General features: G+C 33.3%; 4 protein-coding genes across 5 annotated transcripts; 1 reads left to right on the top strand and 3 right to left on the bottom strand.

Moving 5' to 3' along the window:
* Positions 1–4,643: 4,643 nt before the first annotated feature.
* LOC108212492 (uncharacterized) lies at positions 4,644–5,033 on the bottom strand. The gene has a single exon (XM_017384215.1). It carries the CDS (start codon positions 5,031–5,033, stop codon positions 4,644–4,646), a length of 390 nt encoding a protein of 129 aa, XP_017239704.1.
* Positions 5,034–9,520: 4,487 nt separating this feature from the next.
* LOC108211880 (protein PLASTID MOVEMENT IMPAIRED 2) lies at positions 9,521–12,306 on the bottom strand. 2 transcript variants are annotated; one of them, XM_017383591.2, is made up of 3 exons: positions 11,943–12,306; positions 11,649–11,812; positions 9,521–11,544 (listed from the first exon to the last, which is right to left on the bottom strand). In XM_017383591.2, the coding sequence occupies exons 2-3, from the start codon at positions 11,769–11,771 to the stop codon at positions 9,790–9,792; spliced, it is 1,878 nt and encodes a 625-aa protein (XP_017239080.1). In that variant the 5' UTR covers positions 11,772–11,812; positions 11,943–12,306; the 3' UTR covers positions 9,521–9,789. The 2 variants fall into 2 exon arrangements, with proteins under 2 accessions (XP_017239080.1, XP_017239078.1); XM_017383589.2 differs by having other exon boundaries at positions 11,911–12,305.
* Positions 12,307–52,180: 39,874 nt separating this feature from the next.
* LOC108211911 (pathogen-related protein) lies at positions 52,181–54,088 on the top strand. Its single transcript, XM_017383630.2, has 4 exons — positions 52,181–52,456; positions 52,528–52,660; positions 52,873–53,171; positions 53,802–54,088. Exons 1-4 carry the CDS (start codon positions 52,289–52,291, stop codon positions 53,967–53,969), a joined length of 768 nt encoding a protein of 255 aa, XP_017239119.1. The 5' UTR covers positions 52,181–52,288; the 3' UTR covers positions 53,970–54,088.
* Positions 54,089–56,019: 1,931 nt separating this feature from the next.
* Positions 56,020–57,971, bottom strand: LOC108211952 (protein GRAVITROPIC IN THE LIGHT 1). Its single transcript, XM_017383677.2, has one exon. It carries the CDS (start codon positions 57,660–57,662, stop codon positions 56,292–56,294), a length of 1,371 nt encoding a protein of 456 aa, XP_017239166.1. The 5' UTR covers positions 57,663–57,971; the 3' UTR covers positions 56,020–56,291.
* Between the last annotated feature and the right edge of the window lie 205 nt (positions 57,972–58,176).

Genomic DNA, 58,176 nt, shown 5'->3' with positions numbered 1-58,176 from the left:
GGCTAGAAGATTAAATATTACCGCACGTTGCAGCAGTCTATGTGCAAGTATACATAGACTTGTGCAGTGAAAATTAGGTTACCGTAAAGATTAACGATAATTAGCCTTTATTTTTTATTAATGTTTAAACAAAGATAAAAATCAATTAATTCGATGAGAGCGAGAATAAAACTATTGGGTGAAGAGTTCTCAGTGTAAATTTATATTAGAAATTATAAATGAAATGGATGAAGGAAATTCGGTGATTATTGGATAAATAAATAGTACTGCTGGTCAATAGACTTGAATCATAAATTTGGAGGCTCCAACAAGAAAAAATAGCTGGACAAGAAGCTTCTATAATATTCGTTGATATACAGCTTGCAAGACGTCAGCATATGCCTCATTGCCTAGTCGCCTGTTAAAATTGTTTCGCTGACTTCTCAACTCAAGGTTACTCTGTGTTAACAATATGACTAGGGCTGAGCATTCGGTCGGTTCGGTCCAGAACCGAACCGAAAGAACCGAAAACCGAATTTCTAATTTTTCACGGATCGAACCGGACCGAAATTAATGTATGGACCGAACCGGAACCGAACCGAAATAATTCGATTCGGTTCGGTTCTTTCCTTCAGAACCGAATATAAACAGAACATATTTATACTGTTTTCCTTCCATTTCCACACACACAAAGCAAAAGTGTAAACAGGTCTCCCTGTAGAAAGCTAGATAATATATGTTCATCAATTCCAATTAAGAGTCGAGACAACGATTTCAAAGCAAATCAGAAGAATACTAAGGATCTAAACCAGAGGTAATAAAATAGTATACCAGGCAATAAGCACTGCACAGGCACAAATAGTAAACGAAAACTTGATTCTCCGATTCTTGAAGTGAAGTAGAGATTAGAGACTTGTGAATCTGGAATCTGGACTAAGGTTTATGTGCGAGTGCGGCTGAATGCATATGTGGGCTTTGAACTTAAGGGTATGCAAATATAGATCGGGTCAGTATCTATTAAACAATTTAACATATATTATATTAATATATTAATAAAAAAAGTTCGGTCTATTCGGTCCAGAACCGAATTTTTTTTGAAAGGACCGGACCGAACCGAAATTTAATTCGGTCCGGACCGAAGAACCGAACAGACCGAAATTTTGAAAAAATTGGAACCGAACCGGACCGAATTTACACAGTTCGGTTCGGTTTTTCGGTTCCGGTTCGGTTCGGTTTTTCGGTTCCGGTTCGGTTTTGCTCACCCCTAAATATGACTAGCACTAGTCTAACCACAAATGCATGTTTATGCAAAATTCTAGTGAAAAAAGAAGTGCACACTCACGTTTGTTCAGGAGCTTCTTTTTCTCGTTTTCAGGAAGTGTTTACAGAGTATGGGTCGGTCCCTGGTATATGTATGTTAAGAATTGGTTAAACAGTCTACATTTTTCTGACGGTTGGATAAATATCCAGCGGTCAGGATTATAAACTACGTCTAGCATTTTTTAAGCGTTCAACGAGAGCGTTGGACGAAGTCATATATGTTCGCTGTTCAGCAAATAAAAAGCGCCGAACATATTAAAATTTTGTTATATTAATTTTGATCACTGGATATTCATCCAATAATGACTAAAAAATTGTAGGCTGTTTAATCGGTTCCTGACATACGTATTCCAGACATGCACCTGAACTCATTGAGAATACGCACATTCTTGTCATTTCGGTTCACACAAATGAGGTTATTGCTAATGGTGTTACGATTGCAAATTAGTAACAGGTAGGATTAAATTTTAATATTGTCTTCATCCTGAATTAAATTAATTACTGTTTTACCTCTGCAAACATTAATTTTAACAGTCTATTTGATGGAATATTATCAGAGGTGGAAGGCTACATATCGAAGCGTTTTTTAAACATTAGGATGCGTATTGACAACAAATTTTGTTTGAGATCATATCAAAAAATCGCTTAAATTTATGGGGTGCAAAGTGTAAATCACTGTTATTGTAATACAATCTTTAGTCATTCTAAAAGTATGAGGTACATTCTGTTATAAATAAACTAAAATAAAATTGAGTTTATTGCATTTTGTAACCCCAGACTTTGGCTCATTAGCAAATCAAACCCCATACTTTGAAACGTGGTAGTTTGTATTTATTTTAAAATAAGTTACATCATTTATGTAAAAAATCAGATTCTAAATTTAAATACATATTTTAAAATTTATTTTAAATTTTTTTACATCATTTTGTGTGTTCAGAAATAATTTTAAAATATAATACATAAAGTTTGAGTGGTCACATGGGGTAAAATAGCTGTTAGAAACTAATATACACATTGTTACCTCTCAAACAGTTAAAGTTAACGACAGTTTTTAACCGATGTGTGAGCCAGGGTTACAAACTGAAAGCAATTGAAATTTAGGATTATAAACTATCACGTTTTGAAGTCTGAGGTCTGATTTGCTAATGAGACAAAATCTAGGGTTACAAAGTGCAATGACATCATTAAAATTTTCCAAATTCTATACAAGCATAATCAAACAGATAACTATAAAGACAGATTTCGGTTAAAAGAGTGGAATTGTGGAAATAGAGACGAATCCTGGATTTAAGAGTGTTGTGTCAAGGAATATAATTGGTAACCAATTCGAAAAGAGTTCCAAAAATGTGAAGCGCATTGCGCATAATATTATGCTATTACTCTTTCTATAGTTCTCATTCATAAGTTTTCTTTGAATAAATATGCAATAAAAGGTTTAAAGGACATTGGTTTAATTAATAGGCCATCAAAATTAAGTGTGGTATAAAAAACTGAAAACAGCACGAACACTTATCTCGAAAATTTGCACCGTAAGATTCCAACATCAACCTAAAACTGCGTCCCGAAAATGCGGATCTTATAATGTTTCTAGTTTTATGTGTTAGGAAAATCATTTACTTGAGAAAAACTACTCCCTCCGTTCCTTTTTAAATGTCGTATTTTGACCAAGTTTAAATTCCAAATTAAGTGTCACATTTATATTTTCAAGACAATTGCTTATGTTCTCAATACAAGTGGAGTATTCTTTTTACTTCAATACCTCTACATTTGAAAAATCTCATTCAAATTTTTCATGGTTGATGGACAAAATTGGAAAATAAAACTTACACTAATGATAATATAACCTAATAATTGCATATCTTAATAGTTGTGCCAAGTCAAAAAATGACATTTAAAATGGAATGGAATGAGTGCCAAGTCAAAAAATGACACTTAAAATGGAATGGAAGGAGTAGTACAGATGTGAAATCGTGACAATCTTTTTTTTTTTCTTTTTTTGTCAGGAAATCATGACGATCTTTAAATTAATAATTCTACGTTAATTCTAGTGGAGTAAACAAATTACAAAAAATTGCTAGTGGAGTTTACTGTCCTGACTGACACGATTAGAAAAGTCAATGCTCAAAGCTCGTGGATGATGCGTAAACCGTTTAGAAGTCAACACATGCTATCTTATTTGTGTACAAATTGTTTACGATAAAAAAAAAAATTGGTCATAATTTGGTATTTTTATTGTTATGTAGTATATACAAGTAAAAGCAAAAAACAAATTGTTAATAAACAATTTTGTTGTTTATATTTTAATATTTTAATTTTCATATATAAGTGAAAGTAAACTAAAACACCATATTATGAATATTTGTTATTATATTTTTAGGTTGCAAGTGCATGTTGAATTTATGCCTGCCAGCTAATGTTAAACTTTAATTTAAGCAAAACATTTATAAATTAGCTAAAATAATGCAAAATAAATTTATTCTTTAATTAACAGATTTCACTAAATAAACTAATTTTTCGAATATCTTATCTTTTTAAATTTAAGAAATAAAATAATTTGCGAACTCAAATATTTAAAGAGATCACAAATGACAATCTTATGTCATACAGTAAAATTTCATTACATTATGTTGTTAATTTAGATATAAATTATCTCCGTTGTACTATGCTCGGATATTTTATAAATTTATCGAGATCCTATATGAAAATTGTATGCAGTTCCAGAGAAATTAGAAGGTAGCAAGCCATCATCATCATTGACTACGAGTAGATGGATTAAGACGACTGGCGTTATATTTCTTAGAAATTGTACATTTGTTATTCTACGTAACATGAATACGAAATTTCAGTAGCCCAGCACGAGGTAATATTTAACTAGTTGCCTTCCCTTTAATTTTCACGGAAATTAAATGCCAACTTTCCTTCTTTGGATAAAGATGAATGCTAACTTTTTATCTTTAATATGAAACCCCTTTTTTTTTCCTCCGCTACTTTATGAAAACAATCTTACCTATATTCGTAACAGCAATTCGTTCGAACAGTGCAAATTCAAACAAAGCTGCAAGAAAATCAAAGGTTTGGCAAGGTACTGCCGCCGCAAAGAAATATTTCTATCTAAACCAAGATTATGAGCTTCTTCATCGCATATACCAAATATTTACATGTCGAAAAATATATATGCCAAAATATAAATTATTGTCATAAAACACATCGTATGATTTTCGAACATCATCGAATTAATCTTATTAATAACACTTTACATATTGCGAATCCGGCATGTATATTAGCAAGTAAATACAGTTTTTGTATAGCTTCGGACCATGAAAAAAAATTAAAAGTTGAGTCGATTATCTTGTATTCAATTCGCGAGAAGCCACCAAGGACTTATAAATCTCCAAAACAAGCCTGTTCTCGAACTCACTCGGTGCATACGTAATCTGCAGTTGCCGAGCCTGCGGGATTCTCTTCTGACCAAAAGAGCTGGCTCCGCCGTTTCCTAGGTTAAGCATCATGTTAACATACCCTGTCTTGATCTTTTTCCACAGCTTTAGTGGAGACAACTTTATCTTCAGCTTGAGCTTTTTGGCGACTCTGACCTTCCATCCTCGTTTATTTGAGTTCGCTCCGAACTTGACCACTTTCATGTTCTTCCTTTCGGTGTTCTCATCGTCGCTCACTTTTGTGTAGCCTCTTCGCTTCACTGACCTTCTGATGCTTTTGCTCAGAGAGAGCTCCATTTTTTATTATCAACGAAGAACAGATGGAGAAGAAAATAAATAGAAACTGTGACTTGTTTTTAAGTGGTGGCTTTCGCAAGTTGGAAACTATGTGTACATGCGAGTGTGTTTTTATACGTCAGGGCTGATGGGGAGTCTTTGTGTAGGTGTAATATATTTGTGCAAATATCTCAATTTACATATTCTTTTACTTTTCGAAAATTTAAATTGACTATATTTTGATTGAAATTTATATATATATTATATAATTGAAAAAATTAACAAAATATCATCAAAAAGTAAATTTAATCTATTTTAATATGTAATTTTTTATTTTTCTAAACAAATAAATATTTATAATAATTGATCAAAAATTAGTCAATTTGATTTCTCAAAAGCAAAATGAACATGTAAATTAAGACGGGGCGAGTATATTTTTGCACTATGAAAAAATTAATGTGAAAAATTGATTTGATGGTGGACTTATGGGGTCTAGTCAAGAACGACGGCTGACCATGCTTTGTTATCAAATTAATGATAGTTATGTGAATGAAGACAAGCGAGCACAAAATGAGGGATTAATTTAAAGACAATGGAAACGATAGCTTAAAGTAGTCGGAAACAGGTACTATACTCACGGGAAAAGAATAGTATAAAAAGGTATGGAAGAAATAGTCAAGAATCAGAAGCATATCTGGAGACTTAGCAATGGCATTTCTTTAATCAAACTGGTTGGTAGCGTGCACTAATGGTCGACACATAGGGACGATAACATGGGGCAGCAGATATATTTATTTGGGGCCTAATTATATTCTGAAATACGCGAAGTACAGTAGAATTAAGTACATATTTTTTTTATTCATTTTCCTTCTGACCAGGAATTTAGTGCTTAGAAAATTTATACAGTAAGTCAGGAATTGTAATGGTTATATATTTTAGTTTATTTATACTAGATTATTTTCTCATTTTAATATAATAAACTGAATGTTGGTTATATTGATTTATATAGAAGATAATATTATATATAAAGTGTGAAAATATCAATATATCCACAGTTATTCAGTGGCGGAACCATGAGTAAAAGTTAGGGGGGCTGAAATATTTTTTCATCTATACTTGCATAAATAGCTTACTCGATATATATCATCATACTATCATTCAGTCATGCATTCCCCATCCTATCACGCTAATAAGTCTTGATCGTTTTATAGCAGAAAAAACTCTCTCAACAATAGCAATGACAAGGGGTAAAACTAGAGCTAACTTAACCAGAAAATAAACTAAGTGATAAGCAGTGGGTCTGTGTGTCTTAACCGTCATGACATAAAGATTTCCTATACTTTAAAGTCCAGATTAATCTTTATCCGCTCTCACATCATAGATAAAGTTGTCTAACTCATTTCCTATACTTTGAAATCCATATTAATCTTTATCAGCTCTCACATCATAGATAAACTTGTCTAATTCCTAGGATTCAAATAGCAAATATAAAGTAGTAGCTCTATGTTTCCTTCTGTAAAACGCTTATCCATCTCTTGGGAAATAAGATCAATAAACTGTTAAATAAAAAGGTAATTAGTAAACAAGTTTTATAACACTGAACATCTTATAAAAATTTCTCCCATCCTTTCTCTCTTAATAGCTGCAATTTAATTTTCATACTTTGAACTATTGTCATAGTATTTATAATATTTCAAGTTCTTTGTTGTAAAGCTTATGACAAATCATTGGTAATTGCGAAGAAAACTTTCATAAAAAGAACTCCACTGAGTTATTAGGGTAGTGTCATTAGGGTAGTGTCAATGTGTGCGTATGACTTATAAGAGCATGTCCAAAAGATTCTTCATATAGGCTATTTAGCCAAAATTTGAAGAATATGGAGATGAAATGAACTCCAACAAATTCCTAGCAGATATAGATAGAGAGCGCGTGTAGGGAATATTGTTGGAGATATTGTGTAATTTACTTCTTAGTTAAGAGTTGATTGTTTATATTATTTTTAGAGAAAGTTAAGGAGTTTGTATAAAATACTTCTCTATGACATTTATAATTCAGCGGGGGTTAAAAAAAATATACTGACATCACACTAATTCAGCAGGGACTGAAAAAAAAATATACATTATTTTTTCGAGGTGAGGGGGGGCTTCAGCATCCTCTAGACCCCCTCTGGTTCCGCCACTGCAGTTATTGTTAGACTATTTCTTTTACTTGTATGCGAATCCACAGTCAATTAAGTACAAAATTATAATATGTAGTCAGCACTACGTTTTAAATAAGTACTTTGGCCCTGTGAAAAATAAAATAAAGTTCGTTGGCTTTGATTCAAAAGCAGGTTGTAATCTAATGTTTGAAAATTAATCTCGGTTTCAAAGCGTGCAGCACGACTTAAAATTGAGCAATCTAGACACCTACGGAGTCCCGCTATTTATGTAAACTTTGGGAAAAATTCTTTTTGTTTGCTTGTTTAATATCTTGGTAGGGCCGAAAACGAAACCGAGTAATTCGGGTTCGAATTCGGATTCGATTCGTCAAAAGCGAATATAATTCGTATTCGTCTAAAAAATGAGCGAATTCGAATGCGATTTTATATTTTGAACGAATACGGAGTCAGACCCTACCATTCTGGTATTCGGACATATTTATTTAGAGTTGTTCGATTAAATTGAGAATACTCGAATATACATATTCAATAAAGATACTCGAATCAAATTCGTAAATCATATATATTATATGTACATTATACATCATATAAATAATATTTATATTAATATAATACTCTACAAATGATTTCATTTTAGTTATAGTAGATAATTATTTGAATATTCATAATTTTTTAATCATCTTTTACGAATTCGAATATGAATATATAAAAATGAGAAATTTGGTATTAGTTCGAGCCGATCCGGATCATATGTGAATATTGATATTATAACTCGAATTGAATATGAACAAACTTATATAATTTTAGTTCAAATCCGGACCGAATTCAAATGAGTAATTATAAATTTAAGCCGAATTCAATTATACTCGTACCTATTTGACTCGTTTTCGCCCCTATTTCTTCAATAGGAAGAGGAGAGGGAAAAAACATGGAAAAGGGAAAAAGTATTCAGCTTGATTTCCCCCAAAATTTGGACCTTGTGTTTTTCATGATATAATTGTTTTTTTTTTTTAAATATACATATCATATTTCCCTCACATTCTCATTGATAAAATTCGAGTTTCCGACGTCCAATGGATAGCAAAAGTTCAGCTTTAGTAAAGCTGTTTTGGATCAAATTTCATCTCTTTTAGAAAGTTCCGGGCTTACTCTTTTAACCTCTATAATTTTCTGTTACGAGACAAATTAAAGCCCAGCCCAATACAAGTGTAGCACTGTGTATTCGGCCGACTTCTCCGTCTCTGGTAAGCACAATTGCACAAACATCTCACAATTCAATCATGAAAATTAATAACAAATAAAAGTAGATAAACAGATAAGATCACTTGGAGTAGGGTATATATAGACAGATACAAACTTCTCTTGTCACAGCATAAATCTCAGACAGACACTCACTCTGCAAAGACCTAACCAATAGGAATATGTCTTTAACACCCACCCATATGAATGGGTTTTACAAAACAGACGAGTCGAAACCCATTTGGAAATGGCGAGGAATCGAGAACAAGAAGAAGATGAACAAGATGCTGAGAAACAAAGGCAAGGAGTCAACGCACATTGACTTTTTTCAAGAAAACATACGAGCTGCTATGGAGGGTCCAGGCGCCGGTGCGGGGATCGGCTGCGGCGTGGGACTTGGGCTAGGGTTGGTGGGGGGTGTTGGGTCAGCTAGTGGGTGGCCTTGGAGTCATGTTAAGTTGGTGTTTGGAGTTGGAATGGGCTGTGGTGTGGGCGTTGGGTTTGGGTTCGGACAGGGCTATGGTGTGGGCTCTCCCTGGGAGTCTTTGAAATGTAGTGTGTTTAAGCCCAAGAATTCTCATTCTAAGAAGAGGCTCAATCTTCCGATTTGACTCATTTCAGGTTGTCTTTTTCGATTCATTTTTACACTTGACCACTTTCAAAATGTTGTATTTGAGTTGTAGTCTGTAATTTAATTTATACTCACATTAATAAATTTTCGTAATAACTTAATATGTGATTATTGTATTGTGCCATTTATTGGTAATATCTAAATAGTGTTTAATGCTGTCACTCCGGGTTTATAACTTATAAGCAGTTAGAGATTGCTTATAAAATTGAAATAGCAAAGAAGCAAAAGTGGAGTTGCAATAAGAGCATGAGAATGCTAGGTACTCTGAAAAGTGTTCGCAATTTATTTTTCCAAATCTAGTGAGCAACTTGTAATTGGTTTAACTCACACTTATAATAACAAGGACTCATGTATGCATAAATTAATCATCTGCTTGCCATGTCCTTTACTAAAAAAGTTTGCGAACAAAATTTGGAATATAATTTGAACATTACTATGGTGTGTGAATACATCACTGTACATAAAAACCTCTCAAAACAAACAAAACTGACATATGATCTCTTAACTTTATCAATCAAGCTCTTGACATTGCATTTCAAGTTTACAACATCTTGCACATAGACACTGGAGCTTAATCGGTAAAATGTAGATGCTTTTATCAGTTCCTGGAAACGAAAAAGGAACTAGGCATTCAAAATTAGTTAAATATTACCATGTCCGGCACACAGAACTGCAAACCCCTCCTTATTCGAAAGATTCATGTTTATCACCATACAGCGACTGTACGTGTTCTTGTATTTGACTGTTTACTGATTTCTTTCATTGTTGTTGCTGCTTAAGAACTTGGCTAAAGTTGGGACTCCCTTTCTCTTTCTGTCAAGTGAACTAGAATTTGATTTCGACATATTCCTATTTGCTGGAGAAGCAGAGGTCCGAACCCTTGATCTTCTTGACGGTGTCAAGGTACCATATTTGTTTACACTTTTCCTTGGTGGTACCTCGAGCTGCATTTTAGTAGGCTCTATAAACTTGTCGACTTTTCTTCCTGGAATTTGTACCTCATTGTCTGATACTTTTGTCAAAACAGGCTCTTCTGTTTCATGTGCATTACGTTCCTCCCTCAGCTCTCTATGAGCTATCTCAGTTTTCATCAGTATCTCTTTCTCGCTGGCCTTCAGTGCCTCTATCCAAGCGTGAGCTGCCGCTACCTTTTTATCTGCAAGTTCCTCAGCTCCTGCTGCACGTCCTTTTAAGTACTCGAACTCAAATGTTGAGATTGTTATTGTGGCGCTATGTCGAGAAGCTGAGGCTCTTGATCGCATTGAATTCTCAACTATAGCTTTTAAATTTTCAAGAGCTGTAGCCTCTGATGATTTTACTGAGCCTAGCTCTTGAATTGCAGCTTCCAGTTTTGCCTGCAAGATGTCTATTTCCGACTCAATTTTAGGAACTTCGGCTTTCATTTTTGCAGTGTCTTCACTTATAAGCTCCTTTTCTCTCTTCGCCGCCTCAGCTTCAGTTTTTAATTGTTCAAGAGCAACTTCGAGACTTGTTGACATAGAATTAGCCTCCTTTACAGCTGCACATACAGCCTCCAGTTTCAAATTTGCCCTCAAAAGCTTTGAATTAAGACTTTGAACAGTTAAGTCTGCCTTCTCTTCCGTTTTCTTTAGTCGAGCAATTTCTTCAGAAAGATGTTTTACTTCATCTCTTATGATATCCATGGAAGCTGTGAACTGAAAACCTTCTTCATTAATTAGAGCTAGTTCTTTCTTTGCAGCTTCCAATTCTTCCAACACTAACTGTAAGAAAGATGGAGATTCCGATTCTTCTCCCTTTTCCGCATATTCTAAACCCTCTGATTTCTTAGTGTCCTTTGACATAACCAATGCTAGTTCATTTTTTAGTGTATCGACATCATAAGTAGTATTGGCCAATTTATTTTGAAGCTCTTCAGTACTGTTGATTTCTTCAAAGAGATCATTCAGATCACTCACTTTTTTTCTAGTTCCTTCTAGTACTGATGAATGCTGCTTGGCATCCTCTTTTCGCTTAGCTTCAATTTCTTTGTACTCCTTATTGGCCTCCATCCTTGCCAGTTCAACTAGGACGTGCTCTTCATTAAGTTCATCAATTTCTTTCCTGAGTACTTCCACTGAACCTGAATAAGACTTTATTTTTGAACTTGATGCTTCAGTTTCCTTCTCTGCATCCCTCTTTTGGTCTAGCACAAATGCCATGTCAGCCTTGAGCTTTCTGATTTCCTGTTTTATGTAATCCAGTTCTTTGATTATTTCTACATACCGATCGTCCTCTCTTCTATTGCATCTCTGGTCTTGTCCAAGCTCTCTTGACTTGGTTTGTTTCTCGAGTTCTTCAATCTTTTTAACCCTGGAATTTGATTCCTCAATTCTGGAAGCCAGATCTTTAACAGTCTTTTTAGCCTCAAAAAGCTCTGATTCTGTCTTGGCTCTAGCTGCTTCCGCGTCCCTTGTGCTATTCCTGAATTGACTTGTCTCCCTCCTGGTCGAATGTACATCCCTCTTTGTTGGAGATGGCTTCTGAATTTTTAAACATTGAAAACATAATTAGGCTCATAGAAAGTTGGTGTACTGTTCTGTCTTCAACAAGCACACACAATTAAAACAGAAGTTCTAAGCAATACCTCTGAGACATCCTTCAGGTTTTTTCTCTTCGGAGAATAGCTATCAGACATTCTCTCCACATAAAAATTCAGCGTTGATTTCACTGACCCAATTTTCTCCCCATCATCATACTTTTCCTCCATTGTTTAGTTTCAGCACTAAAGAATCTCCAACTGAAATGAACCTGCAAGAAATCGACAAACATTGTTCATATCTGCAGAATAACTAATACCAGCCCCTGCTTGCAAGACAGGATTAAAACAGCAAAAGATTATAGAATACCTGTTTAGATGCTAATAGGAAACCAGACTCACTCTTGGTTGTGCCGATTACTGAAAACTTGTTCAGGCTCGCGGGCTGAACAATAACTTGCACAGAGAATAGGAGAGCTTCAACTGCAGATGTTACCAGAAGCACAAACCACTGTGACACATCCAATTTTCTACTCAGTTTCTCAACCTAACGGTCCTTAAAATTAGTAGGCACCCACCATTCTTCTGCTGGTCTGTATTAGAGTCTGCATTTATATACACACATGCAGACACATAGATTGGATTGGAGCAATTTTGAACCCTTTTGTTAGTTTGTTTTGGCCAGAAGAACTGGTCTATAAAATGCTTATGTGATGACAAATGCACGTAGCTTTCAAGAGTTTATTATGATGCATCCTAGTGCTATTAAACTAGAGGTGGTAAAATAGATGGCAAACTTAGGAAGATGACTGATAAATCAATGTTACTCGACGCATAAAATATGTGTGTATGCATACTTCCATATTTTATTTACTGCCGAATTCTGCATTCGGTTTCCTTGGAATTTTTGTGGAGGAGAAAATATTTAAAGACGTTAGCTATAGAAGATTCAGCCCGTGACAAGAAATAGAATAATGTCCGTGTGGCCAGGAATACCACGTAAATGATTTTTGGTACTAGTATATTATTTTCAATGATGATGATGCCCACATAAATTAATCAAAATAATATTCTCCTATATCCTCCAGCTCTTAGATACTATTATTCTAAGAAAATTCATTTAACTGGGGAATTCTGCTAAATAATAATGCTTTTTTTAAAATTTGCTAAATAATAATGTTATTATATAGAAATTAGCGTTTTACCCATGTTAGAACGGTTATTTTTATGAAATAAAAATAATTTCACTGGTATATAAATTCAAGTATATATTATTTTGATATCAATTTTATAAATTTATTACATATTATATATGTAGTTTTTTTCATAATATAATATTTTTTTCTAAAATACTCTAGATTTGATCAATTGTAAATGTCGTGCATATTATATTAAATAAAATATATGATAAATCATATTTCCTTTGCAATTAAATATTAGAAATATTATATAACGATCGACTATCGGTTATATAATCCCCGCTCCTGGTCGGACCCAAAATCTTAACTATCTCGGTTCAGTTTTATATTGATCCCTGATTTATACCGATGTTGATATTGTATTAATTTGCTTTTGTAATATGAAATATTGAAAATTAATAAGAGAATAATATATATATATATATATATATATATATATATATATATATATATATATATATATATATATATAGAGTCCTACTCCAATATAAATCAAATTAGCCTAAAAACTAAAAACCTGGACAGTTTTTTATCACTATCTTTAACTATAGAAATCACTAATTTGTACATAACATATTGCTAATTTATATATAGCATATCTCGCGAATATAAATATATATATATACACATATAGGGGAGGGTTCTGGTACAAACTTACAAACTTACAAACTTTTTTTGTTCAACGCATATATAACTTGAGTTCAACATTTTTTCAACATTTTTTGTTGAACATTGACTAAAATAGTCGTGGAGAAGTACATAAACCAATTTTTAAATGTAAGAACTAAGGTAAACATGTTATATAACTAATATTTATGTTTCTAGACCCTACCCAAACTCTAGAGGTATAGTTTAAACATATTTTTAGATATATTCAACACAATGATAATTAGTGTTCAACACCCGATGTTGAACCCCAATTATAAATGTGTTGAAAACGCGATTTATTTATGCGTTATTTTTAAAAATTGTGATGTTTTTTGAAAAAATTTCAACATGGATACTTTATATAACTAAGGATTAACACGATAGGAGAATAAAAAAAAGTTTGTAAGTTTGTAACTTAAAAAAGTTTTTATTTGATCCTATCCCTACACATATATGCAACGTATATGACCATCATCTTCACCCAAATCGTAATAATGGACCTCTTATCACCATTACCAGACGTTTCCATGACTTGCTACCATTGTCTATCATCATCCATAGTCACATACACTTTCCATCATAACTTACAAAACTAACGACTACTTACCATCATCATACAACTTCTCTTGTGGCTTCCTACCGCCAAGAACTCTCCTTCGGATGAAATTGATCATCTATAATCGATTATCAATAGTTTAGATAAGTGGATTTTCTCAATTTCGATAATAAAAATCGTTGTTTAAATATTGTATAAAAACAGTGATTAGTGCAGTATAAATTAGTGATACCCGTAGTCATAAATAGTGGTAGGAAACTGGTTTCTAGTTTTTATTTAAAGAGTGGTTTCTATTTGATCATGAGCCTATATATATATATAGACTTACTCCAATACAAATCAAATTAGCCTCCTAATTAAAACCAATTTCTGGTCAATTTTTATCACTATTTTTAATTACAAAAATCATTAATTCATACATCACAAATCACTAATTTATATAAAGCACATATGGCGAATATAAGTATATAGAATTATAGATACACATATATACGACCTATATAATCATCATCTGTACTACAATAAGGGACCTTTTTACAATCATTACTCACCTCTTTTTTTTATGATCGGACACCATCGGCTACCGTCATAAATAGCCACCACTATTTACCACTATAACTTTAACTTGTCACAATTAGCGCCTACTTACCACCATTACATGCCTTCTCTAATCACTTACTACCATCATGTACCTCCCATTATCATAGGTCATTAGTAATCGACAACTAACAATTAATATAAGTAGATTTTTTTAATTATGAAAAATAAAAATTGCAGATTATATTATTGAAAACAGTGATTAATGCTTCTATAATTGTAAATAGTGATTTTAAAACAGATTTTTAGTTTGTATTTAAGATTTGATTTTTATTTGATCACTAGCCTGTATATATATTTAAAGTTATATTATTTTCAATAATTATGTGATATCTATCCATAAATTTTTTATAATATATATAAGGACCGGAGAACCTGTTAAAGAATGAGAACGGAATAGGGGAGTAATTCCGAAGTAATCAATTTTTTCGGTTCCCGTCCTCAATAAAGAAGTCAAATAAAAAAGTGACGGATTAAGGTGGATCGGATCGGGTGGATGCGTCCCACTATTATTACATTATAATTATATAATTTAATTGATTTATGTGCATAAATTCATTTATATCTGCATTATTAGTCTTTGTAGTCATATTTTTGAAATTTTGTAAGCGTTAAACTTATTTATGAAATAATGTAAATTATTAAATTTTATAGAGCATACCGTAAATATATATATATATATATATATATATATATATATATATATATATATATATATTTATAAAATTCATTTATATAAATAAAATTTTATGAATTCAAAAAGTTAGATATATTCGATTTTTACATCTATTTTAAACCACTAATATATTGAAAATTTTGTCCTAGTAGATTATAATAAAAAATATTATAATATGCTTCATAAAATATATTTTGCCAACAAAAACTTGGTCACGAAAAAATATGTGTTTGGAAAAAGACAATGACAATACTAAACTAACAGAGCGGAGTGTCAGTTTTTAGTTATCGAGTCATTTTGCTAGTCAACCGATTTCTTGTTATTCAAACTTCAATATGTCAATATTTGAACGACTTGAATAATTCGAGCCAAATTTGAATAAATCATGAAAATTTAGTGTATATATTTATTGTTTCCCTTAAAACCGAATTAAAAATTTATGATAAAATAAATTTATTATCTCATGAGTAACAATATTAACAAATTTAGGAAATATGTCTTGCGATAAATCTCTCATGAATTTTGTTTTGTTCTTTCACAACATTCTTCGACGATTCAAAAATTAATATTTTATTTAAAATTTCAATATATTTTTCAACATTCCAACCATGTGAATATTGGCATATATTTTATTATAATCATGTTTCAAAAATTATAAAAAATTATATCAAATTTTTTATCAAATACTATTTTCATAAATTGAATTCGAATTTAACGAGTCCAATAATACCAATGAAAAGTTTTAATTGTTCGAATTTGAGTTTGACAGTAGATCCAGTCGATTTTGTTCACTGACAGGTGCGCTTACGGCTCACTTATCATCAGGCCGTTTCATACCTTTTGAGGGTTTAAGGGCGAAATGAAAAAATGGACCTTAATATTTAAAATTGGAAATATATTAAGAATATATATTATATTGGTGTGGATATATATTTAATTAATGTGTGTTTTATGCGTATGTGATTAGTGAGTTAATGTGTGTATTGAATGAAAAAAAAAAATTAGACAGATACTTGATGATATATACCTATTAATGTAGTATTACTCCCTCCGTCCCTGTGAGTTGTATATGCAGAGAGAGTGATACGCACTTTAATGCTTTTCTAAAGTATAGTTTTATAATTAATTTTTTGAAAAATTCTGAATAAAATTTAACTATTAAATTTTTATTTAGAAAAAAATTTCTTAAAAATAAGTTATAAAACCATATTTTATTGAAGCATTAAAATGCGTGTCATCAAATAATGAATGTATGGAATCCAGAGGAACGGAGGGAGAATTAATTTAGTTAGGGACATAATCATGTAACGCGGCCTAGGCACAACGCATACAACGAGGTTAAGATGGGTGTATTGGATTGGGATTTTAAAGCATTTTTTTGCATTCATGAAATCCGAGGGTATTCGATTGGGATTGTTTGAAATCCATTAAAATCTTGAGGTATTCAATTGGGATTTTAAACTATGCTACAAAATCTAGTGGTATTCAATTGGGATTTTAAATTATGCTTTAAAATCCGATTGTATTCAATTGAGATTGTTTAAAATCCATTAAAATCTGATGGTATTCAAATGCTGATGGATTTTTTTTCATTTCATAAAATGATGGATTTTGTGGCATTCTTTAGTGTATTTTAAGTTTTTTGAAATCCCACCAAATTCAATGGGATTTTGAAGCATTGTACTTAAATCCTATCAACTCTGCGACATTTCATCAAGAATCCGCAAAAAATCAAAATCCCATGCAATCCATTAAAATCCATAGACTAAAAACAATGCATTAAAATCCCAATCGAATACACCCCCGTAAAATAATAGAAATGTTTAATAAAAAGTTTAAGTTATTAATGTATATTAGCAATAAATGCATGAATTATATAATTTTTGAGCCTTTAATTTTTTTGGGTCCTAAACCAGTCGACCTGGACGCTCTCATTCTGAACGGGGCATGCTTATCATGCACCAAACATGTTATTTCTTCTTTTGTAAAATTTACATATTTTTAATTATAAGTACACATGTTATCCGAAGCTTGTTTGTTTGGGTTGAAAACACAGGTTTGAAAATATTTTCGACTTTAGTCTGAAATATGTATATTTATAATAAGTCAGAAATTAATTTAAAATTAGAAATAAGCTGGAAACTGAATTAAAGTCATAAATTAGTTTGAGATATTTTTTTCAGGGACTTAATTTTTCAAAACATATTTTCTTTGATAAAATTATCCATAAGTCATAAATTACCATAAGTCACTTATATTTTTTTTAATAATCCATAAGTCATTAATAAATCAAACTTATCCAAATAGACATTTTAAACATCATTATTACCATCATTATTACCTTCCAAGATTAAGGTGGCTCCAGGAAGATCTAAAACAATAGAGACAAAAAGAATGACATTTCTCAAACTAGACCAAATGATCCAACTATATTGAAAAGGTTTGGCACATCCGGTAGATGCACATGGTGTAAAGAGTGGGGACACAACACTAGGACTTGCAAAACTAAGGTATTATGAACCATTTTGCTACTCTGCACATATATATTCTTATGACAAAGTTCGAACTATGTTTACTTTTTTGGTAGAAACTTGATGAAGACCGGAAAATGCATTGGGAGGGTGGATCTGCTGAAAATGTGTCAAAAGAAACTACCACTATTACTGGTTCTAAGGTCTAAATTTAAATAGTCTTGGTATATATAATTTCGCAAAGACAAGACTCTTATAACTATGTAATTTCTTGCAGAAAAAAACGGTTCAATTTGAAGACACAACACCAACACCCAAAGGAGGTAGCCAATACATACAAGCATCAAAATTACAACAAAAAACAAAGCAGTTGGCCCATAAAAATGTAAGGACATCACCAATGAGGAGTGGAGGTAAGATCATATATATACCATCAACCACCACTGAAATGTTGCTTCTCATGGAGATATTATCGAACCCTTCAAAGCTCCAACTAGATTGCCTCCAAAAACTCCATTGGATGTGCAACCAATAGAGGGGCAAAAGTTTACTTCCTTGAAAAATTGGCAAACTGCATTACAAGAGAGGAAAAATACCAAAGGAAAGAACAAAGCATGAATCATGAAGGACCTTTCTTTTGTCATAATTACCACCCATTTATTCATCCAACTATTTTTGTGTAGACATTAATGTTGGTATTATCCTCTCAGGTTTGCAGATATGTTTTTGTTGGGTTGGTGGTAGTTTTTAACTTAATGTTGCAAGTATTATTTTGTCTATCTTATGTAAGATTTTATGATACTTTGGAACAACTTTTATGTTGCAGATCTGCGGTCTTCTTTTTGTTGTATTAATAATAGCTTTTATGTTAAAGTTATTTAAATTAGTTGTTATTCATTACCTATGCAATTGTTCTGCCACTACAAATACATTGCAAGGCGCATTAACAAGCAGTAAATCTGAGCATGATTGGATAGTTTAGTGGTTAAGAACTGAGCACGGTTGGATAGCTCAGTGGTTAAGAGATTATCCTCTATCGTCCCAGGTCCTGGATTCGATCTTGGCTCATCTCGAGAATATATTTGAACAATATCTTATAACAGATACTCATTTGTTATGCTATAAGCCATATTTGTCAAAAAAAAAAAAACAAGCAGTAAAACTACTGTTTAAAAATCTTCATGAAAAATATAATTAGAGCAAAAAGGCGTGCAAAATTACTGTTTTACAGCTACATTTGTTAACTTTAACGGTCAATTTAACGAAATATGATCAAAAGGGTGCATATTGAAACGCTTTTTAAACTTTAGGGTGCATATTGTCAAGAAATTTTGTTTGAGACCAAATAAAAAAAATCTTAACTTAAGAGGTGCAAAATATAAATTACTCTGTTAAAACTTAAAATCCAATTTTAAGAATTCAAGATATGTATAGAAGTGGACCCGTGCCCTTCGTTGTTACTAGACAAAAAGATTTATATTTCTTGGCAGGACTAAAGAGATGATAAAGACATATTTGTCCCGAGTTTGCAGCAGCTAGATAGGAATGACGATGCATACAAATATTACACACACATCACAGGTACGTTTAAAGCCAAGTAGTTGTATCCTAAGCCATACAACCCGGCCAAACAGCAAGGGCCAAAGTTTTATATTCTTCCTTTCTTTTTCGTTTAAAGTTATGCCTCATTTCATTGACGTTCAACATTCAATTTTTACGCGAATTTGCGTTTCCAGATTAAGCCATTTTTGGGATTTTTTTTGGAACGAAATGCACCACAGTTACTGGTATAAACCTGAAAACAGTATTGTAATTTGGATTAAACCGAACACGAAAGTGAAATTTTTGTTAGGATGTGTTTGAGTGTTAAGAGTGCTTTTGTAGAAATCGCATTACTAGATTTTTGATATTTTATGACAGATTTTCGGAAAAACTGAAAAGAAAGCTGTTGTTGTTGGAACATGTTTAATTTTCATTTTTAATTTTCCTAAAAGAAATTGTTCAGTCTTGTGGTTAGTTTTGTGATTATAACACTACAAGCAAATTCGAAATTACCAACAAAATTTGTCACCGCATACAAATTTCGTTACAAATTCTTAACGGAATACTGAGTATTTTAGGTATAGAATGCAGTTAAACGATTAGCAATAAATGACCAACTATCATTTACCAACGGAATATTTCGTTGGAGAAGTAGACGCCAAAACCTCCCGATAAGCTATGGTGACAGAATTAACAATGGATTACCAAAACTCAGCAACCGAATATGAATTTTGTTGAAAAAACTTTATCAACGAGGTTATGACTTAAGAGTAAAAAGTTATTTCGTTGGAAATTTCATCCCGATGTTGAATTAGTAATGCAATATCACTTTTACCAACAAAAATTTTTGTTGATAATCCCGAATTTTCTTGTTGTAATTAGGAGTTTGTTTGTGGGGTTTAAAACGGTTTCTCATTTTAAGATAAAAAATGTCGATTTGTATAATAAATTAGAAACTAATTAAAAAAAATAAAAATTGACTTAAAGTGAGAAATTAGATTGAGTTACTTTTTTCAGAGACTTAATTTTTTAAATCTTTTTTACCTGAAAATTCCCCATAAATTGTAAGTTACAAAATTATCGAAATAAACATTTTAAAATTTAGATTGCTTTCTTTCAAGAAATTTTTTGAGAAACTTTTCGTAAGAATATTTGAGAAATCCATATCCTAATCCATTTAATATGTTTCTAATTTTTCTAATCCATTTAATATTATCGGATTCATTTAATAGTAATATATTTTTGTAAAATCCATATCCTAATCCATTTAATTTTATCGGATTCGGATCGGATCGGATCAGGGGTCGGATATTTTACAAGTCAATCCATATCCGGTCCATTCGGATCATGGATAATCGGATCGGAGGCCCGATCCGATAAAAATTGTGAAATATATTTATTCACCGTGAATAATGTTTTAACTTCCATACAGAAAAAAGTGATATTTTCTAGTTATATTAATTCATGAATTTTAACGTAACAGGTAAAAAAAACTAATAAAGCTGTATTTAATAAAAACTTTGTTGGTTGTTCAGATAAAAACTTCAACACAGGATTTATCAAGTAAATAGAAAAATAATAAATAAGTTGCTTAATACTTTTAGAGGAAGCAAATTATGATGTGCTCTCCTCTATTAATAAGGATTAAAGTCGATAAATATGTCTTAAATACAAAACTAGACTAGGTGATTGATGAGGTTTTAAGTAGAAGAGTTAGCTAATGTGTTAATACTCACTCTACACAAAAAAAAGAGTGATTATTAGATTAATCGGATGACAAGAGTGAGAGCCATGTCAAGAATCAAGAGCGGCTGATCGGTTATAAGAAAATATGATTCAGGATTTTGTCTTGTATTTTTAGAAATTTTTATTTTCTATGTAATATATTAATAATAATATATAATATTATAATATAATATAAAATATACTACTCCCTCCGTCCCATTTTAATTGCTTTTGACTTTTTTACACGTATTTTAAGATGTTAAAAAAGTCACATCTAAATATAATAATTTTTTATAAAATTTATATCAAATAAAAGTTTAGAATCTAAATTTTTATTTGATATAAGAATTGAATTATTTTATTAAGTATAAATATTGTTTTTTTACATCTCAATATACGTGCTAGAAAGTCAAACATCAGTTAAAATGGGACAGAGGGAGTATATAGTTAAGCATGAATCGGATCGGATCATTAACAGATCGGATTTGGCTATATTCATATCCATTCTTTATCGGACCGGATTATTATCGGATCGGATTATTAGCAGATCGGATTTTTTTAATAAGATCCATATCCATTTATTTAACCACGGATCGGATCGGATCGGATATCCGATCCATTTACAGGCCTACCCTGAACTGGTACATGAATAATTAAGGTAACTGACGAGAAACAATGAGTAAGTTTAGTCATTACCAGGACAGTTTATTTAATTTGAAATTCAAAGCCCTAGCGTTGTGTTCTAAAACTCTTTTAGTAGAACAGAATGTGGAGAAATATTTAAATTTTTAAACTTATTTTTGTATTGATATACTTTGAAGAATAGAAAATTTTCAATAAAATATTCGATAACAAAACTTCACACTTCTCTTAAAATTAGAAGAAGGAAAAAAAAAATATTCTGAAGTCAAGAAAAGAATATAAAATTCTATGGGCTTGAATACCACAAGTACATACGGTACAGCAGCCAACAGGTTTTGTTCAAAGAACTCATTGTTTGGCTATGATTAATACAGTACGAGTTTTGCAGTTCAGTCACGCACGAGTTAAGAAGGTACTCCCTCCGTCCCTTTTATATTTGGATTTGTAAATTGATCAAAGTTTGACTATTGAAAATAATTTTTACTCTATTTTAATACGTAATTTTCAGTTTTTTAAAATAATAAAAGAATGAATTAAAATCTTTGATCAAAAATTAGTCAATTTAATTAATAAAAATAGAAATGTGATAACTAAAAGGGACGGAGGGAGTATATTTCCGAAATTTTTGCAGCTAACGATTTTAAAAATGAGATCAGCCGACCGATTTCTATTTTGAGTAGTAAAGTGAATTCTCGAAGGTTCATATTTGTCCGGTAATTAATCATAGGAAAAATAGATTTTTTTGTCATCGAATTTATTATGTTTTTAGAAATTTGCCACTCAACTAAACTTTTTTTCCTTTTAGTCACTGATGTTAGGTTTGGAATTTTTTTTGCCACTAAAGTTAGGTTCGGATTTGATTATTAAAATATAGTGATAACCTGTAATATTTTGATGATTTGATATATGTCTATCTTATATATATAGTACTTTTATGTAGCCATGATCGTTTATCATCGGTGATAAGAGTTAAACACGGATTTTACGGTTTCTAAAAGTGTACTCTCATAAATTATTTTATTTTTTCTTCCGAATAAAAATTTAGTGTTTGAATTTTTATACGCAAAAAAAAAAATCTCATAAATCATCGAAGATTAAGTTTTCCTCTCTATTTATTTATCTTTATCTTAAAAATTATAATAAGATAAAGTTATAAAAATTTATGAGGATAAATTTAAGAGAGATCTTAGGCTGAACTAGGTGATTGAAACTTTAATAGTGAAAGATGATGCATCGTATCACTCAATTAGACTTTATTTTATCGTGGAGAGCATAAATTATTTGAAGTCATTGATTCCATACTGATGATTTAATGAATTTCTAGAATTCTAATTACGATATTTCCAGATTTTAATATTATATCACCTCATTTTATTATATTATTGCTATATACAAAGATATAAACATACATCATATTATCAAAAAATTATATACTATCACTATGTATTAATGATGCTACAAAAAATTATCACAATGCTAATAATCATATCCGAACCTAAGTTAGTGACTAAAAACAAATCCAAACCTAACATCAATGACTAAAAAGAAGAAAAAAAAATTAGTTGAGTGGCAAGTTTCTAAAAACATAATAAGTTCGTTGACAAAAAAATCCATTTTCCCTTAATCATACCTTACATGTATTTACTCCCCGATCCATTATATAAGTCGTTTGACCTTTTACACGTAATTTTCGGTGCATTGACCATATAGCAAATATTAATATTTTGTAATTTTTTTTTTGAATAAAAGTTTAACAAAAATATTTTTATTCAGAATTTTTTTTATAGAAACATCAATTTTAAATGTGTAGTCAAAACTCCTAAAGATGCGTGTAAAATATTAAAAGTCTTATATAATGGACCAGAGAGAATACGAAATATGTCATAAATATCACGACTCGAAACTTTTCTCATTCCTAATATTTAGATAATATGTCTCTAAGATTTAGGTAACATATCGATTTGAATTATATATTTCCCAGTATATTGAGGTCCATAATGTTTCAGTTTATGCTCCTACCAAGATATTAAAGTTGGATTATGATTGAAACTATAATTGAACTAGGGTAATGAGTCTACAATATGGATCAGACTTGTATTCAGATAATTTGTAGGTCTAGAATTAGGGTTTTGAGACTTTTTATATATTGATTGGTTCTCTCATCATTTTATAATCTTGTGCGAGCCACCCAATTTTTTTTTCATTTTATTACAAAAATTCGTAGAGTTTTATCCATACAAATCTGTTGTGTAAAATTCGTTGTAGATTCAATTCTTATTGGATTTCGATGTAACTAGATATTTCATAAAGATCGTTTTCAATTGTCTACAACTTTCATTCACAATGTTTTTCCAGATTTTGTTTCGAACTGTTCTTAAAATTACAAAACATATTCAGATCCCGTTCTTCTCTTTGCATTCCGAATTAGCAGACGTTTTATTTAATTTCCGATTCTTTATGAGTCTGTTTTTGATGATCCATACCTTTTCGAAAAGGTCTTTTCGTTCTCTACGAATTCTGTGTTTTGAGTTTCAGAAAACATTGTTTAGTTGGTCAAAACAATCAATTATCGGTCGCGACAGATTTGTATCGTGGAGGTTTTTAGAGTTTCAGACGAAACGATTTTGATGAATTTGATTAAGGATTAGATATATGATCTAGGAATGGTGCGTATTCTTGCGCTTGTGTCAGTAAGGTAAGTACTTTTTGACTTATTTTTATTTTTGGAAAAAATATTCTACTTCTGCAAATTTCTGATTTCGGTATAAGATATAAGAATAAGGATTTTGTTTCGAAGTTTACAAGATATAAGACATGAGAATCTTTGTAGACCAAGTCTCTACGTTTCGAACCCCATAACTAGCCTTAACCCTCAGTAATAGTAGCTAGGCGCACAAGTGTTTGCAACTTTAGATACCTGCTAAGAGCATCTCCAACCATGAAAAACCTTAGCTAAAAGCTTAGTCGGCATACCATAAATAAAAATTATGGCTAATTTCTTCAAAAATTGACACTCCAACACACCCACCCCTTGTCTATAATTATAGCCAACCTCCTACGGATGACTATATTTGTCGAAACTCTATAGGTCTGTAAGAAATCTGTAGGAAAATCACACATCATTTTGTACCATATTAAACCGATATATTCTATTTATAACAATTTAAATATTAATAACCTAATATTTTTAAATTATAACCAACAAATATAGCCAATACCATCAAAACACAATGTCTTACAGGTTCAACAAATTTTATATAATGTTTTACAGGTCCAATTTAGCAAACGATTATAGATAACGCCATTGGAGATGCTCTGAGGGCGCATGATTATTATTGAACTTTGGATCCCATTGACCGGGAAAGTGTGACAAAAGAATAAAAATAATAATAAGATGCCGGTTACTAGCTAAGTGTGCCGTAGAGCAAGACTGTGGTATTTATAAGATTTTTGTTTCTGTTTCAAATTCTGATTGCTTTAAAATATAAATATGAGTTGAATTTACTTTTACAAATGTTTTGAAAATTATTATTACTTTGAGAAACAATGTTTTATAAGACCGCCCACTGATTTCGAGATTAATTGTGAATCAAATTGTTAATTGCTGAGTTGTGGAGTTCAACCCCCTTTCAATTTTCAAGTTTGAGCTAAGAGCGATTTGATGTGCATTCTGGATTGAGGATATTAAGTTCAAGGAAATTTGACACTGGATTGTAGATGTCAGCTGCACATTTGTAATGGATATCGCTATAACATATTTTAGATTAATAAATTGGGTTGTATTTTAGTTTTGAATTTAAATTTAATATCTCGAAAAGTCAGGATATAATAATCTAATCGTAAAATAATGTCTTCTATAATAATTCTAATTATAGTTTAAAAGGTTTGTAAAACAAAATACTATGTACTCAGGATTCGGAAGCAAAGTAAATTTATGATAAGAATGGTTTAAGAATCATTTTAGTGTGTGTCCATTAATACTCCTTCTATCCCATCTCATTTTAAGTGTCCTGTTTTGACTTTCTAACAGTCAAAATGATTAATTTTTGACCAAGCATAAAGAACAAATTCGTTATTATTTTAAAAAATCAATAACAACATTTTATAGTATATTGTATGTATTTTATAATGACATAATTTTTTTTCTTTTAAAAATTATATTATATGTGTAAATCTCAGTTAAAATTTGTTCAATTTGACAATTCAAAAGTTAAACAAGACACTTAAAATGGGACGAAGGGAGTAATAAATTTTTAATTATTTAATTGGATGAAAGAGATTTTTGTATATGAATGAGACATCAAACATGCAACTTAAAACTGATAATTAGTAGATGATCACGGACACTAAAAGAATCCGATAATTAATAGCGGACCTCACAAGTGGAACATTAACTTGGGCGCTAGTATAGTCTCGTAGACTCTTGTTATATAATGGGCTGTTCTCGTGGGAACAACCTATCTGTGACATAAAATTAATATTCTTGGCAGCTATTGTCTATAATTGTATAATTGTAAGGTTAGCTCAGAGAGCGAAAAAGAGCGATTAAAATGGAATGTCGTTCTGCAGCTCGGAACGGCATCACCCTTGTTATTCTTGTTACCGCCACAATTTTTCTCGTAATTGATGCGGGAGTCGTGTGCACCATCACGGAGCTAGCTCCATGCACCGGCGATTTTGCCTCGCCGCAAGAACCATCATCGGCATGTTGCGTTAAGGTGAAAAGCCAGCAGACTTGCTTTTGCCAGTACGCCGACGACCCTGTTTCAACAGTAAGTGGCTTCTGTTGTTCCCCCGAATTCAAGAAAATCGCTACGGCTTGTGATGTGCCATTGCCCAAATGCTTAGATTCATGCCCTCATTGAGTTGTTGATACAATGATTGTGTTGATTATGTAATTAATGTACAATTTGTAATAATGTTTATGTGAGTAGTTGGAAATTCCGGTTGTGAATTGTCATATGCTAGGGTTGTTTTCTGGCAATGTATTACAATTCCTTGCCGGAATCATTGTATGATTCCGATTGTGTGAAAAACTGTGACTACCATTGTGTCTAAATTTTTTTTTAGAACATGCAAGTTTGGTCGACCATAAATTCTGGCTTATTCCCATCCGAGAGTGAATAGACAGGGGACCGCAGGCTTTTATTAGGTTGTGTTCAAACTTCAGACTACTTGGTACATTCCATTTTTTGAAAATATTTCTCTATCTAATACTCTCTCCGTCCTAAATTAGATGAGTTAGTTGACGTTCATATAATTTAATGTAAATCGATCACTTTTTCTTTTTGTAATTTATGTTTTTAATTTTTCTTTTAAAAGTATATAACTATGTGTTCAATACACTGCGTGCTCAGAATCAACTAGTTTCATGGAGAAGCAGCAGACTTGTATAAAATTGTGAATATGAACTGCGGAGTAGATGATCTTAAAAATACTTTCACATCTGTTTTATGAGTTGTCATGTGACATTCTTAAAACACTGTCCGAAGTTGGGTTTATAATAAATGTTCACGTGTTCTGGTGCAAAAGGTGTTCACCAGTGTCTAAAGATGCCAAACGGAGGACCAGTAGTTGGCTCAAACTTGAAATACTACCGCATTGTGTCCATCAATCCTCATCAACTTGATTGCTCTTTCTTTGCCATTAGGCCCATTACATATTTACATTACATTTACTCACAGGAATATATGTTGTTACTGCACCATTGTAATTAATTATAAGTCCGAAAGATTGCAAAATTCAGGTGTTTTATAATTTGGAACCTACATATAAGTTGGTCATATTTACTATTAAGAAAGTAATGTACACATGCTTGGATTTATCTATTTTGCTTCCTTCACATTCATTAAGGTAAATTTAGCTTTCGGTCACTAACAGTAAATACACCTAAACAGCACGAAATTATCTTACAGAGTATATGCTTATCGACAAAACAGTCCTTTGTATCTGTTTAACCGCTAATGGCGTTATTCTATATGCATGCACCTTATTCCTACCTTACGTTTGTTAGATATTACTAAAAAAATAATAACTTGCGGACCTGGTTTATGGTCTATAAAGATTCTATAAATTACACTGCAATAGCAACTATAAATTCTCGCAAAAATATCAGTAATCATTTGTATACTTAAATCTATCGATAAAATAATTCAGTGAGTTTGAGTTGAGAAAATGGGTGTCATGTCAAAGAGCGGTACGATCAACAAATCCCTGATTGCGGCGATAGCATTGGCAGTGATGATAGCTCAAGTGAATTTAGCAGTGGCTGTGAACTGCAATATAGCCTCACTTGCGCCATGTCTTCCGGTGATATTAAACCCAAGCCTACAGCCAACAGCAGAGTGTTGCACTAACCTTGTTGCGCAAGAGCCATGCTTTTGCATCTTTATCAAAGACCCTAGATTCAAGGGTTATGTTAATTCTCCTGGTGCTAAAAAGCTTCAGGCTGCTTGTGGGGTTCAACCTCCTAAATGTAGTTAAGGGATGCACAAATATTATATAATTTTCTATATATGATTCTACAATTGAATAAAATTGATGCAAGGTTTCTGCAGGAGCTACTTCTCTCCTTCTTACCTTTTCAGTTGTATACACACCATTGAGCCACATTTATCACATTTACGACACTATCATTAAAATATTAATTTTGGGATTCTGTTAATTACTCCCTCCAGGCTCCAACCCTCTCATTTCTTTTGCCGTTTAATATATATATTAAATTTTTATTTAAAAAATATGTGTTTAAAATAATATATTGAAATATATTTTTTGGGAGATTCATGATACGTTGCTGAACTCCCATTTAGGTGCTGAACTCCCCTTTAAGAGAGATCAAGAATATATATGCAACACATTCTATACATTTACAATTAAAGTCTCTTATAGGATATTTAAGTGTTGGAGATTCTAGTTCTTGAACATGCATGCAGAGCCTCGGTTGTTTTATAAAAATTCACAACCAGCTTTATGCATATATGGAACTAACAGAACGGAAAATCTCGAAATTGTGATCTTTTTTTCTTAAAGCTGTGTTTCTTATAAAGGTTCTAAATTCTGACAGCAAATATAGTTAAATAATAAACTGAAATCGGAGAATACATGATTTAACTTGATAGTAAATTTCATGAGATATCTAAATACTAAATCTCCAAGTCACAAAAAATTCTCTGATCAACAATGATATCAATAAAAAAGTATTTTTTTTTGAAAATGAGAATAAATCTCACAAATATGAATCGGCAATTCACCGTGATAATTCTTTCATTCAAGAAAGCTTATTATTTAACCGTCGGATATGCAAGATGACCGGAGAAATTTAGACGATAAAACTTTAATGTCTGAAAAGAAAAACCCGTCTTCTTCCAAGATCCTGAAAAATAAACAAAGGAAACAAAAAAAAATATAAGTCAATATATATGACAGATTATATATGTTATAAAAATAAAAAATATATCCAATAATTAATTATTAATAAAATCACGAGAATATGCATATGATGATCAAAATATTCACACAATTATAATCACTCATAATTGAGACAATTAAACTCTTAATTAAGGCACAATTAATAAAATATTAACGCCCTCAATTAAGACACAATTAACGCCCTCAATTAAGGCACAATTAACGTCCTCAATTAGAAGGCACAATTTACTCCCTCAATTATGAGGCACAAAAAACGCACTCAATTAAGAGGCACAATTAACGCCCTCAATTAAGAGGCACAATTAACGCCTTCAATTAAGGCACAATTGACGTCTTCCTTTGTGAGACCGGATCCAATACTGATCGTGTAACTGTCGTCGCCGCAACCCTCAACCCCACCACTACGATATCTCTACCGCACACAACCGCGAAAAAGACGATCAATATCCATCAGTAGAATACACAGGAAACTTTATACTTGATTCAACTAAACAACTCGGAACATGGTGGTGCCAATAAAACTAACCAAACAAAACTCACCAATTAAGCATAAAAGAAAAACTCAGGCACAAACATTGACTCGACTCGATTGAAAATGCAAAGAAAAACGATATGAAGAACTCTTGGACTCAAAACAAAGAACAGACAAAATGAACCTACACTGATGTATATACTCGACACCAAACAGCAACTCGGCAGACAAGACCGCAGAAAACACAAACTCGGAAAGCCAAAACAGGTAAAGCATAAACAGAACCCAAAGATGGCAAAACAAATCACAGCAAATAACGCAGGATGGCACAAACCCAGTAAAATCAGACCACAAACTCGATTTAACAAGAAACATCACAAATGAAACAACTCGGTGACGACTCAGAAAAACACAGTGAAAACAAAGGAAACTAAGCAGTTGATTTCAAGGCACAAAATAGCAACTCTATCACAATTATACGAAATCAAGAAATAATGCTTTGAATCAACTAGAACAGAAATGAACAAGAGACAATCTTACTGCAATTACTGAACTGGTACACTGGATCACAAGCTTCCATGAACATCTAGGCTTACTGTCTAACAGAGAGATACTGTATACAAGACTACATACTGGAAAGAAATGAAAGAGAGAGATCTAGATGCTAGAACAGAGAGAATGGAAAAACTGACTAACTAACTGAAATGGAAGTGTATTTATATTTGGATCTGGAACGTTCCATCTCTGCTGAGCTGTGTTGCTTAGCTGGCAGGTAGTTAGTAACTGATTCAGTGTTGTGTTGTTACTCTGCTTTGTGGTTCAGGATAAGCTTCTGTGTTCCTTCGGCTGATGAGCTTGTCACCATAACACCCTCCCTCAAACTGGAATGATCTCCTGTCATGCCAAGTTTGGATAATAGTTCATTAAACTTTGCTGAAGGTAATGTTTTGGTAAGTACATCTGCAATTTGCAATTCAGTTGGTAAGTAGGAAATCTGCAGTAATCCTTCCATGACTTTATCTCTGGTGAAATGAATATCAATCTCTATATGCTTTGTTCTCTCATGGTGTACTGGATTCTTTGCTATGTGGATCGCACTTTGATTGTCACAATGTAAAGTGATTGGTTTAAGATTCTTGATTCCTAGTTCCTCAAGCAGTCTTACTATCCAAGTAACCTCTCCAGCTGCTGCAGACATTGATCTGTATTCTGCTTCAGAAGAGCTCTTAGATACAGTACCTTGCTTTTTAGATTTCCAACTAATTGGTGATTTCCCAAGCAACAGTACATATCCAGATATTGATCTTCTAGTGTTTAAACATGCAGCCCAATCTGAATCTGAGTATGCCTGCAATGTCAGTTGTTCATTTGCTTTCAACATGATTCCTTGACCAACTGTACAAGCCACATATTTTAAGACATGTATCAAGGCATTGTAATGAGGTTCTCTTGGTTCCTGAAGAAATTGACTCAAATGTTGTACTGTAAAAGCTAAGTCAGGCCTGGTGTGTGTTAAGAAGTTGAGTTTCCCAACTAAACTTCTATAGTGGCTTGGATCATTATATACCTGGCCTTCATCTGCTCTCAGTTTTAGATTCAGAGGCAATGGTGTAGCAGCATGCTGATCAGTACCAATACCAGCCTCAATCAGCAATTCTTTAGAGAATTTCTTCTGTGCAAGTGTGATACCTTCAGGCAAATATCCTACTTCTATGCCTAGAAAGTAACTCAATCTTCCCAAGTCCTTAATACTAAAAACAGCATCTAAATGTCTTTTCAGACCATTAATGGTATTCACATCATTTCCAGTGAGAATGATGTCATCTACATATACAGCAAGGATAGTGATCATACCATCTGTGTCTTTGACAAATAGAGAGTAGTCATTTTTGGATTGAGTAAACTTCATATGGTGCAATTCCCCCACTAACTTGGCAAACCACTGTCGAGATGCCTGCTTAAGTCCATAAAGTGATTTGACAAGTTTGCAAACCATATGATCTGGATTAGGAAGTCCTTCAGGCACCTGCATATAAACTTCTTCACACAAATCACCATGTAGAAAGGCGTTGTTGACATCCAGTTGGTGAATAAACCAATTCTTATGAGCTGCCAAAGCAATCAAACACCTAACTGTGGCCATTTTAACAACAGGGGAAAATGTTTCTAAAAAATCAATACCCCATTTTTGATTAAAACCCTTTGCAACCAACCGAGCTTTAAACCTTTCAACGCTGCCATCAGCCTTTAATTTGATCTTAAAAACCCATTTACAACCTATTGCCTTCTTTCCAGGTGGAAGAGGCACCAAAATCCATGTATGATTAGAATGTAAGGCCTGCAACTCTTTTTGCATAGCTTCTACCCATCTAGGGTCTGTTGCTGCTTCAGCATAAGATTTTGGTTCAGTAAGAACATCTGCTTTGGCAACAAAGGAGTGAAGAGAAGGAGGCATGGCTTCATATGACACTAGATTACACCAGTGAGAAATACTATTATGACAGACAAAATCAGTTAAGTGAGATGGGGGTCTAAATGTCCTAGTACTTCTTCTCAGTTGAAGAGTGTCAGATGAAGAATGAGAATTTTGATCAAGTGAATTACTACTATTGGTAGATGAAGTAGGAGACTGCTGATGCTGATCTCCAGATGTATAATCAGTATTCATGATTGTAAAAGAATCAGGAACATAGAAATCATGATCAACAGTAAATGGTGAGGTTACAGGCAGAAAGAAAGAAAATGGAGCTGACTCTGAATTAATATGGAAAGGAAAGTGTTGTTCATGAAAAACAACATCTCTTGACACAGTAATTTCCATATTATCTAAGTTGAGTACCTTGTAACCTTTTGTATCAGCAGGATAGCCTATGAAAACATGTGGTAGTGCTCTTTTGTCAAACTTGGTTCTGTGAGGTCCATATGTAGACACAAAGCAAAGACAACCAAATACCTTGATGTGTTCTAAAGAAGGAGGTTTATTAAAAAATTTCTGGTATGGACTGAGATTGAGAAGAACTTGCAGAGGCATTCTATTGATAATGTGAGCTGCAGCTAATACACATTCCCCCCAGAATTTGGATGGCACCTTGGATTGGAAGAATAAGGCTCTTGCTGTTTCAATTAAGTGCCTGTGCTTTCTCTCCACAACTCCATTTTGTTGTGGAGTATAAGCACAGCTTCTTTGATGAACTATTCCTTGATGATGTAGATACTGCTGCAATTCTTTCCCACAAAATTCAGAGGCATTATCTGTTCTAATTGTTTGAACAGTAGCAAATTGTCTATCAGCATATGCTATAAAATCTGTAAGAATTTTAATAGCATCAGATTTGCTATTCATCAGAAAAACCCAAGTCATCCTTGAAAAATCATCCACTATTGTAAGGAAAAATTTACAACCATTATGAGTAATATCCTTGTAAGGACCCCAAGTATCAACATGAATGAGCTGAAAAATCTTTGTTGAACTAGTTGTACTGTGAGGAAAAACACTTCTGGTCTGCTTTGCTAATGGACAAATTTGACATATACTATCTAATTTGCAAGAATGAGATTTGTCATCAAAGACAGTAGGAAGATGCTTCATCATAGGAACAGGCAGATGTCCCATCCTTAAATGCCAAAGTTTTGCTTTGTTGATTTCCTGTTGATTAGACTTTGAAGAAGTGGCTGAAATATGTGTCTCTCCTGGATCCATGTAGTACAATCCCTCCCTATATTTACCAAGAAGCTGTGGAGTCATTGAGGAACTCTGAAGATAACAATCATTATCAGTAAATACTACATGACAATTCATATCTTTGCAGATTTTGGGAATGGATATCAAATTAAATTTGAAATCTGGAACATAAAGGACTCCTGTCAAAGTGATTACTGAATTCAATTGTATTGTACCACTGAACTGTATGCTGACTTTGCTGCCATTAGGTATTGTAATAAAATTGTCCTGGCCTTGAATTTCAGTATAAGAAGTGAATAAAGATAGATCATGACACATATGGTCTGTAGCTCCACTATCCACAATCCAGTGAGATCCTGACAAAGAAGTAAAACAAAATTTACCTGCAACATTTGCAGATCTGTGATGTGTGTCTGAAGTATTTTCATCCTCTGATTTTTCTTTTCCAATTAACTGCAAAATCTGCTTATATTGTGCAGAAGTAAAGGACACAGTGTCTGAATCTGAATTGGATGAATTATCTTCCTCAAGTTGTGCAGCAGCAGCATACCTTTTGTCATTCCTATTGTTCTGTGGATAACCATGAATCTTATAGCATCTTTGAATTGTGTGACCATTCATTTTGCAGTGATCACAGTAAAACACTGGTTTGTTTCTTGTGTCTCCACCAGCAAAATTCTGTTTAGGCTTAAACCTGTCCTGGTTGTGATAAGGCTTCTTGTTTGCCAGAAAAGCCATTGCAGATGTATCTCCTTGAGTTGCAGATGAGTTCTGAGAAATTTTCTTGTGATTCTCCTCTTGAATCAACAATCGGTAAACTTGAGAGATAGATGGCAATGGACTCATGACCAAAATGTTTCCCCTAATCATTTCAAATCCATCATTTAGCTTCATCAAAAAATCTACTAGCCTTCTGTCATCTTGAGACTTCACCAGTTTCTGTGATATGTTACAAGTGCAGTTACCACATAAACAACATGCCAATGGATCAACAGCATCCAATTGGTCCCACAACATCTTCATCTTGGTGTAAAAACCAGAAATAGTATCTTGGCCTTGTTTAAGCTCATACAATGACTGTTGTAGAGAGTACAGAGTTGTGCCAGAGGCCTGACCATATCTCTCCTCTAAATTCACCCAAATTTCCCTTGCAGACTTAAAGTACAGTACAGATCTAGCAATGTTTTGATCTAAAACCCCCAATAACCAAGATATCATCATAGAATTACATCTGTCCCAAGCCTTAAAGTTGGAATCAGTGTTAATAGGCTTGCCAATTGAACCATCTACAAAACCTTTCTTATTCTTAGCCCCCAAGCTAATCAACATAGACATCTTCCAATCAGAATAACAATTTCCATCAAATTGCATAGAAACTAATTTCATCCCAGGGTTATCTGAAGGATGCAAGAAATAAGGAGAAATAGGATCCTGTGAAGGATCTACTATGTGTGCAGCCATGATTAGGCTCAAGAAAAACAAATACTCAAGAAATACTCAAGTCAACAAATACTCAAGAAGAGCAGAAATAGACAAATTCGTCTAATCGAGTCAAGAAACAACAATTCAACAATCAAGAATTCAACAATCAATCAAGCAACTGAAGTAAAATTGTGCGATTCAACAAAGAACGAACGATTCAAAGCCATATCAATAGCGGAAAATCGAGTTTTGCTCTGATACCATATCACAATTATACGAAATCAAGAAATAATGCTTTGAATCAACTAGAACAGAAATGAACAAGAGACAATCTTACTGCAATTACTGAACTGGTACACTGGATCACAAGCTTCCATGAACATCTAGGCTTACTGTCTAACAGAGAGATACTGTATACAAGACTACATACTGGAAAGAAATGAAAGAGAGAGATCTAGATGCTAGAACAGAGAGAATGGAAAAACTGACTAACTAACTGAAATGGAAGTGTATTTATATTTGGATCTGGAACGTTCCATCTCTGCTGAGCTGTGTTGCTTAGCTGGCAGGTAGTTAGTAACTGATTCAGTGTTGTGTTGTTACTCTGCTTTGTGGTTCAGGATAAGCTTCTGTGTTCCTTCGGCTGATGAGCTTGTCACCATAACAAACTCGACGTGATTATCCGGTCACAAAAACGAGAGAAATGGATTACTGAGGTTTAAAGTAATGAGAGAGAGAAGCAGGAGAATGGAGAGCTCCGACAATAAAAAAGTAATTAAATGACATATCGATAATATTTTTCATTAGATCAGATAAGAAAGATATTTTAACATATACGTATTCTATTAAAATAATTAACAACATGTTTAGTGCTATTCTATAATGAAAAATACGCGTTCCTGATAAGTTCTATGATTATATATATATATATATATATATAGTTAAGTTCTATGGAGTACAAAAAAAATTGGAGTATTGGAGTACAAAGTTTAATAAAATGTAATCTAGTCATCTAAATTTCAATTTTTTTGTCCAATAATATTTGTAAATATTAGACAACCTACACATTATGTTCTGCAACATAAACATCGTGATCAAATGGTAAAATAATTACTTTTATAAATCATAAGACTCTATGTTCTGCAATATAACTAATAAGCAGAACAATAATCTTAATACTTGTTAAAGTTGAAGGATATTAATGATTAATTGACAATTATGTGCAAGACAACTTATAAATGATAGATTATATCAAAATTTGGATAATCAAAGATATTATATAGGATCAAACTAAAAAATTATGATTTGTACTCCAATACTCCAATGTTTTTATGTACTCCATAGAACTTAACTCTATATATATATATATATATATATATATATATATATATATATATATATATATATATATATATATATATAGGGGCTTACTCCATTAGAAACTAAATTAGCCTAGAAACTAGAAACTAGTATCTGACCAATTTTTTATCACTTATTTTAACTGCAAATATCACTCGTTTGTACATCACAAATCACTATTTCCTATACAAAAAATCTCAAAAATATATATATACAAATATACATATATACAACATATATCATCATCATCTTCATTTATAACACATTGATGAACCTCCAGGCATCATTATAAACCCATTCCACTCCTACCGCGGTCACTTATACCCACGATTGACCTACCACCGCTTGTCACCATAACTCGCCATTACTAGTGATTATTTACCACCACCACACACCTCATCTCATCATTTTTTTACCATCATAGACCTCCTACAACTATAAATGATCATCAATAATCCATAACCAATAGTAAACATAAGTATACTTTCTCAATTATCAACAATAAAAATCGCTAATTTAACTGCATAAAATAGTGATAAATAGCGTATAAACGAGTGATATTTGTAGTTATAAACAGTGATCGTGGGAGTGGTTTCTAGTTTCTAGAATAACATTAGTTTCTATTTGATCACTTGCCTATATATATATATATATATATATATATATATATATATATATATATATATATATATATATATATATATATATATATATATATATATATATATATATATATATATATATATATGGGTGGGTTCTGATACAAACTTACAAACTTTCTGCGTTCAACACATATATAATTTGAGTTCAACATTTTTTTAACATATTTTGTTGAACATCGATTAAAATTGTGTTAAACAAGTACATAAACTAATTTTTGAATTTAAGAACCAAGTTAAATGTATTATATAATTAATATATATGTTTCTAAACCCCACCCAAACCCCAGAGGTATAGTTTAGGTATTTTATAGATATATTCAACATAATGATAATTAGTGTTCTACACCCGATGTTGAACCCCAGTTACAAATGTGTTGAATGCGCGATTTATTTATGCGTTATTTTTAAAAATTGTGATGTTTTTTCAAGAATTTTCAGCATGAATACTTACTATAACTAAAGATTAACACGATGGGAGAATAAGAAAAAGTTTGTAAGTTTGTAACTTAAAAAAGTTTTTATTTGATCATATCCCTATATATATATATGAGCTTATTCCACTACAAATCAAGTTAAAATACAAACCTAAAAACCACTAACTACACTCTCATTTTTGCTATGAGCACTCCATAATTGCTAACCGCACTCCATTATACTTGTTTTTTTTGTTTTTTTTAATTTTCTGGGGCCCCCAGTGGTGACATGGCAGGATGACGTGGACCCCAGTGCTGACGTGGCAGGGGGTAGAAAGTGTAAGTTTTGGAACGTTGATGGCAAACCTACGGGGGATATTGTTAGTTTTTAAAAGTTTGAGGAGATATTTGATCATTTTGAAACTAGTTTTTAGGTTCTTATGTTAAGTGTGGTTTGTATTTGAACAAATGCCTATATATATATATAGTCTTACTCCAATAGAAACCTCCTTATCCTAGAAACTAAAAACCAAACTGAAATATCACTAAATCCTAAAGCAAATACCACTAAATTCTTAAACAACCCCATCTCCATCTTCATCTTCACCAAACCCACATCTATCTTCACCAACCCCATCTCCACCGCCACCACCTCCGTCGTCGCCTCCTTCATAACCACTACCACCTCTATGCTGCCCGCCCCCTATATAACCACCACCTCCATCTCCACCTCCACCTCCATTATTTCTCTAACAACACAACCTCCACCTCCATCTTCACCAGCCCCATCTTAATCGTTGTTTCAACCTCCTTCAGCCCCGTTCATACTTCTTTCTCCACCTCGACTCAACTTCAAACGCGGAGCCGCCACTATTCCGGCAACGCTCCAACCCCCTACTTCAAGCCGCCCAAACCTCCGCTACAATCATCTTTCCTTCATCTCCACCTTCACCTCCACCATTTCCACCACTATCACCACCATCTGAATCGAAAACGTGAACAGATCTGGAGATTCTAAGCTGGAACATATCTGGAGATTAAGTTTTCACTAATTCGTGCAACACAGATCACTAAATCCTAAAGAGAATATCACTAAATTGTACTAAGAATATCACTAACTTGTATTGGTTTCTAGTTTTTTATTTTAAGATTGGTTTCTATTTGATCATGAGCCTATATATATATATATATATATATATATATATATATATATATATATATATATATATATATATATATATATATATATATATATATATATATATATATATATATAAGTGATTTGAGCCTAAACAATGGTATAGCAAAAGTAGAATTAGGTATCATATATGCAAAATTTGATGTTATTCTCTTTTCATTAATTTGATAATTATATTCAACATCTAAATTCATCAATTTTCACTATTCTCATAATTCTTTATTCTTTATATCAGGGACAGGATTTGTCACGCATCTTAAAATTTTTATAAATTATAATTTACTTTAAGATTTTTAATTCTAAAATAAAATTTTAATATTAAAATATTTTTGTTTTAAAAAATAAATTATAAAATGCTAGTTCCACACTTAATCGAAAAACATGTCTCCATACAAGTTAGGAATCAAGGTACCTCCATTCGACAAGGATGACTATAATAACTGGAAAATGAAGATGCTCCTCAGAATCTGTTCCAAAAAAAAAGAGCGAATTCACTGAAACTGATTGGGAATACATTACCATAATCTGCAACTCATCATAGTCGAGGCAATGAACAAAACAATGTCGCGCTTGATATTAAGATTGAAATTTGCAAAACAAATGTGGGATGCTGTTGAGGCCTTGATAGAGGGGTCCGAAGAGGTAAAGGAGAACCTGTACTATCTATTTATCTCTAGATATGAAGCCTTTAAATCTATACCTGGTGAAACAATCTCACAAATCTACGAGAGGTTCATGTTGTTGAATGAACTGACTCTCCATGACGAAACATATCCTCAGAAGGAGATAACCAAAAGTTCTCATTAGTGATGCCACCACATCTAGTGAACAAGTCTGAATCCATCCTTGAAAGAAGCGACTTCAGATCATGTCCCTTGAAAGATTGTTCGGGAAACTGAAGAGGTTTGAGTTGGAACTTGAGCAAAGAAAGATAATATATGGTGCTGGATCACTGGAGGCAAAACATGCGGTTATAAAAAGACTACTGCTCTTCAGCTGATGAGCCATACTTTGGCTATCAAGAGTTGAATGACTTTGGCCGAAATGACTATTCATCTACAAAAAGTGATTACTCATCGGTCAAATCTGAATACACCCTTGCAAAGTCTGAGATTATTGAGGCTGAAATTGATGAAGTTTCTATAGAACTAGAGGACGAGTTTTACACTCTAAAGGAACTTGAACAATTGGAGGATAAGCCCATGGGTTATATGGCTGCCAGGTTCAAGCACACCAAATTTTAAAAGAACCCCCGGTACATAAAAGCATCTGGAAGCAAGTTCCAAGACAAGAGTGGTTATTCAGGATCTAGGTCTAGCTCAAGAAGCAGTAATAGATTTAAACCAAGCATGGACGACAAAAGCAAGAACAATGACTTAGGGCACTTTGCAACTGTGTGCAGGAAACCCAGGGCGGCTCCTGTCAAAGAAAAATCCACCTCTTATGAAAAGAGGAATTCATATGAGGATATGAATAAGGAGAATGAGAAGTTAAAAGTGAAGTTATAAGTGATGATGGCCAAACACAAAGGTAGGGCCTACATTGCTAAGGGAAAAAACTGGAATGACACTAACTCTGACGAGGAGCTTGTCTAGAGTAACTATACCGCATATGCACTCATAGCAGACACGACAGTGGAAACTCCATCTCAAGTATTTCCTGACATTTTTGTTGATGACATGTCTTCTGTTGATTATAAAAAGATTATAAATGAACTAATCCAAGAGATGTTTAATCTGCAGATTAGTTGATTAGTTTCAGAATCAGAGAACACTAGTCTCACTCTAAAGATAGCTAAACTCGAAGAATGTATAGACGAACTAGTCTTAGAGAAATTGATTAACACTATAGAATTGAATATCTTGAGAATAACAAAAAGTGTAACGCGAAAATAGAGGACTCCCTTAGGTCTTAGATTATTGACCTTAAAACTAAGCTTAAAGCTTATCAAAACTCTGTCTACCTCCAAAAAGAGATTTTGGATAGTCAAATGATAGAAAAGAAAACTGTTATCGGCCTTGAATATAGTTCTTTGGGAAGTTCTAAGAGAAAGAAAATGAAAATACATTTGTCTCTGCTGGCACTGAGAATGCACCGGTAGGAACAAATGTACTTAAAATCCTTAAAAACACAAAGAACCCTCTCTTTAGAAAAGCAGTGCCAGAACCTCTGAATAAAGAAGATCTAATCATAAAAGAGGAATTAAGAAATTAGGAAGTTGTTGAGTCTAAACAAAAATTGGTTCCAAAGATAGTACCTCTTAGTCCCCCTATAAAAGATGAATCTGATAAGTCGAGATTAGGCTGCACTAGTGCTGCTAAAAAGAAGAATATCAGGAGTGGTAAACTAGAAGCAATACATACAAATACTAAGCTGTCTAGTTCTCGGAAAAGTTGTAATAACTGCAATTCTACTTGTCATCTTACACATGCATGTAAAGTGTCTAAAGTAGATAGCTCAATTTCTACCATCTCTACTTCTGTTAACATGAATGCCGTTCATTTATCATGTGGGAAGGTTTGGTGTATGCCTTGTGCAATGAATATAATATCTGCATACTTTATTATGTTAAACACATTTTTTTCCTACATCACCTAACATGAATATGAAAATGAATTTGCCTGCACCCCCGTGGTAGAGTATTGGTCCATCTAAATTTAAGAAGAAGGCTTCAATCTCTAAGCCTAAAAGCACACCTGCTAAGACTTAAAAAGAGAAGAGACCAGTCACCCTTGTTCAGCTAATGTCACGAATTACATAATCAAATATTATCAAAAATAATGTTTTCTATATTATAACTCAATATATGTATATATTAATAAAATTACCACACATATATATAATTTTATAACAGCCCAAGTTATATGGAGACCACAATCGTTTGGAGTATTGGAGTCCTCCATCTTGACCTTCCATTCATCTTAGATTTAAGGGCCGTTATTATTTCATTTTATAATTAAAGAACATTATCAGTATCCATAGTTTACGGAGATAATCTAATTCTTCTTCTAAACTTTCTTCTCTTAATTAATTTCATATTTCTGAGAGATAAACATGTGATTGATGAGCAACTGCAGAACAATTGTAGAAGAAGCCTAAAAAATGACAACATCTCATTAATTTGCAGAACAATCGGAATCTCACGTATTTGCAGAACAACCAGATTAATGTTCTTCTTAAACTAACATTCCGTGACAATAGTCAGAAATAAAGAGAACAATATTCAGCAGAACAGGAAGACGATTTATAGATATACATGCTGAGAGAGATGAGAGATTTGTGAGAAACTGGCACTTGTAACTGCCAGTGATAAATGAATGCCTTATGGAGTATACATATGCTCTGCGGAAGAAGCAAAATTTTTGAAAAATAATTTGTTACTTCCGATTTATCGAGAAATCGAAGAAGTTATACAGGGATTTTGTCAGGCCTATTGATATGGTTCGTAAACTATGACTTATCCCTTGACTATTAGTTTTTAAACTTACATTTTCCGACGTTGTTCTGCACTATTTTTTAGGCATAAATATGATGTTGTAGTTCTGTGATTATGCCGACATTGTTCTGCAATAGTTTTGTTCTCTCGTACTTATCCCGGAAATTTCTGAATTTGATTTGGGGGAGAAAGTTTAGGAGGATAATTGAAATGCCTAATAATACTGGATTTTGATTGTGCAAAACTGCTGTTGATACAGGACAATATGGGGTAGTTATCCAGTAATTTTTAAAATTAAATGGAGATGCCACTTGTCCTTCACATCTACCTCTTATTATCATTTTAATCTAATGGTGTAGGATATAATCTCCAAATACTCCAAATTATTTGGTCTCCAAGGAGCCTAACTCTTTTATAACAATTTTTTTTTCATCCACACTTCTCTGGTAGCAATTTTAAACAGCTTTTAAACAAACCCTCGATGATTCTAAGCATCGAAATACGAGAATTTGAATTACAGAAAAATATATTTCGGTTAAAATAAAGTACTTGTACTATAAATGTAATTTTATACGTAAATGTTTCCTGCAATTAATAATAAGCTTAAATTTATAAAAGCCATCCAAGTTTACCTCTTTGAACATCATGACCACCAAAGAAAAAAAATCGATAAAGTAACACTCAAAGTTCTGAAAATGTATAGCTTAACCATGATTGAGCAAAATAAAACCGAGTAACGGGAGAGTGGAGCACACTTGCTGTTTGGTGGAGGTAAAGACACAACTTGGAAGTCTCAAACATTATTGAATAACTTAACCATCAAAACCTGTCAAGAAAACAAACATGGTGCAGTAGAAATAAACACAGAAAAAAAAGGTGATGTTGTCATTTTCTCGCATTTCTCTTCACTTTCCTCCATGTCTTATTGCACTTCCTCTTCCATTCAAACACCACTGTGTGTTCATGTGGCTTGAGAAGCATAAACAAGAAAAAAAAAGTTGAACTTTGGGTTGATATTTGCCTTTCATACTTGAATATGTTTATGTGGAATTATCATGAATATCATGTAATGAATGCATTATATTTGTTATCCGTTATGTTTGAAATGCAGCCATTTTATAATCGAATGTGGTAATGATTGCTTTAATACAGATCCATATTAATAACATGCATAAGCCATGCATGTTTATTTAAATAATTAATAATGCACATACATGGAGTGGAAGAAGTTACTGGAGGCAACCAACCTGCAATTGTTATGCACTAGCTCCTATGGAAAATTTATTAATAGCACATGAGTTGGCCAAGCAAGTTATAATTACAACGAGCAATTTAGTTTTGCATGCATGATACTGATATAAGAAAGTGGATTGGGTTGAAAACAATTCTTGTATAGCCTCTAGATCAATAAATGGAGGAGAAGGAAACAACTATATATATAATCGTTGATTACACATAAGGAATCTGGAGGAAGCAAGGGGAGTGAAGGGAAGCTACGGTTTGTGAATACCTTAATTAGTATATGTTTTGGTCATGCTTTAGTTGTTAATTAAGATGTTTCTCAGCACCAATATCTTCTTTAATCTAATACAATTAAGTAATATTGTAAAATATTGAGTATAAGATCACAATCAAAACTCTAATATATCTTGAATAAACTGAGCTAATTTTATTGGCAGAACTTGTGGCTATATATAGCCTTACAAAGCTGAAACGATAATTCCTAATAACTAGAGTTTATCTTCAGTGAAGATAAAGACTCATCAAACTACTTTATTCCTAATGACTTATCTGAAAAAAAAATAGAATCCTGATCTAAAACTAGAGCTACAACTAGAAACCTATAATACTAAAACGAGAACAAAACAATTCTTTCACACCCTCCCTTAAACTAACTGTCATAACAGATATACAGTTAGTTTACATCTTCCAGTCTGCACACACCCAAGCGACCTCTGAACTGTAAGAATGCATCTAGCGGCAGAGGCTTTGTCATTATATCAGCAACCTGTTCTCTAGTTCCACAATGTATCAAATTAATGATTTCATTTTGAACAAGCTCTCTTAAGTAATGAAAACGTACGTCAATGTGCTTCCTTCAACCGTGCATAATAGGATTCATAGATAGCTTTATAGTAGAACTATTGTCACAATAAACCAGAGTTCCTAGATTGTGAACACAACTAAGTTGTTCAGTAATTCTCCTCATCCATACTGCTTGACTTGCATAACCTGCTGCAGCCACAAACTCAGCTTCTGTCGTGGATAATGTAACAATAGGCTGCTTCTTTGACAACCATGAGACGACCACAGAACCTATCAAGAACACATAACCAGAGGTGCTTTTCCTGTCATCCACATCTCCAGCATAATCACTGTCCGTATACGCAATCAAATCTGAGTTTTCTCCCCTATACATAATTCCGTAATCCGTTGTTCCCTTTAAATACCTTAGTATCCGTTTAACTGCTTGTAAGTGAAGTTCAGTAGGTTTACACATATACCTACTGACTAAACTAACACTGTACATCAAATCTGGACGAGTTGCAGTAAGGTACATAAGCTTCCTACTACTTGCTTGTAAAAGGACTCGTCGACTGTGACACCATGCTCATCAATCTGTAACTTATAACCAGGAACAATTGGACTACAAACAGCTTTGCTTTCCAACATTCCAAACCTTTTCAAAATTTCAGCTGCATATTTCTTTTGGCAGATAAAAATGCCATTTGCATTCTGTGTTACTTCAATACCGAGAAAGAACTTCATCATCCCAAGATCTGTCATCTCAAAAGTTTTCATCATTGAAGCTTTGAAATCATTTAACAATGTTTCATCATTACCAGTATAAATCATATCATCAACATAAAGACTGACAATAAGCATTTTACCTTCGTCGCTTTGCTTAGTAAACAATGTTTGCTCATTTGGACACTGTTGAAAACCTTGTGCAATAAAATAAGACTGTATACGACTAAACCAAGCTTGAGGTGCCTGTTTTAATCCATATAATGCCTTATGTAACTTGTACACTTTATTTTCACTTCCTTTAATTTCATAGCCTTTTGGTTGCTCTACGTATACATCCTCCTCAAGCTTGCCATGTAAAAATGCAGATTTGACATCTAACTGAAAAATTTTCCAGCTCTTTTGAGATGCTAATGCCAGCACTGTTTTCACTGTCTCCATTCTAGCTACTGGTGCATATACTTCCCCATAATCAATTCCATATTTCTGCGAGTACCCTTTTGCTACCAATCGAGCTTTGTACTTCTCAAGTTCCCCCTTTTCGTTATGTTTAGTCTTATAGACCCACTTAACTCCGACCTTTTTAGCTCCTGCTGGCAAGTCAACTAAGCTCCATGTGTTGTTTTTCTCTATAGATTCTATTTCGGTGTCCATAGCTACCTTTCAATGCTTACTCTTCACTGCTTCCTCAAAACACAAAGGATCACTAGACACCATTAAGGCCATGTTGACTTCAGAATCATCCTCTGAATTATCTACATCTTCTCCTGTCACATAATCATTAAGCCATGAAGGGGGTTGTGTTTCTCTTCTGCTTCTTGTACCTCTATTGTAATTTTCTGCATCGGGTCCATTGTCATTTTCACTGTTGTTGTCCACTTCATTATCACCATCATTATCAGGACAATCACCCCAATCTAAATTTCTTGAAATGTCATTTTCATTACTTATATCCCAGTCCCACTGTTTTGCATCATCAAACACAACATCCCTTCTTATTACAAATTTCTTGGTAATAGGATTAAACAACCTACAGTTAAACCTCGATTAAGTAATATCCGATAAAGTAATAACCTCGTTTAAGTAATAAATTTTGTCGGTCCCAACTTGGGCCAATGTTGTAAAGTAATATTTTCGCTAAAAGCATAAGATAATAAAAATTTAGAAACTCATTAAAGGCCCGGGTTATATGTAAAGTAATAATTCATTAATTATATATATACATAATGCATATCAATTACAAAATTTAGTTTTTTTTTTTAATTTGAATCTATAGTAGCTTGTTTCTTCTTTCCACCAAGGCCAAAATTAATCTCATCCTTGACTTTATGTAATGCATAGATAACTCCGGTATGTTTTGCTCATGTTGTAACAAGTAATTGTTCAAAGTGTTGATTGCTTTGAAGTGCTTTCTTTGATGACACGCTTGAGATGACATTGCTATCGTCTAATGCATGCATGAATTTAGTTTATCGATAAAGTAATAAAAAATTATTATAAAAGTAATTCTAAATCAAATACATTGCATGTGACTGATTCTTGTTTTCAAAAATAATGAATTATAATTTATAAACATATTCGGTAAAATAATAAAATATTACTTTATCGATAAAGTAATAAAATATTATTATATCGATAAAATAATAAATTCGGTAAAGTAATATTTTTTCCCGGTCCGAAGGGTATTACTTTAAAGAGGTTTAACTGTATAACCTCCTTTCGTCTCATCACTTACACCCAGAAAAATGCAAGTGTTACTTCTATCATCAAGTTTAGTTCTCTGTACCTCAGGCACATGAACATGTGCAATGCAGCCAAACACCCGAAAATGATCAACTGAGGGACGCAAACCACTCCATGCTTCTTCAGGGGTAATGTCTTTCAAAGCTGAATTTGGGCATCGATTCAACACATGATTACTCCAATTAACTGCCTCGGCCCAAAAAATCTTTGGAATTTTATTCTCTGAAAGCATAGCACGTACCATGTTCATTACAGTTTTGTTCTTGCGCTCGGCCACACCATTTTGCTGAGGTGTGTACGGTGCTGTTAGTTGTCTTTGTATCTCATTTTCTTTGCAGAAACCATTGAATTCGGAAGAAGTGAACTCTCCACCTCTGTCCATGCGTAAACATTTAACTGGCAGCCCTGTTTTATTGCTTACTAACTTCACAAAACATTTAAAATTACTGAAAGCTTCTGACTTATCAGCTAACAAGTAAATCCAAGATTTCCGGCTATAGTCATCAATAAAGCATAAAATGTACCTCTTATTTCCAAAGGAGTCAGGTTTAATTGGACCACAAATATCAGCGTGGATAAGGTCCAAAATACGTCCAGCTCTCGAAAAACTTTTAGTAGGAATTGGATCTCGGTGATGCTTCCCAATAAGACAATCATTGCAGATTTCGCTCGTTGCAGTGAGCTTTGGTAACCCTGTAACCATCTTCTTATGTTCCAAACTCTTCAGGCTTTTGTAGTTTAAGTGACCATATCGACGATGCCATAATCGAGTTGTCTCACTTACATTTGCGAGAAAACAAGTGTCAGTCATAGTTGGTGAAAATTGAGAATGACTTTGTTGATGTGCATGCACTTTGAACATCCTGTTTGCACTCATCTGGGCTTCTATAATAAGTCCTCTATCGGGATGATAAATCTTGCAAGCGCCTTCTTTGATCACAATTGCTAACCCACCCTTTCTCCTGAAGTTGTCCTATGCTAAATAGATTGGTTTTCAATTCTGGGACATAGTAGACATTAGTTACAGTGTGTTTAATACCATTTAACACAAGCTTCACATTACCTCGAGCTGTGACATTCATTTTGCAATTATTCCCCAGCTTTACAATATGTTGGAATCCTTCGAACATAATGAAGAAAGTTTTATCTCCGCACATATGATTTGAATAACCAGAATCCAGGTACCATGCATCTTCTCGTTCTCTCTCGGTCTTGTCAACATAAGCCATCAACAATATATCATCTTCTTCGTCAACCGTTGCATAGTTGGTTTCGTTGTTCCAAGCTAGACACTCATACTGATAATGGCCTAGTCTATGACACTTGAAGCATTCTATAGTCGCCTTTGAAATAACATGTCTTCCTCTGCCCCTGCCTCGTCCTCTTGTGACACTTTTCCGTGCAAACACTCTCCCGCGTCCCCTTACATTATGTCCAGTATCATAAGACACTTTTAAAACTTGTTCCTCTTCAATGTCCTTCTCTTTGCTAAACTTTTGCTCATGTACCAGAAGTGAGCTTTGAAGAGCATCAACAGAAAGGGTATCAATATCCTTTGACTCCTCAATAGAACACACTATGTAATTCCATTTTTCAGTAAGAGCCCTTAAGATCTTCTCTACTATTTTCTGATCTGCCATGTCCTCCCCATAGTTTCGCATATCATTTGCCGTTTCCATCACTCGACCAAAATATTCAGTATTTGATTCTCCATTCTTCATAGCCAAAATTTCAAAACTCCTGCGAAGTCGATTCAATTGAGCTCGTTGAACACGGGCGTTGCCTTAATATTTTTACTTCATTGAATCCCAGAGTTGTTCCGCAGTCTCTTTCTTAGTGATTGTTTTCAAAATCGACTTGTCAATGGAAGAAAACAAGTAGTTTTTGGCCTTCAGATCCTTTAGTCTTGCCTCATCTAGGATCTTTTTCTCCGCAGCCGGCAATGCTTCTTCTTTTTCAGGTACTGTATAACCTGATTCCACGACACTCCAAAACTGCTTTGAACGCAGAAGATTTTCCATGACCAGACTCCAATGGTCATAGTCCCCGTCAAACCTCAGAATGCTAGGTTGAACATACCCGCTATTTGTTTCTGCACTCATCTTCCTTTTTTCCTCTAACCTGGCTCTGATGCCAAATATTGAGTGTAAGATCACAATCAAAACTTTAATATATCTGGAATAAACTGAGCTAATTTTATTGGCAGAACTTGTGGCTATATATAACCTTACAAAGCTGAAACGATAAATCCTAATAACTAGAGTTTATCTTCAGTGAAGATAAAGACTCATCAAACTACTTTATTCCTAATGACTTATCTGAAACAAAATAGAATCCTGATCTAAAACTAGAGCTACAACTAGAGTCCTATAATACTAAAACGAGAACAAAACAATTCTTTCACAGGGCATCGCCCATCTTTTATCTTGAAAGCTTGTAAAAAAAAATTAGATATATATATTATTTCAAATTACATAAATTCAAAAATATATATTATATTAAAACTTCAGAATATATCATAATTATAATATATCTAATATAATAATAAAATTATTTATACGTCATAAAAATTATTAAAATTAAACTTATAATTTTAGAAAATATCTGTATCATGACAAGGATTTAATAAATTTATAATTTAACATATTCAATATTTTTATTTTAGTCCAAACACGTTTAGTTTTTATTTGAAAATCTTTTAACTAAAAAATACATATTATTCTAGAATATTTTTTTTCTAATATAATTTATATTAAAATTATCACTATAAAATAACAAATATTATAAATTAGATGGTATGGAATATTATGAGTTAATATTATTTAAAAAGGATGTTTATGACCATAATTGAGTGCACTTATTTGATTTTAAAATGAATATTGATGTTGCAGCAACATATGAACAGCAGCTTCAAGGAACACACAGAGAAGGAAAAAAAAGACTAGAGTATCTCTGTATGTCTACCACCCTCGAGGAGGGAGTGTGTCATGCACTTTCCAGTCATTGTGTCAAGCTGTACATTTGCATAACTGTGAGGGTTGATTTATCGGTTTTTTTTCTTTGATGGTTACTGTGTTCAAAGAGGTAAAGCCTTAATAATATTATGACGGGTAGGTAGGGGTGTTCATCAAACCGCCCACACCGCATAAATCGTCCGCACCGTTCCGCACCACACCGTAAAATGTGGTTTTTCTTTTTCGTGATGCGGTTGCGGGTTGAAATTTTAACAAACCGCGCGGTGTGGTGCGGGTTGCGGTTTGACATTATACAAGCGCGGTTCAAACCGCACCGCACCGCTATTTTCTAATATATAAAAATAAATCACATATAATTACAAATATTTATATTGTATAGATAGATTATTTATTATGATATTATGTCCTATGTGTGTATATATATGTTCAAGTTACTCAACTTAATTATAATAATTTTATAATACAAATTAAGACGACAAATTAAATATTATAATTATATATGTTTTCTATAAAATAACATGTTAGTTTTGAAATCTTTTCATCTTCATCATTATCGTACTCATATTTTAGTTTATATTTATTTTGATGAGTATCGTAACTCTAAATTTGTCTGTATATATATATATATATATATATATATATATATATATATATATTATACAAATTATTTTTAAATACATATAATTTAAAATTATATTTATATTGTCATTCAAAAGATAATTTTTTGAATGTATAAACCACGCAAACCGCACCACAATTTTGTGGTGTGGTTCACGCGGTTTTTATATTACGCGGTGTGGTTTCGGTTTACGAATTTTCCAAACCGCATGCGCGGGTTGGTTTGCAGTTTTAGGAAAAAATCGCACCGCCCGCACCGCGAACACCTCTACGGGTAGGCCATGGCAAATTGCCACCAACGAGCAGAAGAAGCACTAGTACAGAATGGACCTTTAGCGACGGTCAAATTAGGCCTTTAGCGTCGGCGTTCCAGCGTAGTATATGAAGGCGACACTAAAGGGTGCCCCTATTGCGTCGGTCAAACACCCGACGCTTAAAGTCCTGTTGCGTCGGTTAAACGACGACGCTAAAGAACCTTTAACCGACGCTAGAAGTTCACCTTTTGCGTCGGGTAGAAAAAGAGCCGACGCTAAAGGGTTTTCTTTTAGCGTCGGTTGAATTAAATGCCGTAGCACAAAGTTTACTCTTTTGCGTCGCGTAGTCAAACAGCCGACGCTAAAGGGTACACTTATAGCGTCGGTTCGTCAAGCAAGCGTCGCTGAAAGTTGTACTTATAGTGTCGGTTATTCTTAATATGCCGTCGCCTAAAGTTGTACTTATAGTGTCGGTTTTGTTAAAATGCCGTCGCTTAAAGTCTTTTTTTTTTTTAATAATATTTTATATAATATGCATAATTTATATATATATATATATATATTATATATAACCTGCTCATCCACAATCAATGCACGTAGAGAAATCCAAATGGAAGTGCACAAAAACAAGAGTACTAAATTAAACTGAAAATATTCAAATTTAATATTAGTAATATCCATATCTATTACATCCACGCGGTCTGTTTTGCGGAGAAAGTGCTACTTCATTACTCATTAGTAGAGAGAACATAATGTAGTTGTCAAAATTACGATGTACTCCACTCATTTCATTTATTTTGTGCACTATCGAATTCTGTTTTTTATTCAATTATATTGGTATATTATATATTGAAATAGTTATATTAAATTTTAATTAAATTGATATAATACTAAGTTTGTCCTAATGAATCTATATATGAATAATAATTATAGATTAGTGACGTCAAAAAAGAATAAAAACGAAAAAAATAATCTAAAGTCAGATTTTAAGAATATTATATGCAATATATATATATATATATATATATATATATATATATATATATATATATATATATATATATATTCTATGGAGTACAAAAAAAATTGGAGTATTGGAGTACAAAGTTTGATAAAATGTAATCTAGTCATCTAAATTTTAATTTTTTTTGTCGAATAATATTTGTAAATATTTGACAACCTGCACATTATGTTCTGCAACATAAACATCGTGATCAAATTGTAGAATAATTACTTTTATAAATCATAGGACTCTATGTTCTGCAATATAATTAATAAGCAGAACAATAATCTTAATACTTGTTAAAGTTCAAAGATATTAATGATTAATTGACAATTATGTGCAAGACAACTTATAAATGATAGATTATATCAAAATTTGGATAATCAAAGATATTATATAGGATCAAACTAAAAAATTATGATTTGTACTCCAATACTCCAATGTTTTTATGTACTCCATAGAACTTAACTCAATATATATATATATATATTTTGTATATTGAATTTTGATGGTATTTTTGTTTAATAATTGAAGAAGTTCCCAGGTTAGTTTCTCTGGAAAATTATTTAAGGTAATTTTGTGGTCATCAAAACGCAATGCGACGTGTCTTGTTGTTAGTTGATGAGCAGGTGTTCAGTACATACATAGCTGTCATATAGGATTGTGTAGAGAAAATTTATACATAATAATGTGTGATGGACCAAAATTAAGGCTCACACCGAGAGGCCGAAGGCTCCATCCCAGCTCGGCCACCCAACAAAGGCCCCTCAAGGACGTAGCCCCGTAGACAGAGCAAGAACCGGTAGAACTGAGTCACCCTTGCCTCACTACCAATCCTGCCGAGCACACCTACAAGCCACGTGTCCTCTGTAGCGACACCTGTCCTCTAGCCTTGCTGAGTCACCTGCCTGCCTGTACAAATAGCTTATAACAGTCATTCACCCTATACACAATAGGAAAGCCAGGTGGTCAAAAAAGAGAAAAACCCGGGTTGACTCACAAAAAAGAGATTTAAAAGATAGGAAAGAAGAGAGAGAAAATCAAAAACACATAACTAAATTATCAACGTGGTAACCGATTTAAAATGAAATATTTTAATTCGGATTGTCGATGTGAATATAAGAGATCCATTCTAATTAAAATTTATCACATATCAATTTATAAAATTTTGTACATAATTTCGTACTCCAAGTATTTTCCTATATATATATATATATATCGGCTAGGTTGGCAAGAGTTGCAACAGTATTGTTGATGATAAAGCTGGAAGGTGGTGTTGATGATGAGTAATACAGGCAAGAGCATGGAGGATGAAAACAAACGAGTTGAGGTCGCAAGAGACAAGTATAGGTCTTTCCTTGATGATGCTGCAGGCACTGAGTGGAGACATGGCGGCCCTCCAGTTTATGATCAAATCAATCTTCTTTTCGAGCATGGTCGAACCAAGGCAATCACTAATCACTTGATCTCATCATTCTTTCTATTTCTCCAACGCTACTGAATGAGTTTCTGCTGCAGGATTGGCCCAAGGGATCCCTCGAAGAGACGGTGCAAAATGCTATCAAGTCATGGGAGATGGAGCTCTCTCACAAGACCCGCATCCAAGATTTCAAGTCTGTTAATCCCGATAAGTTCAGACTCATTGTCAATGGTACTCTCAATTAACATATTAATATCATATACAGGGGCGGATCTAGCATGGTATTTCTCGGGATATCAAACTAATTTTTGGAAAACATATTTTTTAAAATTTTCTGGGGGAGCTTCTATAATTTTGTGACCCTTACTAGATCAGCCCGGATTATATATCACTGTCATATTTTTAGCCATATATATTACCATTTCTGATTTGATTGGGTGCAGGAAGGGAGGGCTTATCAGGAGAAGAAACACTGAGGTTGGGGAGCTACAATGCTTTGTTAAAGAGTCCACTGCCAGAAGGGCTCCAGTACTACAAAGCTGAGGAAGAGAGCTTTCAGTCTTCTCATGATGCATTTCGATCAGCATTTCCTCGGGGATTTGCCTGGGAAGTGGTTGGCGTTTATTCAGGACCCCCGATGATAGCATACAAGTTCAGGCACTGGGGTTTCTTTGAAGGCCCCTTCAAAGGCCATGCCCCTACCGGAGAAATGGTTCAGTTCTACGGCATGGGTCTCTTGAAGGTAATACCCAATTCTATTCGTCTCCTCTATATTATTTTCATAGCCATTTTCCGTCTTCATATGCTGCTACTTCAAAGGTTTATGATACGTCTAGGCCTCCAATTGAACACAGCTTTAGTTCTTAGCATGTGCCCATAGGTACACACCGTACAAAGTACGAACCCAAGGTTAATTATGTACAAAGACCTCGGAACACGATTAGGTGTAGTAGAGCTATTCCAGGCCCCATGGTTTGGAAAATGTGGCTATTGGATATCTGATGGGAATTGCTAGGCCTTAATTTCATTAACGCTAATCCTAAATTTCAGTATATGTTTTAACATCAGCATATGGGATGTTGGTGGGAAAATTGACAAGTAGTACATTAGATTCGTCATTCATGACACAACTTATACTGAGCTCCAATATGCCAAAGCTGCTTCTAACTTGTTACCCATTCATTAGAAGATAGTTCATTCCTTGTATTCAATTTATAATCTTTGCCGTGCACGAGAACTCTTGAGTTTTCAATTTATAGTCTAGGCTCATTAAAAACCATTAATTCGAACCCGATGGGGTCAAAATAAAACCACATATAGAAATTTGGGTAACAGACGGTGTGAGAGAATTTGATGAATAAACGTTCAACAGGTGGACGAATTGCTGAGGGCAGAAGACGTTGAGATCTATTATGACCCAGCTGACCTGTTCGCCGGCCTTCTCAGGGGTCCCAAAGATCCACCATTCCCCGAGTCTTCTTCAGATAAATCGGCTGCTTCCGCTACAATCACATCCATTAAACGTTGTCCACTACATTGAAATTACTATTTCAAAGCCACCAGTAGTCCAGTACCACATCAGTGTTTATCCTCCTTTTTTCAGCTTTGTAATCCTGATTATTATGTTTTTTTCAACTTTGATTATCATGTTAATTTCGCTATCATATCTCCTGTTTTTGTCTTTGTAATTTATGTGCGACTGAACTGTTCGAATAAGTACCTTGGTCTCTTTGAATATAACAAAATAACAAATATGCGCAGATTTTATTTAGATTTTAGTTTAAAGAATCACTAATTTTATTTTTTTGTAGAAGATCAATCAAGCACTAAAATTATTGGAAAACTACCATCGTAATCAGAGGCGTGCCTCGGTGTGTTCGAAGTATTCGACCGCATGGTTCCTCTGATTTAAGGAACAAATTTTTGTTTATTAGTTCAAAGTATTTGATCGCATAGTTCTTCTGACTTAAGAAACAAATTTTTATTAGGTTAATTATCAAACTCATTATTAAAGTTCGACAAAAGATACAACTTCATCACTGATCTTCACGAGTTCTCAATTGGCTAACTAAATTAGTTTATTGGTATCAAAATCATCACCGTCTTTAATTTTTTTTTTAAAAAAAAACTAACGGAAGTATGGACGGAGGAAATTATAATACAATACAAAACGTTGAGATAAGACAACTATCTCTATGTTGTTGATCATGCAATCTCCGAGCAAAAATTCCTTCTCTTCCTCCTCTTGACTTTTTCTCATGATGCCTCTCCTCAATAATACGTATGTAATATTCTCTATCTCATAAAACTTAATACAAAAGTGTTCTAATTCCAATAAAAATATAAGGCAAAATTCAAAATTCAATAGGTTTTGAAAATATAGTTGACTTTATCTTCTGTTTTTTTGGCTGTTTCAGTTGACTTTTGGATTATGGACCCATCTAGAATGATAGGAAATTAATATATCTTCACGTAGGCCGTTGAATCACTGAAATCTGAATTCTATAACTGAAGATACAGTCCAAACAACATTTCTTGGACGGTTAGCCAACAAATCCGAATTTTCTTCTAATTTATCTCAAATCCATTCCAATTTAGAATTCTTTCCCACCTACAAACAAATCATAACTAATATTGGAATAATAATCATCTAAAATACATAAAAAAATATACTCTATCAGGAATTTAGAGTTATGTCATAAGTTTAGTGGTAGATCTTTATGCTTTCCAACATATTTATTTAATTATTTTTAAAACAATCTTTATTAGATTAGTTATATTTTTAAAAATCGAAATCAAACCATTTTTTTATTATAATAGAAGGAAAAGGAAAGTGAACCCTTAATCCTCCGCGTATCACGACATCCTTGCTTATTTAGTATTATAAATTACACGAAAAAGATTTAAATTAATCACATGAACAAACATAGCTAAGCCTCGTTTGTTTAGAGGAAGCCGAAGCTTCTTCTAGCTTATCCTTTTTCTTGAACTGTTTGTGTAGATAAGTAGAACAACTTTTAAAAAGTTGAGAATACTAGCTTCTCTCTCGTAACTTCTACTCCCTCCGTCCCAATTCTTTATATTTAGTTTGGGCACGGAGGTTAAAATATGTATAAAATAGTAGAAAAAAGAAAGAAAAGTGGGTGAAGTAGTGAGACCTATTAAATTTTTAATGTATAAAAGGGAGATAGTGAAGTAAAAGTAGTGTGGTAAGGGAGTAAAAGTAGTGTGAAAAGGAAGAAAAAGTTGAGAAGTGGTGGGACTCATTAACTATTTTTGGTAAGTTTTGAAATGTAAAGAATTGGATGAGACATGGCACAAAGGAAACTGTAAAAAAATCCGGTGGGCCGGAGGGAGTGTCTTTTTTTCTAAACAATTCATTATCTTATTTACCTCTCACATATAATCTATTTTTTACTTTAAAAAAAAGTCATTTTTTTTAAGTTTGCTCAAACAGCTTCTTAATATCAACATGAGTACTTGACGTCCCATGTCATACAATTATTCCGGTAGACAGTTTGTATCAGGAATGCATCAAAGAGAGCAGCAAACGTATTTTACAACTGGACCTATTTTATTGAACTAAAGTATTGAGATGATATAAACCTATGATGAAAGCTAATCAAACATTGCTTGACCCAAGTATTATCAAAATTGGCAAATCCTCCACTCCTATACAGCTAATCAAATATTAAAATCCAACACAGGCCACATGATTGAGGCCAATGCCCCCCCTTCCCCCACCCCAAAAGACCACAATCATGAGTCATGACCAACATGGATCCATCATACATAACTTAAATTCGAAAACCAATGGCTCCAGACATGGTGGACCAGATTCTGTCAATGATCTAGTCTCAGTCTAAGAAAGATAAACCTGGGACTGTATAATAGTTTTACCAATCTTGAACCCCGGAACCACTGTGAAAGCCACTCGAGGATTCGCTCCTGATGACAGAAATGCTTCTTCGTTCACACAGTCCATGTAAACCTCAGAAAAACGACTTGTTTTGCTAACTTGAAAAATTGAAGCCTCGGGCTGAAATGAGAAGGCCAAACAATGCAACTGCCAAACCTGCTTCGCCATCTCGCAAAACATTGCATAAAAATCTGTTTCTGGTTGTGAACCAGAAACTAATAAATTTCTCTGGTCCAAGTTCCCGAATAAAGATTCTTCCATTTTTGGATGAACGAGCCGCAAATATTTTTTGCGGCAAAACTTTGCAAATGCAGATTTAGGCTTCGAGACAAGATACTCCTTTGGCTTTTGAGATTTTAACCCTACGTATCTGCTAAAGAATTCCTGCTGGCCCTGGTTCTCCGGTAATGATTTATGTGAGTTTGAGAAGAAAGGGTGATTGAAACCATCAAACATTTGCCGACAAACATATGATTCAAATGTAAAACATTTATGGCTAGCACTTGGGTAAACAACTCCTGGTTCTATTGAATCAGCAGCAACATCTAAATCCCAGCCAACCGATTCCATTTCATTGATTATAAGACGGACATATCTTCGAGTACTTCTAACAGTCTTTGCAAGGGCTCGAATAAAATGAGCAGGGCTTAAGGTGTTTAAACACAAATTGTCATGAGTTGATGATGATCCACTCATATTCAGTCTCTTTTCAATTACCTTGTTTTCTTTATCAGCCTGGCGAAGTTTCTCTCGGAGAAAAACAAGTTCAGAGTGCTTTAATTTAAGCTCAGAGTCCAACTTCTTCCCCATAATTTCGAAGGTCTTTAAAAGACTCTTCTGCTCTTTAATTTCAGCCAATACCTGTGTAGTCTCTGGAGAAGGATCGTCGAGATGGTTCTTGAGGTAGCACTGCTTCTGTTCTGACAAAATTTTCAACTCTGCGACGACTATCTCATCTGCAGACTCAATTCCTTCACCGTCGTAAGGAGACTCAGCAAACTGCATCTGAGCATAGGCTGATTTTATTGCGGAAACACTGGCAAACAGCTTGGCAAGGAAAGCTTCATTGGATGCTTTCTTCTGTGCCTTTTCATCTTCGTCAAAAACTGATTTTAGATCAGTATTGCGACGATCATGCCTGACCGTGCCATGTAACTTGGTCTTCGGCACTTCCTGATCACTCTGATTCTTGGCTTCCTCTGCTCTGTCAGCAGGGGAATTCCTCGACATGGCTCGAATGTGCATAACCTTTGCAAAGGTTCGGGCCAGCCTTCTCTTATTCGAGTTCGACGAAGATTCGTTGGCATGATCCATCTAGCAAAATGATTGTGGACTTTACGACGATGATAATAATACAAGAGAGATTGAACAAGAATAAACGAACTGCAATTCAGACAAAAGATCTACAACAAAAGGTGTCATTTACTTTGCTTTAAACATTTACATCCATGCTTTTCTTCAAAAGATTAAGACGGACCCAAACGATTAGACTAAAGCTATAAACTAATTCATGGTCAGAGAAAAAATACATCAAGAGAGGATCTTGAAGAATATGGGAATAAAAACAATGTAGAAAATGAATTTGATGGCTGTTTACAGTTGCGTGCATAATTTACAATGTCAAAGGGTGCACGACAGCATTCGTATTTTATATAAAACAAAGCTCGGGTCTCTGATAAATAATTGTTTCATCATTATTTCATAATTTTTTAAATAAAAATAAACGTGATTAGGCAGACTGTAAGACCGTAACAACCATACATATAAATATGCTAAGGAGACAGCAAAATGGTGATAGCAATTACAGAATATTGAATCGGTCGAGTAC

Source organism: Daucus carota, chromosome 3 (assembly GCF_001625215.2).
Source record: "Daucus carota subsp. sativus chromosome 3, DH1 v3.0, whole genome shotgun sequence".
Classification (NCBI taxonomy): Eukaryota; Viridiplantae; Streptophyta; class Magnoliopsida; order Apiales; family Apiaceae; genus Daucus; species Daucus carota.
Note: the sequence above shows the minus strand (reverse complement) of the source record. Positions and strands in the feature narration are given on the sequence as shown.

Bases quoted from the DNA above. Each gene is read 5' to 3' on its own strand.
- LOC108211880 (XM_017383591.2), bottom strand. From the start codon at position 11,771: ATGGAGGAAAAGTATGATGATGGGGAGAAAATTGGGTCAGTGAAATCA. The intron at 11,545-11,648 runs GTATTGCTTAGA...TTAAAAATTCAG, and splicing joins ACCTGAAGGATGTCTCAGAG to AAGCCATCTCCAACAAAGAG.
- LOC108211911 (XM_017383630.2), top strand. From the start codon at position 52,289: ATGATGAGTAATACAGGCAAGAGCATGGAGGATGAAAACAAACGAGTT. The intron at 52,457-52,527 runs GCAATCACTAAT...TTTCTGCTGCAG, and splicing joins TCGAGCATGGTCGAACCAAG to GATTGGCCCAAGGGATCCCT. The intron at 53,172-53,801 runs GTAATACCCAAT...AACGTTCAACAG, and splicing joins ACGGCATGGGTCTCTTGAAG to GTGGACGAATTGCTGAGGGC.
- LOC108212492 (XM_017384215.1), bottom strand. From the start codon at position 5,033: ATGGAGCTCTCTCTGAGCAAAAGCATCAGAAGGTCAGTGAAGCGAAGA.
- LOC108211952 (XM_017383677.2), bottom strand. From the start codon at position 57,662: ATGGATCATGCCAACGAATCTTCGTCGAACTCGAATAAGAGAAGGCTG.